Raw genomic sequence first — 67,844 nt, 5'->3', positions numbered from 1 at the left:
AGCACTGGAACAGGCTGCCCAGAGAGGTGGTGGAGTCTCCTTCCCTGGAGACTTTCAAAAGCCACCTGGACTTGTTCCTGTGTGATGTACTCCAGGTGATCCTGCTCTGGCAGGGGGGTTGGACTGGATAGTCTCTAGAGGTCCCTTCCAACCCCTACCACTCTGTGAATACATTTAAATAGTAAGCAAATATAGTTGGGATATTCAGCAACCGTAATGCCACCCCTTACAGATACTGTGTGATGACGGTATAATAGATACTTCAGGGATTTTTGATCCCTTTTAAACTGATGCAAGATGCTTATTTTACTGCTTAGGTATAGTATACTGAAGGCTCTATTATATTTTTTTTTTCCTACCTGGTCTGAAAAAACTTTGATATAATGAGTATCTTGTGATGTGTTTTGTTACAGGAGTATCTTAAGGACCCCTTTTACCCCCATGCCCAATTATAGCTATTGGTTTCCTCTGCTATGCCATAGGTTGATCTTAATCAATTTACTTTCAAAGTAATCATGCTTTTCCTCGTGCTGTTCACTGAGAATATCAAGGTAAATGACTATTAATTCTTATGCACAGCCCAAGATCAATTTTTAAATTAATTTAACGCATTTCTCTTTAATTCTGATGAAAATTTGGAACATCAGAACTTGGGATTGAGTGCTGAATATATTAAAGAGCCTATTTTTAACTTATCAATCAATAATTACTGAATTTTGAAGTGTCAGATTTTGTCATCCTGTCCCCTCCTGTTGCATGCAGAGATAGTATCTTCCGCTAAACCAAGTCCTTTGTATGTGTTGGTCTAATAAAGACACAGACTTGGCCTACAAACCTTGTGGCTGCTTTGGAGGAGGGTGAATGCAGGCGTGTGTTCAAGGCACAAGGATGTGCTTCTCCATCTTTGGCAGCTTCAGAACTCTGCGGAGGTGCTCAGTGCTAGAAGGAAGATAAGTTTTACTTCCCTCCATGCTCGCTCTCCGCTTGTGGCTGTCCTCCGTGTCCTGCTGTAAAGAAAAGCTGCTGTGAGCACATGATTTGTCTTTGGTCTTGATACCCCTGCATTCAGGTGTAACGAAGTGGCTTATGACTTCATGTCAAACCTTAATTCTGCACAGTGATATTTTATGCTATTTTATATGCTGTCTATGATCTTAATCTAGAGAGAATATTTCTTATGCTCTCTCATTCTCGGTGTGATGCATAGCGACGCGTCTCAAGGACTTAAAAAACCCTGTGGCTATACCTGTCCCTTTAGAAGTGTTTAGGACAGTTTCTAGGCTTTCATTGAAACTATTTTCATATAAACTTGAAAAACTAAACTGGAGTTTTCATTGAAGGAAGGTTTCCGGGAAGTAGTACTTTACCTTGGCACTCCTTGCAGGGGAGAAGTAATGTGAATTCTGCGTGTGGTCGGTTTGGAACCCTTGCCTTGCAGAGGAGGCAGCTAATCTGGCAGCTGTTGTAATCTGTAACCCTAAGGAATGGGGCAGTAGGAAATAAGTCCGTCACTGATGTTGCAGGGCTTGCTTTCTCCTGCAGGAGATTGTTATTTTTCTGTTACTCTCCAACTTTGGATTTCTTCTCTGTACTACCTACTCCACCCAATGAGCATTTCCTTGCAGAGGGTCTGGGAATTGTAGCAGGAATACTTCATCCCTTTTCTGAAGGTTTGCTGTTTGTATGAGAGCTGGGAATTTATCTCACTGATATTCTAGTGTGAATTTGGGAATGATGTAGTTGAGACATGCATACGTAACCAAGTTGTAATAAACAGAATGGAAAAAAACAGGAGAAAAAGAGAACTCACACCCAAATGTGATGTTTATTCACTCTGACAATTCAGGAATACTTCATCCCTTTTCTGAAGGTTTGCTGTTTGTATGAGAGCTGGGAATTTATCTCACTGATATTCTAGTGTGAATTTGGGAATGATGTAGTTGAGACATGCATACGTAACCAAGTTGTAATAAACAGAATGGAAAAAAACAGGAGAAAAAGAGAACTCACACCCAAATGTGATGTTTATTCACTCTGACAATTCATTGTTAGCTAACTATTGCCATGTTAGTGCTTACGTGCAATCTGAACTACCTGTGTCTTTCTGTGTGTATTATGTTATCAACTAAAACTCTTGAACATCTGATTTACCTGTCTCTGCACTGCAGTGATCACAAACCTTTCCTATTACAGTAGCTAAGGAGAAAACACTAACCTGCTTTCCAAAAACAAGCATCTCTTCTTAAAAAGCAGATATAATCTGACTGTTATGGATTAAGAGAGCCAAGATACTTACTGTCTGTGGTGGTGTGGTCTGTACAGATTATTTTACACCCTCTTCATTACTCTATGGATCTGGCCCTTACACAGATGGGTATTAAAAGAATTTGGAATGTGTAGCCTGTTCCCACTGAGGTGGCCATAGCACTTGTCAGGAAGCAGAAAACCTGGGTGCCATACCCCTGAATAATTGGATACCCCACTCCCTCTCCAAGCCTTCAGGAAAGATGCTTCTGTAATTATGCTGTTGACTAGATAAACGTTGAAAAATACCTTTTTAAAACCCAGGGAGTAAGTCTGGTGTGGTGACTTAGCATTATTTTGGAAGTGGACATTTCAGTTAGACAGTGAAACCACTCCACTCTGATGTAGTTACACTAATAAGGGTTTTCTGGTTGCTCTTTAAAACACTTAATTACTATTCAGCACCTTGCAGATGAAGACTAAACCATACTGTAAAGTTTCTATTATAGGTTCGTAATCACACTATCCCACAAAAGTGGCTGTGCATGATGACCCATTGTTTAATTTTTATTTCTGCACGTTTATTTCAAGTGGAACTTCTGTGGTTCTTCTGTGGTTCAGTCTTAAAACTGTGGTTTTAAGACTAATTTTGGAAAACTTCTCATCAAATTAGGCTGCTTCATGCTTAACTGTTCTCCTAAAGCACATATGGCCTGTCAGCTATCTGCTGGTGCTGTCTGTCCTGTAGTTAATACACCCAGTAAGCATAAATGTGAAAAGCACACGTTTGTATTTTATTCTGGTTTGCTACTACTCAGACTCCTGATGCCAAGACCCTAGAAACTCTGAACACCAAAACAACAGAGTGGATTATTTTTCTTGTTGAATGCAGCTGCTAAGCTGATACAGGTTGATTTGCATATTAATATTTGAAATACCTTGATTAACGGGTTTACGTGGCAATTTTACAATACCTATATATGCTAGCCATTTTCTCTTTTAAAATTGGATTTGCAATTGGACTTCCCCAAACTAGAAGTGTCAGGGTTTGTCTTTTTTGAATCATTTTTAGGATATATGCAAGTTACACTAGTTATGTCCAAGACTCAGATATCATAAAGCTTCCTAAGTGGAATGTCCTAATGAAAAGAGAATGATACTGTCAGAAAAGTAGTCATAAATGATTGAGCTCTGAATACTGAAGGGCAAGAGTCAATACCAACACATCTCAGATACAGGAGCGTAGCAAGGGAAAAGGATGTTGTTCTTCTCTGGGGTCGTGCATGTGAGTCTGGACAGGCTGAACAGGTCTGTTCTGAGGAGCTGCTGTATTTGGCCTGGGCTGCTAAAAGAATAAGGAAAATGAAGGGTACAGCTGCTTTTTGTCTTGCCTGAATTCAGAAATTACTGTTCAGATGTGTGTGATAGATTGTTATGTGTTTTCCATGGCTTTTAGTGCGAGTCTAATATAGAATATTCTGCTCATTCCGATTGCTGTTTGGTGCTAATGACTTTCAGAATAAAGCACCTGATACTTTAATTTTTTTTAGAAATCCCTACAGCTGGACCCTTTATTTATTGATGACCTGCTCTGCTACATCCTTGTAGGAGTTCAGCATTCTCTGGAAGGAATGCCAGGAGAACCCCCCAAGCCCGTAGAGGCCTCTCTTCAGTGGCTAATACCTTGAAAGAGAAAGGAGCGTTCCGCTCAAAGACTTAGCGCAGATGGACATACCGATCAAGAAACTAGGATGCTCTTCCTGCAGTTAACTTTCTAAAGTTATTACTTTGAGGCTTCTTTTTGAATCTTTGTTCCTGACTTTCTTTTTACCAAGAGAGGACCACAATGGCAGTGTTTTGCGCTGAGGACCTTGGCGATTACCACTCTGCTGGCCGTGTGGAGTCTGGCACGGATCACAATAAGCAAAGCTTTTTAGTTTACTTTGAAAGTGCAGAGATTTGGATATAAATCTATTAATTCATATAAGTATAAATTATATTTATACCCAATATAAGGGTATGATCCAAAAAAATTCCTTTCCTAATTTGATACACTAACATCTCTGGCCCCAAACAAAAAACGTTCACATTGTTACTAGTGAAGACAGCTGTGTTTCTTGTGCTTCTTCCCATAGGGGGTGATAAAGGGTGGTGATATGCCAAGGATTTTCAGAGGGAGCTATAGCTTTTCAGAGAAGTCATGATGGCATACTAGGTTTTTGGTGGGGTTTCATTTTTTTTTTTCCCCTACTCTTTTTTTTTTTTTTTAAATGCTTCCACAGTCTAATCATACTGGCTCAGATGGTGTGAAACCCTAATGCAGTAAGCTACCTCTTGCAAAGGCAAGTGTCTCAACTTCTAGGGAAGGCTACAAGGCAAGCTCTTTCAGCTTAACTTGTAGAAAGGTAAGACATATTTTAGCAGTGTATTCAGACTTTGCTGAAATCTGATCATTCAGCTTCCTTAAGTCTATTTGCATCAGTCTGTAATAGAGTTCAGGAATGTGTTCCAGACTTTCCAGGAATGCAACATCCTTGCTAATATAGTCTGAAAGTTGACTGTGGATATAAGGGCTGTGGCATCTGACATTGGTAGAGGTTTCTGTTGTAGTTTCAAACATTAATTGCTCCAATGGTAGCCTAGTCATTCAATGACTACAGAGAATATGTTCTCCTTACAAGCAAATGTTTTTCATCCTTTGCTGTCATAATCTCGTGTAGCCTTATCTTAGGGAAAACCCATGGTGTCTTCTTGTGAGGTGGAGTGTTACTACAGTCATCTGAGCTTTGTCAGCACCAGCCCTCTGAATTCCCCTTCCGCAAGACAGCATCTGTAGACATAATGTGTGATGTCTCCTTTATGTCTAATGCAATGGTTGAGCACAAAGGACCTGTTTTAGAAGGGACTGATTCTTCTGTAAAACAAACTGTGCAATAGCCTGCAACTCATATGCCTCAAGTATGCCTGACTTGCAGGTTTAATGTTGCTATTTCACACTGTAGGTGCATTGTGAGAAGGCAAGGAAAAGACTTCCCCTTGATGCAAGGTGCCGTTTAGCTTGTGGGGCTGACTGCAGCCTCTTAAACATTAAAACAAAATTCTTGTATACCAACTTCCCTTGCTGGAGAAATTCTGTGATACTTCTATGGAGTTTTCTTGTGAATGAAAAGTTTTGGAACACATTGAATTAGTTCTTAGAGTTATGGCTCTGGGCTGTGATTGGTGGTTTTTCTTCCCAAAGAACTGATTTAGACTTATCAAATTCCTTTGATATGACCAGATTTGTAAAGGTGACCAGATGTTGTATGCTGGGTGTTTGAATGTCTTTTGAGAGACTTATCTCTAATACCTGGTTGTTGTTATTGTATGTTTGATCATCACCAGAAAAAGTGAAGAATTTCTTCACACTTCCTCATTGTGATGCTGACCTCTCTGGGATGCTTGTCCATGCTGAGGAGATAGGGGCTTTCTGTGAACTTGATCAGGCTATCTGTCATGATTGTTTATGCCTGCTGATGCTGGTTGGAGGATGTACTTTGTTTCTGCCATTCCTCCCAACTCCTATGAAGTCTTTTCCATGGCTTTTTGGTCTGTTGGGGAGTCTTCCCCATGCCTTAGATACTAAAGATTTGGATAGTCTGTTTTAATCTATGGCAGCCTGCTTCCTCAGTGAGGTTAAGCTTACTCTGGCAGTTAACCACAGGAATCCCTGGGATAAAGGCTCTTGTAACTTGGTTGCGGTTTACTTTATCATAAGTAGAGCATTACTGTAAAGTCCAGGCCTAAATTATTGGCAAGAGTGGGCTTGAACTAACAAATACATAGTTTTCTTCCCAGAAATCTTATCCAAGGCAAAGTGAAAATGTGTGGATTTGAACTCCTGATTATATTGTCTACCTGAGAGGATACAAGCCGAAAATGTTTGAGGGTGATCTTTCTCCACCTAGTGGGAGCCTTGATACGGTAAGGTTTGCTACCAGGTGATAACCAGGGACCCTTCTGGAGCGTGTTCAGACTGGGCTTATGTAGCCGCTCCTGTTTCTGCCTTCACATTTCCCACACAGCAGTACCTGTAATTCTTTGCAACTCAGAGCTCTGTCTAATCTGATGCTACTCTTTTCCAGAGTTGACTTCAGTCACTTTTTAGATTAAAACTGTACTTTTGTGCTGTTGAAAGCCATTTGCTAATGGGAAGGGACAGCACCAATGTGTAAAAACATTAGAAGAGGGTCCTTCCAAGCAGGCAGTGTGAGGCCATGAAATCTACTGACTGTAGGTGTATTGCTGCTTTTTCTTCAAATGCTTCAGATTTTAGTTGTGGCTGCCACTACAGATTATGTATTAAGTTGTAGTAGGAGGTCTGAGGTGCTTGGATGTGGTTATTTGAGATATTGCTGTGTCAAGAACCAAAGTTTTATTTATAATAACAAGTAAACAAACCAAAAATAGTATGGTTGCAAACAGCTTGTTCCAAGTGATATTAGTAGTAGGTAAGGTAGTCTCTTCTGTCAATGCTGAAGCTTTGGACCTGGGTTAACAGAGGTTTTCTTGTTGTGGGTGTGTTTTTGTGTAGTGTTGCTCAAGTAATACTACAGAAATAATCTATACTCCCACTTTACAAGTAGATTAAACCAATCTTGATCTAACTAATGTCATCTTCAAATTTGTATCAGTTGTGAGAGTCTAGAAAAGCCACCTTATGAGCAGCATCTCAGTGCTATGACAAAGTGTTTCTCCATCATAGTGCCTGGTATTGCTGGACACAGATGCTTTCCACTGGGGATTTGCTCATGATGGCTTTTAAGGGTTTGAAACCTGAATCATCATTAGACAGTAGTGAATTCTGGGGACTTGAGGTAGTACCTGTAGTGTGAAGGTAAGTGGTGCTGCTGTGATTCTGCTCATGTAGTGTATGTGGTTATCTGGAGGAGACTTGTAACTTTAAGTTACAATAAATAAATAATAAAAAGATGTGGAAGGAATCCAGTGTCCAAAACCACTCAGGCTCAGTGGTATGTATTAATGATTCTTTCCCCTTCCTTTTACATTCCTGAAAGTGTGGAACTTTGTAATAAATTAGACCAATACCATGTGCAAGGACTGCTGTACTGGATCAGAATGAAATTACCTAGCCCACTATATTGCTAGGGTTAGTGCCTAGCAGCAGGTACTCTAGGGAAGACTGTAAGATTAGGGTGAACATAGTGCTACTTCCTAGAATGCTTCCTGATACCAGTCCCTAAGTCTGTGGACTTCTCCAGGCCAGGAAGTGCGTAGCCCAACCACTTTCTTGGCAGTACTTTTTCTGCTTAATGGTCTTTGAGCTACTCACTTTACACTGCATCTTCCACCCTGGTCAGCTTGTCTGATTATTTTTAAACTGTTTAAATTCTGTCTTCTGCAACCTTTGGTAGCAAGGAGTTTCACAGTTTTAGCCAGGCATAGTGTTACATTGCTTTATTTTATAAATATATATTTAAATAAACAAATCAATGTAACACAGACAAAGGTCAACATTTACATATTCTGTTTGTCTCTTCCCTTCTACTTGCGTACCCATGGTACCCTTTTTCCAGTGGGTCATTTTTGTTCCTTATGACACATTTGGTAATTCTTGTTGCTCCTTCTGTACTTGCTACTTCTTTCTGCATGTGGGGAGAAGAAAGCAGAGCTGTTCTGAGTACAGGTTGCGGGTGCGCTGAAGACTTCTGCAGTGGTGTTCATTGGTGCTTTTTTCCTGATAATTCCTTGTATTTAGTTTGCCTTTTGGCTGTGACTGATTGCTGAGCTAATATTGCAAGAGAAACTTAAGACAGCTCTCAGAGCTTGTTCCTTAAAATTATTAGGTAGATTGGTGCATCACTGTACTCATTTAGATGTTGTTGTTCCTTGGTTGCATCATTTGGCATTTAGCAACAGTGTATTTCATGCAATTTTATCATTTTTCAATCTCCTGAGTTCCTGCAGATTTCTGTGCTGATCTTAAATGGCAATTCCTTTGCTGTAGTAAGTTTCCGTTTATCAACAGATGCTTCTTTGGATGGCTAATACCTGGTTGGAAGCTGAAATAACGTGCACTACTGAAAGTACCATTGTACCTCTGAATTTCTTTGCCTCTCTTCCCATTTGGCTTACAGAATCAATCTACTTAGTTTCTCTAAAATATTTTAACACTTTTCTAAGCGAAAGATTCCCTTTCAGTAAAGGACAAGTATGCAAAGTCCCTTCTAAAACACTTTTACCATGAATTCATATTCTTACAAGTCTGCTACTGCAGCTACCTGTTAAAAAGCATCTGAGTGAACTCATTAGCAAAAGTTTTGAAGTACAGGCTGAGCAGGTAAGAACTGGGCTCTGCCCCACCTGCCTGATCAACATGTACAGCTGACCAGACTGTGAAAATAAACCTGCAAATAACTTCTAAACTGAACTTGTAAAGACAAACCCAATCAAACTCTTCAGCAAAATGGATTTAAAAATAAACATGGACTAGAATTTATTGTTCTTCACAAATACTTTATGCAGAAGAGATTTATCCTTTAACCCACTGAAATTTGATTCAATATTGTCTGACTGAGCATTAATTATGTTTGATTTTATGAATTTGCCCTCCTCACTTGTAGAAAGTAGAGCTTGTATTGAAAAAGTTGTCAGGTAAAGAATGAATGTGCAGGTATTGAGGGGAAAGATTTTGCCCTTTTTTCAGGCCATGTATATTAACACATCGGGGATTTTACAATTATATTCTGATAAAGGGATGCAAGAAATCCCAGTTCTAGGCTATTGCTAAATATACTCAAGTTTTTTGTAATATTTAATGACTGAGGATGGTAATTCATGTGTCAGCCAGTTCTGTTGCTGGTTGTCACTGTCTTTCCAAACTGTGTGTTTTCCTTAAAAATTCAGAATACAACTTTATTAACTTGGGTTGATGCTCCTAAAGAGAAAATTCAGACTCAGCACAGGAAGAACAAAGCCAGGAACACTTTGGACCAGGGGATCCATTTGACATCCCCCTACCCCATTTCAAGAAGTGACTGGATGAAATGCAATGACTTATTTTCACATCAGACCTGATTTTGGAAGCTCATGTTGTCATGTATTGTAGTTGTCTTCGTTATGCCTGTTCCGTACAACTGAGCTCTAGACTGCAGTGTAGTCAAAAAATGTGATGTACAGGAAGGGAAATGACTGCTGAGTTACGTGATTGAGTGGGGAAAAAAAGCTATTCATCTTGGTTTGACCACATGTAACCAGTGTCATGAAAAGGCAAAGTACTTGATTCAGGCTTGGAAATATTTTAAATGGTGTAGTGCAAAAAAGCTGGTAGAGTAAACCACAGACTTTGTCAGAAGCTGTTATTGCTCCAGCAGTTTTCCGTGCATTCTCTTTCGTACAGACCTCTGCTCTTGCTCCTACTCTGTATCTCAGGGTCCAGAAACATAAAATGATTGAGTAGTTTTGAAATTTAACTTTTAAAATCTCTCTTCCATTCCTTACCTTTTCAAGAGTTGCTTGTGTGGTGTTGGCAGTTGTTTTTTGGTCACTTTTTTCTTTGTCTCTTGCTGTTGTCCTCAGCTCAAGCCAAGAGGTCTAGTTAGTAGCCACCTGCTGAGGTTCCTGCTCAGAGAGCTGACCTTGGTGTGGAAACTTCTGCCTTGAGAAGAGAGTGTGGTCCTGCTAAGCTTTCCAGGGGAACAGTTTAAGCTGTGGAGGAGAGGTATCTCTGGAGTTGTCTCCATTGTTTTCTGACTCTTTTTTTTTTTAAAGAATGTGTTTTCTTATATACACGTTTGCCTGCTTTTCCCCTACAGTCTTTTTTTTTGAGGTCTGTTACCTGCTGGTACTGAACCTGTACCATTCAGACTGTTCTGGCTGTTGCAGCCCTACGTCCTGTGAAGGCTTCATTGCTTCCCGGCATCCAGTAGGACTCTTTGAAATGTCAGGAATAAAGCTGCAGCCTGGAGAATCAGAGGATGACAGGTCTCTGAGGTGTTCACAGAATTCCAGAGTGAAATGAAAATCGAGAATTACTGCTTTAGTTTCTTTCCAAACTTAAGGTTAGACTTGAAGTACAAGCTACTACTACAACCAAGAGGAGGCATTGACCATAGGTGCTTCATGCTTTCTGACCAGGGAAGTGAAGTAGCAGTTTGTGTGTTAACTTGTATGAGAATAAGCAGGCATGTTCAGTCTAGTGCTGTATGTGGCTGTTGATTTGTTGATCAATGTGACACACGAATACTTTGTGCTGGTCCTCTAATCACTGGCAACAGCTGCCAGTGAGTTTCAAGATAGAGTTGTGGGCACTGAGAAGTGAGTGGACTCTGACAAAGAGTTTTTATTCTTCTGAGCTCAGTGCTTTGCATTATTACGGCATTAGTGGAAGCGATCAAGCTGGAATTACAGCTCATCCAGAACCTATAGATGAGCTCTGTAAGACTTTCTCTGTGCAGACTTCTCAGTCTCAAACTTGTTTTGTTGATTTTCTCACCCCTGACCTGACTAAAAAAAATCTTTCTTTCATGGCTTATGGAAAAACATGGGAGACCTAATATCATTGTTGCTAAGAAAAACAATTACGCTGATACTGTGTTCATGTTTGCTGTTTAAAATGCCTTGAAAAATGCATAATAGGTCTGTCGCTCTATAATACTTGAAGGTCAGGTTATCCTTTTGTTCTCTCTTGAAAATGTTCCACAACTGCAGGAGCTGAAGCCTAGAATAAATACACTTTAATTGAGAAGATGGGGAGAAAACAAATCAACTTTAAGTATTTTATCATCCATTTTCATGAAGGTTGTTTTAAACAGATTTTAAACACCTACATAGATAGCTTTGATCAGAATTGTTTAAAACGTGTCTCACATTCTCTGGTGTCTTAGTTGATCCTTCCCTGATTTTTAAGGCTGCTGCTGAATGGAACTGCGGGGTTGTCACTGACACTGGCAGGATCTCCCATTCCCTAGATCTGAAGTGTATTCAGCTGTGTTATTAAGCTTCAGATTGAATAGTTCTTATTTTTATTCATGTCTTGGTAACACCAAAAGGGTTACCTAATACATTCACTCACACCCTTTCTGCTCAAGAAAAGCATCTCGAGCTGTCTGTGGATGCTAGAACAATGTGTAAGGGGGCTCTCAGCCAGAGGCAAGGCAGGTGGGGTGCTCAATACCCCCTGTTTATGCAGGAACAGAAAACTTGCTACTTGCCTTGGGTGTTGGGTGTGGGCTTTTAATAGCACTAATATGTGGCTGGTTTACTATTCTATTATCACTTAATACTGCGGTGACAACTCAGCAATTCATAAGGAAGAGGTAAGGAATTTTGGAAGGTTCCTGAGATACTCAGCAGGTAGAGACAAGAAGCCACAACCTGTGATCATCCAGTCCTCCATTTATACCTAGTTTTCTACAAATCATTTTGGGAATTTTTATGGGCTAAAGGAGTATGTGTCTTTATAATGCGTGGCACTACTAACAAGAATGCACATCTCTGGCATGATCAGCTTTTATCCCTCTTTTCTGTGCTACTTCCCTTTCCTCCCCTACAGCAGCTCTAATTTTTACTCATTCCCAAGATAATTTCAGAAATGTGTATGTTAACTACTGGATACTGTTCCCGTAAGAGCAAAAGATAGTTCTGCATTTTTAACAATTAGATATCCTTGAATACAGTAATTTTCCTTTAAATCTTCTCTTTGGTTTTATTTTGGTGTGCCTTAGCTCCAGTGGCATTCTCCTTAGTTATGCTTTGTGTGGAAGATAAAATTTCTGTAACTGCTTCTTCAGGGGCAAGTAACCAATAGTCCTTTTGCTATGGAGGAAAGTATTTCTCTTCAGGGATTTTTTTTTTTTAATTATCTATTAGATATGTTCGTAGGAGGTTTAACTGAATACCTTTTTTCCTTCATTTGGACAACATAAATATCCAGGAATTGATAAGAAAACTGGTTGCAAGGCTTTTGCACTGGGTAGTACAGTTGTTGTAATTACTGGGGACAGCTGGACAGGCAGGCTGGGACTTCTAAGGGTGCTGCGGCATTCTTGTTCATGCTGCACCAGGAAAATGCAAATGAAAGTTTTTTTTAATGTGAAAACTGAGCTGTCCTTTAGTGCAAGTTTAAAAAAGTCGCATGTGCTTTTTCTTAGGCATGCTGGATTGATGGTGCTTTGTGCGAGGTTGCAGTTCAGTGATGGTATAAGTCTTACTCTTCAGGCATGCTTTCAGACCTGTTGTAATTTTAAGTGTATGTGAACTAATGCAGCTGGAGCAGCAGGTGAAGAGTAAACCCTTCTGGCAAATTATCCAGAAGATGATGGCTGCAGCCAGGATGCTGCAAACTGGGTTATATTCAAATACTGTCTTGCAGCCTGAAGTGGGGTGATTTTTTTTTTCTGTGAGGGAGAGAATTTCTGGGTCGTCTCTCTTTAAAGGCTGTCAAGCTCTTCAGAGCTGAGCTTTTCTTTATAATTGGATCTGGGAATACTGGCCATTATTATTAAGTATGCAGTCTAATACAAGCTAGCACAAGAAGTTTTCATTACAGAATGCCATGTTCTTACCTCTCTTCTTCAGTGAAGAAAGAAACAGACTGATAAAAACTCATGTAGCCAGAAGCCCGGAGCAAATGCTGGTTTTCTCCTCTTTTGGATGAAGGTATCCTAGGAAGATGTGAATAGGCTGAATGGCACTGGGGAGACTGATGAAAGTGGGAGACTGTGAGAGGGCTGCCTAGGAGACGGGCAGGGAGCTGAGCCTCTTGACAGGAGAGGGAGGAGAGCAGCCTGATCCGCTCGCTGTGCAAGGGAAGGGTAGCACTGGTGGGGTGACTTGAGCCGTATGCTGTCTGCTTTGGGTTGTTTGTGGTTTTTCTTTTTTCCTTTTAAGCTTTAAATTGGTCTGTAGATCACGTCTCTAAGTTTGCTTGCTTAAACACCCTCCCATCCCATCAAAGTCCATTTGACAAGTGCTAAATCTTATACTTGGTGATCTTTGTCACTTAAATTAGCACTTCCTTTGGTAGTCCTTATATTCAACATGTACAATACACATTGATTAATACCAATACTGAGTTACAGCACTGATAATACCAGTAGAACTGCTAGTGTTCACTAGTTAAAGAACTGAAATCTGTTTACCTGCTGTACCAACTTCTCTTACAGGCATGGTCAGGTCGTGTCACTTTAATTCACTAGGTCGATGGTATGTTAACTTTCACTGAAGGAACCAATTTTCTTAAGGTGAAAAAGTGTGGTGGTTTTTTTTACCCTCAGAGCAGAAAATGAGGATATACTATACTAGTTCTGAAATCTTGAAGGATTTGGAGATATAACCTACTGTTAACATTGCTACTTTCAGATAATTGGTTTTGAGTTTTGTGAGCATACTGTCTTACCTTACAAGCACATCTAAGTTCATTTGACTTCTGTATATTTTACTAGTTTAAAAATTCCATGTAGGTTTTTTAAGAGAAGTTCTTAAATGCAGCAGTAGTATTGGATGGAGAAACAAACCCTCAAAAATCAGAGGAACATACTGCATACGGAAACAGCAACAGCTTAAGTGGGTAACGTAGACTTTCTGATGAGTTAGTTTAAAAATAAAAAACTTACAGTTGAAGATCAGCATATATAGTAGTTATCAACGTGGAAAAAAACAGGCGTTATAGCTGAAAAGTTTAAAATCAGTTTAAATTGAGGAGGGAGGGTTAATTTGCAGTTTATCTTGAAATCGGTGATTTGAAGGTGAGTAAAGGGCAGCAGGAGGATAAGAAATTCATAGGTAAGTGAGGCGCTTCAGTTGCACAAAGTCATGGTTCAGAGGGTTACAGTGTGGGATAACTTGATGCTTAAAGCTGTTCCAACCAGTGTCCTCAGTTTTACTCAGGATAGCTCCAGTGAAACATCTGTGTCTAGGGTCTTCAATCTGCAGAGGTAAAAGCACTGGAAAAACTGCATGTTGGAAACTTCTGTGAAACAGATGGAAGCGAAGGTCAGTGAGGTCGAGCTGCCATCACTCTCCTGGCCTCTGTGCCTTGCTGTAGGGATTTTGAGTGGCTGAACAGTGTTAGCCTGTTATATTATCATTTTAAAAACTCTGTCTGCTGAGGTGCTCTGCACTGGTGCCGAATACGCTTTATTATGTTAGTGACTTCCTGTGCAATTAGATATTGTCCTATCACACATAACTGTATGCTTTAACAAAGCTTCTAATCTTTAAATCACCTTTTACAAAGCACTTAGTTTTCCAAAGTACTGTTCCAACTGTCTGATAGTGCCTCTGTGCTAGAACTCTTCACTGTCTTCTACAGTGGAATCAATATGCTAGTCTTCAAACACAGAGAAAACTGGTATACTAGGATGTGGAGAGAATAGGAGTATTCCAATGCTAGTAGTGCTTTACAGATCTACAAGGAGGACAAGTGTGTGTTTGAGTATGTATCACCTTACTAAGGACTAAATAGAACACAGCATTATGGAAAAATTGAACTGTTATGCTGATGTGTAGGTACCCCGACTGCGGAATCAGTGTTTTGTGCTAGGGTTCTGCGTGAACAGAATAAAGACTCTCCATTCTCCAAACAGCCTGTTTAATAGCTGCCTGTGGTTGCTGCATGACCAGCAAGCTGATCTATCTAGATCCTCCTTCTGACAGTGACTAGCAACAGATGCTCTGAATTAAAAGTACAAGAGATGGAGTAGCACCCTCAGAAATCAGAGATTTAAGGAAATCAGGATAGTTGATGGAACATATTTCATGTTTAGAGGTGATGGATCTGTATTTTGACAGATTATTTTGCATGTTATGGTCTCTGCAACAGTCTTAGACAACAATTTGTGATTATATAATTTGCTGTATAAAAGTCTCTATAGGTGTGGCTATTTTATTTCAGCTGTTGTTTGAGCATCTCCTGTGTGTGTCCTGAGGAGTTGGAAATAATCACGCTGGAATATTTATACCAATATTAGATGGTCACTGTCAGTAACATAGGCTTTGAAAATATTTAAACTAATAATTTTATAGCCCACTTCTAATTAATTAATTATCCAAATGCTTTTGCTATATCATGTCTTGTATATATTGGTGCTATAGGTACAAAAATAATATGGGGACATGCAGAAAGAAAATAAGGAATACTAGCATTCAACTTCTAATGTGAATCAATGAGGGAAATGAATTTATGCAATTGCAGAGGTATATTGTGCTTTTAATGTCATTGAATGAGTTGACCTAGATGCTAGGATAGTGGTGTTGTCTTGAATAACTGTGTCCAAAGCTTTATGTGCTTGTGGATGAATTGGTCAAAATCTTACTTGGCCCATTTTCTTTGTAAATAAAATTCAACACCTGGAGTCTGTTCATGATTTGTAAGAAAGTAGTTTATTTGAGTAAATCTCTTATTTGGCATTCATGTGTAACTGGTAGTATGTAGCCTTTTATGCATAAAAGCTGAGTCCTGTAACAATAAGCCTACAGTGACCAATTAATGAGAAAAAAGCATCTTTTTGTGGTACATAACACTTTTCCACTTAACTGACGTGAAATCATTTGTGTTCACACTAGGCTTGTAAAGAATGATTAGTTCCCCTTTAATTTTGCAGGTGGCATCCGATTCTTCTATTTTTGTTATTAGGGTGCCTTGAGGGCACTAGGTCGAAACTTACCTAGTGAATTCTGTGGCTGATTTTTCCACTGCTATTGAATATGCTGCTTGAGCTGTTCTTGCTACCCCCAGGTGTTTGTCTCTAAATCTTCACTGTGTTGGTGCAAACTTCTGCATGGCTGTGATGAACTGGATGGAGAATTGATTTAGGTAAAATACAACGCAGCAAAAATTAGTTATGTCTTGGTCTTGTTGGTTTGAGTGACAGTTCAACTACTTATAGTTCAAAGTCTGAAACCATGGCAGTGAGCTCCCCAGGGACCTGCAGCAAGGCTTAAAGCAGAGTAGTCTTTAGAGACTTCCGTTTTGACCTCTTGGAGCTAAAGAACTTGGGGGTAATACTAGTCAGTGTAATGATGTGTTTTTAAAAATACTGAGATGGCTACCTGAGTCTTGGTCATACTTTGTAAATATTTGGGACTTTGTCTACTTCTTATGTGTTGTTTGTATTGTGATCAAAATGTAGCTGTAGACCACAGAGAAAATATTAAATATTATTCCAAAGAGAAGGCATGATAGAAAATGGACTGTGCAGTTACTGGGTATGATTTTGCAATTTGCCTTAAATGTTCAGCGTGGTCAAGGGAAAAAGAAGTAGGAAGTGAACTTTCCCTTTGTCTCAAATGAAAATTAACTTGGATGAATTCAAGAGCCTGCTTAGTTACCACTGAGGTGTCTTTGTTCTCAGTCAGTAACAGTGCCATGAAACTTAGAAAAGCACAGCCTGTTTTCAGTACTTCTGCTGTCTCCTAAGTCTGTGTTGCTAGCCAGGTGATTGTAAAATACCACTGTTTTTTGACGTGAGTGAAGGGCTGGTGGGAGAAAGGATCACTTGTTCAGTGCTCAAAAAAATTACAGGCAAGCAGAGTGTAGCGTGTCAAAGAAGTGGCCTGGGGAAGTTACCCAGATTTCTTTTGAGTTGTATGGATGGCTGAAGACACGAGACTAAATGTTTCAATGACTTGACCATCCATCCATGATTTGGGGCATGCATATGTGAATCTTCTCCCATATGAGTTCTCTGTGGAGCCCTGAATGACTATCTCCCTCAGTTTGGTGTGCTTAGAGTGAAAGTGGGCCTTTCTCTCCAGCCTGCCTGTGAAACGTTTTGATAGAAACCTTCAGTGGTCATGGCAAGGCGGTGACGTGATAGCCTTTGTTAAGTTCAGAGACCAAAGGAGGTGAAGGTTGCTTTCCTATCTGCAGTGACTAGCCGGAGACGGTAGCCTGGGCGTGGGCCCTGTGCCCCATGCCGGCCTGGAGGGGAGTGCTGTGCTGACAGAACTGCTGCTGCCCTGTTAATTCAAGGAAGGGGTAACCCCTCACAGCTGCTGCTTGTAACCCGCTTGCCTTCTGCCTCCAGCCTGTACGTGGGATCACTGCAGGCATGAAGTGAAAGGGAACTGATCCTTCAGCAGGGGTGGAATGGGGGCTTCAGGGGGCTGCCTTCCCCGTGGTGTTACACATGCAGTGTCCACAGCCTGGTTTTTGAGACTTCTCAGAACCGAGTTTCAAAAGATACAAGGCCACAAAAAAGTTTCTGTTTACGTAAGTTTAACAAGCCCTTACTAAAGGTTTGGTGCGTAGACTCCAACCTGTTTCACTTCAAGTGTCGGGTATGTTTGAACTTTAAGTGAAACATTAGCTAACACATGTCTGGATTCCCTCCTTCAAGAGGCCCTGAGTCTCCAAATATTTTCTGGGGTGCGAGTCCTTTACTCAGGTTTTTCTTGACTTGATTTTTCACAATTTTTGGCTGCCACACTTTCTTAGTATCTTGCAGCAAGGCTGGATTCAGCCCATTGTGTGAGAGGGTGAATGTGTCTGTATCCCCTGGAGCTAGCTGTCCTCCTTGGGGGGGACTTAAACGTTTAAGGGACATTTTTACTGAAACCAGCTGCTAGCACGTGTAGATGTTCTGATGTCTGCTATGCGGAGATGGAGAAGGATGTGTGCCAAGTCTCGATCAGTGCACTTGAGGAAAAAGAATGGATAACAAGCTAGTTGCTTTTCTCCTGCCCCTCTTTTTAATGACACATTTTAAAATTAAATAGGGGAGATTAGCTTCTAGGTGTTTAACTTGCTCACCTCAAGTGGAAAAGCAAAAGGCAATGTCTACATCTGAAATGGACTGAAATCACTAGCTGTATTAGAAGTAAAATTGTGTTTAGGTGAGTAACCTCGAACAGTGGGATGTGTTTTCCCCGACTGCAGAATATAGGGGATTTCATCAAGAGAAACAATTGTACAGTGAAGCTGATTAGGCCTAGCTGTCAAATCCACTAATAAGCACTTTTTAAAAAGTTAATGAAAAATTATCTATTTTTTTCATATTTGTTTGGAAAATTACCTTTTAAGTTGATATGATGGAAGGGATAAGAGACAACTGTGTATTTCTATTTTTTGGTTATTACCTATTACAAATTCACTAAATCTAAAAGATGCTACTGGACATTGTCTATCTCTGTTCCATCTATGCATGTGTGAATGTTTTGGCAGTGTCTCCTGTAAACAGGATGCAGAGCTGTCAGAACCCTGTTTGACTGCAGTTGGTGTTTTGGAAAGCGCATGAACAAATTCAGCTGCTTGTATCGCCTCCATGCACATATGCAACCTTCCTCCTTTTCTTCTGCTGAGATGCTATTAATTAAATCTCTTTGAACTCGATCCCCAAGACCAAATACTGTGGATTAAACACAGCATGTAATACTGCGTTTTGTTTTCTGCCATTGCTGTGTTACTTTTCCTGCGATGTTAATATTGAATTGTTTGGAATAGCCTTAGAGCTGACTAGTTACTGTGTTTCTTGGTAGCGCTATATGAACAGGGCATTAATGATGCCTTACTATGTATGCTATTCTGGTTTTGAAAAAACAAGCATTTTTCTGATGCAGAGGTGAGATGCAGACCCTGGTATATAAAGCCTCTTGAAACGTAAACACTTCAATGGAGAATCTCTAAATGGAAAAGGGTTTGCAAGGTTTTGGGGTTTTTTTTTCTCAAGCAAATAAATATTGCCTCTTTCTTAGTTTCAAGAAACATGGCACACAGCTGCTCTTTACTCCTTGTTGTAAAATAACGGGCCATTTGCTGACTGAAGCAAGCTATTGGCATTATTGCCAGCAGCTGCTGAACTCTTAGTGTTAACAGCTCATAAATGTTAATCGTGGCAGTTTTGTTAGAGCTTGTCTGCATATTCCAGAGGCACTAGCTAATATGTCATACTTTTCTCACATGAACCACTGTCATTTCTTAGCAGAGATTCCGCATAGTAACTTCATAATTCAGTAGTTTTACTGTGTTGGCTGAAGTTTCTTCAAAACTGTGCTTTTAGCTACAGTTCACTGTACTAGTGTAGCCTTATTTAGATGTTTCAGTAGGCTCAAAGCTGCTGAGCACACGGCGCAATGAGTACGCAGTTGATGGGCATATGCTGTCTGCTTACTGACCTGTTGTTTGGAGACTTGTGACAGTCAAATCCAAATCTAACCTGCACAAAATCCGTGCAGTCTGTCCCATGTCTTGGTTTAAAGTCATTTTGATATTGTAATTGTCTGCTCCTATACAAGTGTGAAAAGATCACAGGAGATGTAAGGTTGCTGTAGAAATAGGTGTTATCTGCATAATAAACAATTAATGTGCTGTGGTCTTTTAACAGTCCCTCCCACTCCTTAGCCAGTGGGAATGTGTTCTTAAAAATAAGACAAAGCTCCTGAGCAAACTAATCCTTTCTTTCCTTCAGGTCATACTGATAGAATCTGTTCTCTGTAGAAAACATTGGTAAGGGCCCAGAACCTGGTTTTGAAGCCTGTCAAAATGGTCGTAAATATAGCACTAGTGAAAGCATAGATAACCAAGTAAAAGTTGTTGTATTATTATAGGAGTTTAACTTTTTGGTTTTAATTATTGTGAAGGTCAGAAAGAGGACAGCGTTGTTGCTAGCCCATGCCATATAGAGACATGCTTACTGCATCTAAAATCTGTTCTCTCATCCTTACTTTTGTGTGAGCATCCAGTGAAATGTTTTCTCTGTAGGGCAGTGGTGTATGTTTATCAGAACTGCACTTGGTGCCTGGAGGCTATGATTTGTACCAAACTAGTTGAAACTGTAGTTAGTCTAGGCTTCTGGTATCATCAGCTTGTGAACACAGGTTAAGCTGGCTACTCCCTGCTGTGTATATTTGGATGGTGCTTTTGGGGGAGGAGGGGGTATGCTGTTCCTCTTTAGGGTTCTCTCCTGACTGCTTGCAGAAGAATTTCTCTCCTTGAAGACATGTGCAGGGCAGGGACAAGTGTTGCGGTCTGATGCTAAACAGATCCTATCGTGTAAGGTGAGAGGTTCCAACTTGAGCTGGAACTTCTTGGGCTTTACAAGATAGATGTCATGCAAGGAAGTCTGTTTTAGAATGCAGAAGATCATAAACAGGACCTTTTTTTTGGTGGCTATTAAAGTTTCAAACCAAAGACAAATAAGGCTAACACTACAACATACGAAAATCTGTGAGCAAGGGTTTGATCACAAAACATTAATTTAGTCATCGTATTTCCTAGGAAAGGAGTAAATGTCACTCTTCAACTCGGGGGATGTGAGAACTTGTTTCTGGACTTTCTCCTAAAAGTCTGGAGAAAGACTGGATAATATACGGTCTAGTAGGTTTTGGTTTAGAAATGAAACAGAAAACCCTCTGGGAAAGTAGAGGGGACTCCAGATTGTGTGTGTGTGGTTACATTATGATTGCATGACTGGTGATTTGGGAAAGGCATAACTGTAAAAAGAATTTTGGATTTTTTTAAAAAAAACTTCTGAGTTCACTTATTTGTAAAGCAGTGGTGTAGTTTATATGACCATCCAACTGTCAGTTCTGGTCATGTCTTTCTCAGTGCTTTTCAGTGAGTTTCTAGGTGGCTTTGGTGTTCCCCCACACCACCAAAGGGTCTGCCTAAGAATTCTACTGTTGCCCTTTTGATTCTGTTCTATCTACATACATGTCATGCAGCAGATTGACAGCTGCTGAGATTAGATGCAACTTTGAAGATCAAAAGTGATACTTAAATAAGGAAAAAAAAAACCCCACCCTCAGTCTGATTGAGTAGCTCAGTGAGGACTATATGTGCCTTGTTTTGAGTCTGAAAGTAACTTTTTTTTGTGCTGCATTCTTAAACTGACATAATGAAAGCATGCTCAAGTGACTGAGTTAAAAAATAAATTAAGAAAATGGTGACCTGAATCTTGGTTCTGTTCAAAATTCTGATTCAGAAATGTTTTATTGTGGTTGCACTCTAACTTAAAAATGAGGGGGTTTTGACCACATGCTTATGTCGGGGCACTGGTGTGAATTGGATGCTGATGAAAAGCATAAATGACTTGAGAGTTGTTTGCCACACGTAGAAGGCTGTGTACCTGACACACCCTGGTTTTGTGTGATAATTCTGTAACTGAATTTTCAGTGCTGAAAAGTCTGAATGAATGACCTAAAAGTTGTTCCAAATCTAATTGTTCCAAGTCTGAGCAAAGGAATAAATTGATTTTGAACATGAAGTCCTACATTCAGGATTTGGTTGTAGCTTTGCAGAGATTTCAGGAAAGTAGGAGTTGAAGGAGGTGGCAGAAATTAGATGCAATGTATGGTGTACACTGGTATGTCTGAAACTGTATGGTTTGAAACCCAAACAGGGTAATGAACTGCCAAAGAAGTGCTTGTCTACCCAGGAGGGGGAGGTACATCACCAGTACCATCTTTGATATTACTTGTGTGATTCATAGGTAGGGACACAAGTTTATTAGGGAGTAACTTGTGTGTTAGTAGATAATTTGTGTGAGGAGAAGAAAAGCAGCGAAGAACTGAAATATTAAAGGTGAAGAAGAAAGGTTGTCAAACGTACTAATCACTTATTTCCTTCTCTTGCAGACCTTCAAGTGCTGACCTTCTTGGTCTATTAAGTTATTATAAACTTTTGCTGCTCTGCGAACGTATAAAAATGTCTCGCAGCCCTGATGCTAAGGAAGACCCTGTGGAATGCCCCCTTTGCATGGAGCCTCTGGAAATTGATGACATCAACTTCTTCCCTTGCACCTGTGGCTACCAAATCTGTCGTTTCTGTTGGCATCGTATTCGCACTGATGAGAATGGACTTTGTCCTGCTTGCAGAAAGGTAAATATCCCGGAACAGCGGCTTGTTCTGCACAGATCACAAGGCTCTTGCGTTGTGTTGGTACCAAAGACATCTTTTTCCGTTGGGGAAACATTCATCTAGTCATGGCCTAGATCAAGGGTGAGGTGTTGGATCTTTCAGATTCTGTCTCCGTACGTTTCGAAGCTGTTGTGCAACGGGTAGTCTTGGTTTGTTAAATTCAGACCTGGATTAATAGGGGAAGCTGTGGATCAGAACCAAAGCATGCAGATGCTGGGAGAACTGCCAAAAAGAAAAAAAAAAAATCCTTTGAGTTGGGGTGCTCATGCATTGACAGAATCTTTTCAGGAAGGACAGTGAGGATTCCAGCATCAGAGGTTTGCTGAGGGCCAGGGTTTGGCTAAACTAGCAGAGCTATCTGAGGCAAGCTTAAAAAAAGCACCTGCTTGTTTTGTTTGTGCAACTGGATCTTTTAATCCATATTTTTCTGGACGCTAAACATGTAAAACCTTTGGAAAATATATCCAATGGAGTTAAACTTCAAAGCATTTAAAAGTCGAGGCTAAGTCTATTTGTCTAGTATTCTCATCTTGTTGCCGAAGGTAGTTCTTTGAGAGCCACACTTAAGTTCTCCATATCTATTCATTGGTGTCTGATACTTTGATTAGCCACAACTGTAAACTTCAGCTTCACTTAGTTGCCTGCTTTTTATGCTGAATTATTCTCCTTCTCCTCCTCCTTTCAGTGTTTTACTTAACTTCGTTATTTCCTTGTCTTTGGTGTTTAATAAAATTCTTTTTCAATATCTTCATCTCTTTAACTGTAATGACTTCCCTTGATTGTAACACTTTTGCTTAGCCTTCCTCTTTTTGTAATTGCAGCTACTTATGTCCCCTCTTTCTCCTGCTATTTAATCATGATCCTGTCCTCAGTTTGTGCCTTTATTGGCTTCCTGTCTCATATTACAGCTCCCTCTTCAGACCCCAAGTAATCTTACTTGGTCTTGCTATCTTTATTCACTGCTACAGCTTTCTATAGCACTTTCAGTCATACTTTCTTGCTAGAGCTGTCACTGCTAACCTGTTTGGATGCCTTTGCAAGCGTGAAGGCTTATCTCACAGCAATGTGTGCTTGTTAACAAATTACACACATCTGGTGCAGTATTTGAACTGTATGTTCTGCAAGGAAGATCCACCTGCCATTGGCCAAATCAGTCCCCACATGTGATACCTGCTGTAGATGGCACGTGCCATATAATAATTTTGATAGTCCAAGACAACTTCTACACTGGCACAGACGTGAGACTTCTGGAATTTCCTTATCAGTGTAAGTCACTTCACTTACCTGGATTTATTACGCTGCTTTTTGCCAACAACTTGATTCATCTGTTCGTTATTGGAATTTATGGAATATATCTGGGGAATCACAGCAGCAGCATGCTATTAATTGTCTCTGGGTATCTGAATTCTTTGAAATATGGATATTGCAACAGCTGAACTTCTCAATGTGGAATAATCTGGCGTGTGATTGGATGTGCAAATATTTTGCTGAATTGGATACAGTTTACTTAGAAAAACAGCTTTGGGAGAAAAGCTAGAATGAGTGCTGCAATCGGAATGAAGCACACCGACTGTCCCAGGAGAGGAAGAAGGCCCCCTTTCTTTACGATGGATGAGGATTACGTTCTTTATACTTTCTTCATCCTGGACTGGAAGATGTTCCTGAGTAGAGTTGCAGCTATATCGCCGGACTGTAGGAGACTTGCGTGGAGGAGGCTGGGGATTACATTCATTTCATGGCATGGACAAAGACATTGTGGAGCAGAGACACCATCAGGATCATGGGAATAAATAACTTTGAGCTATGCAGTGGATGGCAGCATCATATGGTCTGAAGGAGCCAGTTTTTGAAGTGTGCTGGACCCTCTGAACCAGGTATGTGTTTTTCTGTGCAGCTTGTCCTGTCTGTGTAGTAAGGTTTCTGGGGAAGAGATCTAAGTCTTCTAATTCTTGTCCCCTATGGTGGGTATTGGTTGTGACCACTTAAAATGCTGGAGCATGGAAAGTGGCGAAGGAACAAAATTTTTGCAGGGAAGTTTATAGTAGGCACTATGCTTTCAACAGGTACATCATGTTTAGCGTGTGCTTTCCAGTGCAGGGTACTGCAGAAAGGACTCTGATACGTTAAGGCAAGGCTCTCTGTGTTATGCACCATTACGTATTATGAAATAACTATTTGTGCCAATGGTGTTGAACGCAGGGCAAATTCTCCAGTGGTTTGGTCTGTGGAGAGGAGCAATAAAATTCCTTATCCAAGGATTTTGGTTTAAAGGTTTGGGGGAGGTTTTGGAAAAGTCTGTGATAAAATGATGTGGCTCTACACTGTCATGGCAGTGTTAGTTTGAGAGCTCTTAACTGTGTATTGCATATATACCATTGTTTTCCTAAGTTGCTCTATCTTGGTTCTAACTGAAAAGATATTAGCCTGCGTTGTTTTCTGTCAAGGAGAAAATACTTCTACGTGCTTAAACTATTATATAGCTTAACACTTGCATGTGCAGAGTATGTTCATGTTCATGTCATTGCAGTCAATTGAGTTGGTGTCTCTTAAGTTTCCTCCTGTTAGTAACAGTAGTAGGCAAAATTTGCTTTGTTTCACTTTAAGGTGCCAGTATGAATTTAACTTGAATGCTGTTTGGAAATTAGTTAGTCTTAGCACAAAAGCTTTCTAAACTTTGTCTGAATCTTCTGAAATAAACTCTGAAATTGTTTTTAATTCATTAACTACAAAAAGTCCTGCCTTAAATAGAACTGACCTGCTTTGAGTTCCTGATGCCCTTCAGGATTGTAGGTTTAATCGATTATAAGATGCTAAGCAAGCCTTCCTGTTTTTTCCAGTCAATTGATTTCTTAACTGTGAGTGAAATAGTGGCTAACTATTCAAATTAGAAGGAAAATATGCTGTCCTCAAAAGAGGATTCTGTAGCCAAAAGCTGGTTTAAAGGTCAGCAGGCTCACTGGTTCTGGTAGTAAAGCCAGTGGTGGTTTTCCTCCCCCCCCCCCTAAAATTCGGCAGCCTAGGTACTGTTTGTCATATACAGTTACGTTGCTTTAATAGAGGATAGCACTCACATCTTGATGTGAGCTGTTGCAATTTTTAAATCCAACAATAAAAAAGCCTAGCTCCTTCATGTTTCTTAATTCCTTTGCCCTTCCACCAAATAATAACTTGGTAACACAGCTGTTTCTGTGGTGTGGCTTTGTCTTGTCTCCAGTTCCTTGACTTAGTAGTGAGCTTTATTCCTGCTAGCACCTTCTGTTAGAGATGGAGAGAAATAGTAAACTTCTATGTTTATGACCAAGAAACTAATGTATTTTAATCACGTTTTTGTCCATGCTTTTCCTACTCCTGCCTCTGTGTAACTGGTCTGAAAGCACAGTCTCCAAATTCTGAATGTCATTAGTTTCCTCCAGCACTTTTAATCCCCCAACTGAGTAGTTTGGTGTAACAATTGGTATTTAGAAATATATATAAAACTGCTATTTTTTTATTCTTGATACAAGTAATATGGTATATACTATGCATAAATTTATGGACTTTCTCTATTTCTCATTTCAGACCCTATTTGGTAGCAAGGCAACAACTGGGAAATATTGGTGCATCCGTTGTGTGGAAGGAATATGACTCATCTGGGAATGCCAAAAGCAAAGTGCTTGATAAATCCCAGCTCAGCTTTCAACAATTGGGAAAATGTGGGGGAAAAAGTCTGAAAGAAAACAGAACTTAAATGACAAGACAAACTCAGTCAGGAAAACTGAGAATTCATCAAGGGCCATCTCTGATTAAAGAAATGATATACTACAGAGGAGACATTCAAACTTCTGATAAAGTTCTTGTAGGACTACCAACAACTTGCAGTTACTGTAAATGAAGTCTGGTAATTTTCCAAGTTGCCACTTCTTGTTTGGGCGGCTTCCATGTTTTTTTGCTGAAGAGGATTTGTATAACTTGTGGAGGATGTCAGTTTAACTTAGTCAGTGAATCAATGGTGTTGACATCTCAGCCTTGCGTCTGAAAATACAAAAATGCTGATAACACCTGATGTAGCTACTTTTGCTTGGATCTCGAATCCTCTACCAGCTAAGGAGTTGGTGATAGTAGGTTAAACAAGCATCTTAGGCTTCTTGGTCATTGGGACCATCTAGCCCCTTGTTTTATGCCATGTGAAATAGATCTATCTAAGGTATGTCAAAAAAAAAAGTGGTCGTGTCAGTAGCATTGCCATTTCAGGTGTTGCAGGACCTGAGAGCTGCTGGTACCTGTGGTCTTCCGCCTGCCTCTATTTTGTAGGGTTGGACAGAGTAACCAACAGATTAAATGACACTGAGATACAACCAGCAGTCAATCCACCCTGCTTGGCTTTCGTAGCCATGTTCCACCAGCCTTTCCTGCAGGCGTTCTGTCTGTAGTTAAACTATCGTCTGATCTCATGAATGTCAACACGGTGGGAAGCAATCACTCCAAAGATGAGGTTATTTTTATTGTCCTATTTGTAGACTGCCTTTAGGTCCTTATTTGAAAGGAATAGGTTTTTTTAATACTTACTATTTTTCAGAATTAGCTTCTAAAATGTTGGTGCTGTGTTTACTTTCCTTCCTCCCTCCTTGAATGCACAATGTCTCTTATCTCTCATCACGTCACACATTATATATAGATAGGAAAATAATCTATCACTTGTTAGGATTGAGTTTCTGATTTATTCTTGGGATTCAAGAGGTATGTGCAGATTCATTTACAGGTCTTGCATGTCAATGTGTCCAATACTCATATTCCTTAGAAGCATCATGTCAAAGGACTGAAATGTATGTATGGAACATTTCATATATAATACAACCCTACAGTATCTAGTGAGAATTTCTGATGATTCTGTTGCTCAAATGTGCTGTTATTGTTGATTGCAAATCAACTGCTGCTACTTCATCATTTGAAAACCTTATTCTCATACTTTCTGCTGAGATGAAGACATTTCTCTTCCCTGATTCTGAATTTGCTGTCTAGTTATGTGTCTCCCAGCAGTTTTTGTGTTTTCCTGTACAAATAAAGCTACTAGTTTTACTATGACAAATAAACGTTCTGCTCGGGATTATGCTCGAGCTACCTGGGATGTTTCCTTACTAATGTTCAGCATCTCCAGTAGTAAATAGCTCTATAGAAAACGAATGTACTGTCTGACTTGCTTCTCACTTGAGAATATGCCCTGAATGTGGCTGTGCTTGGCAAGAAAGCAGCTGATGAACTTTGACAGTGTTTGCTGTAGTTTTCCTGGACTTTCATGAGCCTTACTGAACGTACCGAAAACTATGAATTCATTTCTTGTGCAGTACAAGAGAGCAGCACACTTGCAAGCCTTGCCTTGTGTAGTATGGCATGTGGACAAGGAATTAATCAGTGAAAGGATGGATTATGGGCATGATAGCACATCACTTGATGTTGGGCGAGCCATTTTGGTTTTGGAACTGTATCTTATACTGGTGCCCTTGTTTTCTTCCCATTCCTACCTGAACTCGGCTTGACCGATAACTGAATTAACCCTCTTGCCAAGCAGCCTTTCTCTTCCCTCAAAACAGAAGTTTTTAATGTTTATTCTACATGATTGACTAACACAGCCTTTGAGAAGATCTTAAAATGCCTTGCAGAATTGTTCTGCATCTCTGAAGTCCTCATGTGTGCTTGTGTTAAAACTAGAGATAATTATTGGCTATAGCTAATCTCAAGTGACCTTACTAACAGGTAACATTATGAAATCTGTGTAAAGTTTTCAGTGTTGCTTGTGAATAACACGATTTTTTAAGAAATGGTACTGTTTTAACTGTTCAAGAACAACATTAGTTCTTAGTGTGTTTTTGTGTTAAGGACTTAGTGGTATACCTTTTAGCTACTGCTGAAGTATCTTACAAGTTTAAATTCCTTTGTGATACTAAAAGCATATTCCAGAGGACTTGGTGTTTAAACATAAGACTCCATCTGTGAAGTCAGCTGAAACATATATTCAGAAGATGTGTCAAGTATAGTGTAATGATGCTGAACTTTAAACTCTTTAAACTATAACATGGATCTCGTTTTGTTTGGAGATGTACTCAGAAGACCATCAGGCCTGAGGGCTTGGTGGCTTTTTCAGTAGCATTCTGCAAGTACAAGGAATATATGCTTTTAACCGAAACCTTGTTTTCATTTGCTGCTATAGATTTTCTCAGGTCATTTAGTATGCCAGTTTTGTATTCTACTATGAACAGAGGACAGTCAGGAAAAAGTTAAATTTATTCTTGTTGTACACCAAAACCTTTGGTTATGGTGGTACAGGCAAAGAACTTCCACGTTCGGTGTATTGGTGAGCTTTACTTTGTAATATCTTTACTTTGCACATCTCCTGTTCTCTAACCTCCTCCCCCACTTCATCTCAGGGTTCAGAAACACTTCTTGTTGTTTGAGATGTATGTACTTCCCTCTGTGCCTAGCAGTGCTTTGAGTATGAAGTGTGAAATCTAATTTTTCAGTCTGAGAACTGGGACAGAAAAGGAATATGGGATTGCTTTGAGGAGTAATCTGGGTCAGAGAACAGTGCACTGCAGTCTACAAGACCAGGCTAAAGAGCAATCTTTCTGGGGAACTCTGAGGACACTTATATCTCTGCTAGACTTTTAAGATTAAAATCTACAGTGTTATGTCTGTGTTTGAGAAGTTATCTGTAGATTATAATCTTGAGGTTAAAAATGCACCTTTGTCCAGGAAAGAAAAAGCCCAAGTTTGACTGGCACACAAGCATGGCAAGAATACTCTTAATTCAGTATGCGCTATCCATATTGAAATCTGTCGCTTCACTAGGAGTTAACCATATAAAGATTGAGCCGTGTTACTGTCTGAACTTGGCAGGCCACTGAAATTGTTTTTGATTTCTTATCCTGTAGTCTTCACTTTGTTAATATACTTAAGTACCCGAATCTGTATCAGAGAGCTAAATATAAAGTGAATATGCAGGGCATGCTTTCACCCTGCTTACTATGCTATATTAGTGAAATGTTAACAGGATGTGTTGGCTGTCATGCTGCAGCTGCTTGTAGTGTTACCAGACTGACTAAGCAGCTGGGTTAGAATGTGACTATTGCCCAAATAATTAATTATGTCTATAAATAGGAGAAGTTCATTAAAATATACAAGATGCTAATCTATCCCAAAGGACTGAATATGCTACTTCTATAATGTGACTGGCCATAACAATCAGAACAGTATAACAGAAGCAAGAAATCTGTGCATTAGAGCATTGGGCTTAATGATTTTCAAACATGTTGTTTCTTATGTGGGTTGTTTTTAATGGTATTTGTTATATTTAGCCATATCCAGAAGATCCAGCAGTGTACAAACCACTCTCCCAGGAAGAGCTGCAAAGGATAAAAAATGAAAAGAAACAGAAACAAAACGAGAGGAAACAGAAGATATCAGAGAATCGCAAACACTTGGCCAGTGTACGGGTTGTGCAGAAGAACCTTGTCTTCGTGGTAGGGCTGTCTCAGCGCCTAGCAGATCCAGAGGTGAGCAGTTCACACTTGCAGATCTTGCACTTAACTTACTGTCAAGGAGCTGTTGGAATACCCTTGTGCCCACCCTTGTTTGTCTCCTTGATTGGTACAATATGAAGCAGCACTGGAAAGGTTCGCTTATGCCCCCCTCTTAACAGAAACAACTCAGCTTCCACCTCCAAGATAACCTCAATAAGTGTTTGTCTTTGCTTTTGGGAGTATGGATGCTGATTTTAGTTAAGGAAACTGTTCTTTGTTTAGAAATGGCATGTTGTTAACCTAAAAATAAGCTTAAGGATTTTTTTAGGTATTTATTTTCTTAGGCTGGATCTTCAACTATACAGTTGTCATGCACCACGAGTTCTAAAATGGGAACGTGAAGTGTAGCACAAACATGGAGGGACAGAAGAAAAGCTAACACTTGAAGTGTAACTGAGAAGGAGCATAACATTGATGTTGGTTGAGGAAAAACTTAGTAAGAGGAAGACCCAGGGAAGAGTTGGCTTGCTACTCTGCGTCATCAAGAAGGAGCTCTTCATTTGAGAAAACTGATTGTATTTAAGACATTTTATTTACTTCCTTTATCAGTTAGCTGCAGGAGGCTAGTGGACTTACTGCTAATGAATAAAAGTACCTTGAATTAAAATATGGAGGGAATGTACTGCAGGATAAGGCAGATGTCTTCAGAACTACTGTGCAAATTTAAATTCATGTGACCAGACTAAACTGTCTGGAGAAATCTCAAACAGAAATGTGTGTTTCTGAGGACTTACTGAGTACGGGCTGCATTTTGGTAGACTGGGAAAGAACATAGGTAAAAAGCTGCTTTTAGTGGAGGGGGAGAAAAAGGGAGGATGTGAAGGAAAGAGAAAAATTGAAGTGGTCTGGCATATAACACTTCAGCTTCTACAAGAACAGAACAGCAAGTATTTGCAAGCAACTGGCAACAGTGGCTTGGTGCTATTTATTAGTGAAAAATGTGATTTGTTTCTTTGACCAGATAAAGGATTTGTGAGTAAGAGAAATAATAGTATATACACTTGCAGGGTGTTTTTAACTTCAGATAGTGGTGCACTGAGTATTTGAAGTAATTAGGAGTGGGTTTATTGGCGTAGTAAGGGGTGTGTGTGTTGTACTAGCTTTGGTGGTAGCAGTGTTCTCGCTGACGTACCAGAGGATAATGTGTACTTACTGAATACTGCATGTGGCACCAAGATGACTTGATTTCCAAGAAACCTAGCCTGAAAGAGAGAGATGGGCTAAAAAACACTACTCAGTTTAAGTTTTCTACTTAAGCAGGCAAAATAACTCCTGCACAAATAAAGATGATTTGGAAGGGGAGATGGCCTGCTGTTTGCTCTTCCTGGAAATAGATCTGTGGATCATAATGGAGTACAGGTGGATCCACTTCTGTTGACCTGCTTTTGTGAAAATTGTGACGGCCATGCTACTATATCTTACCAGGAATATAATCTGCAAGACGTGAAGAAATTCTTCTGCTGGACTGATACCTGAGGGTGGGTGTAGGGTCTTTCTAGAGGGACATAGGTCAAGTAAACAGCAGTCAGAAGAGACCAGTGAGTGATGGGTTGTCTATACAGTGTGCCCTGTCGTTCTGCAGGATGTTCTAAATGTGGCTAACACTGTTAAGTCTTGAAGACATTGATGGAACTTTGGAAAAGGAAAGGAAGTTGTTAGGTAAAGAAGTTCTTGGATCAGTGCAGATTAACTGTACTAACCAGTGCTTATATGAAGAAGAATGATGGGGAAACAAATCTTCCTTTTTAGCCCCTCAGGTTCTTGTCTAGAACTAGAAATACCTGTAGCTTCAGCCTGAGTAGTCAGTACTTCTGCACCTCCTTCTATCACAGGGATAGAAAAAGAAAGGCTTTTGGTACCATGTGTCAGATTGCCAGTTCCATGTGCACACAGGTAACAGTTATGTAATAGAGCTGCTTAATGTTAGAGATGTTCCTGCTTTGCACAGGATCCTGAAATGGTGTGTTAGTAGTAACTGATGCAGGGAAGGGTAAGGCAGAAATATTTTTTTTTCTTCAGGGATGTGGTATTGACTTATTCATTTCAGCATGATGGCGTTTCAGAAACGACTTTTCTTGCCCCCGGGAAGTGTCATATATCATCATATTGTACTTGTGAAAACATGAGGCTATCTTGAGCTAACTGGTTTACTGTCTTTCTCTTTGGAGTGGGGCAATTGAGTCAGGATTCAGTGTTTTGTTCCTAGCAGTTAATATATCTCGATGCAAGTTTAAGGTGTTTATTGTAAAACTGGAATGAATGTAGGGATTTTTTTCCCCCCTTAGATTATGTAATAGATATGTACAGGAATATTTCATGCTGAATGGGACGTACCTTGCCAGGGTAGGGACAAAGTAATTTGAGTACTGAAATTACCCAATTATGTTAAAAAAACCAGGATGTCACTCAAGTTCTTAACTGTAGTGACAACGTACTCTGTATTCCAAGTAACCTTGTTTTCTGTTGGAAAACAAAGCTACATCTATGTGCTCTCTTCTTTTTTGTAGGAGACCTTTTCTTCATTAAAGACTTCAGTTGCACAGATACCCAGAAGAATAAGTACAGTCCTGTATGAATTGACTTTTCAGTGTACCACTTTAATTTTCTTTTCTTGTAGGTTTTGAAACGACCGGAATATTTTGGGAAGTTTGGTAAAATACATAAAGTTGTCATTAATAACAGCACATCATATGCAGGCTCACAGGTAAGCCAGAGGCCCTGGTGATTTTTTTTTCATTCCTTTATAGAAAATACATGTGCAAAGTGAACCTGGGGCTCCCTATTTCTGATTAAGCAGTATGTTAAAGAAGTGAAAAGAAAAAAACATCCCAGTAGTGCAAAAATCACATTACTGGTAAGCTACTGAGGTATTGTCCAACCATACTTTCAAAGTCCAGATACAAGATGCAATGTAAAAAGATTAAAAATGGTGAGACAGGCTGAGAGCCTTCAGAGAAGCAGTAGTGAAGCATTAACTCACTGTTTCTGCATTTCAGGGATAAAATACCTGAAACATTTTGATACATTTGTTCCTTTCCTCATTATCTATGCATTGCATCTAAATTTTTATGAATTCTACAGTTTTTTGTCCAACAAAACCAACAGGTTTTTCTGTTTAGAAACATCTAACCATGAATATACCAGTTTACGAAGTGAGCTGCTAAAAAAGCAACTTAATGGTACTTTTTCTTTCTAGGGTCCAAGTGCCAGTGCGTATGTAACCTACATCCGGTCAGAAGATGCTCTCAGAGCCATACAGTGTGTCAATAATGTTGTGGTAGACGGCAGAACACTTAAGGTGGTAATGTTTTTATGTTCTTATGTATATGTGCTAGGACACCAATGTTGATGCGTAGTATAAAATTTTGTTCGTATAGATAGGCTTGTATTGATGAACAAAAATGTCCAGTCTATTGGGTATTGGGGTTTGACCTATTTTCTTAGCATTACTCACAACATGGAAGTTGAGTGAGATTACAGCAGGCAATGTTTTAGGGGGTTTGCAGGTAACTTCTTAAAACACAAAGTTGAGACAAAGGAAGAGATGCACCACCTGCCCCTTCCTACAATGTTTTGAGGTGTTTTTTTCTGTATGTGCTGTTCTTAATAGCACAGTGTGAAAACCTGACTGTTTGATTTTACAGAGGATTTCTGTAGTCCAAACTTCACATCTCTCAAATGCTAGTTTTTCCCTTTTGGTGTCTTCACTTGGCCAAATTGATGGCTACAGAAAATCATCTAGTTAGTAGTAATTTCATGACCCTGTTATAAAACATTAACCAGTTTCATGTAATACCAACTCATAACTACTTATTTGGCTTATTATGATTATGAATGTAAATATTTACTGAGGCTCTTACTTTGGCATTTATTTAGATTGGATTAAAATATAAATACATCCTAATTACCTAATCCTGAAATATATAGATTATTTTTTTTACAAGTGGATGTGTTAGTCCATCTGCATAAAAAAAAAAGAATGTTCTCTTACAAACCTTGGGAAGGGTGGGGTATTTTTTGCAAATAGAGGTCTCTTCCTATATTGTAAAAGGCATTCTTATCCTCCAATAATTAAGTAATCTTTTTTTTTCTTTAGGCATCTTTAGGTACAACAAAATACTGCAGTTATTTTCTGAAAAATATGCAGTGTCCAAAACCAGACTGCATGTATCTACATGAGCTGGGAGATGAAGCAGCCAGTTTCACAAAAGAGGAAATGCAGGTAGGTGTAATGAGTGGGAAACGCATAAAATATAACATGTATGTTATTGTATATGATATATATAATGTAGTCTTCTGCTGAATGTTATGGCAGTGATGAATTTTGAAATCCAAAAAGTGATTAACCAGTTGGATATTGGAAGTGAACCATTAGTTAATTTTTTTCATTCCATGCTGCTTTAGAGGGCTGAAAAGTCTACTAAGTGTTCATGAGTCAGAAAGATGAATTCTTAGCCAAGAATTCAAATAACCTTGAGTTAGCTACATGCCCTTTGTTCACACCAAGGTGAGATAAACATATGTTATTTTAAATCTCTGTGAAGTTAGTGCAGATCTGTGTTTTCCCGTAGATTTTGTCTGTTAAGCCATGATAACTGTTTTAACTATTGTACTGTGATTTGACCATGCTGTCTGAATTCTCATGTCCCTTTTAGTCTGTAAAGGGTATGGAAACTGGAAATAAAACGTTGAGGGTAACTGTAATAAAGCACAAATACTGATGCAGGTTTTTTTACCATTGCACCATCAAAATGCTTATTATCTAGGGCAGGGAAGCAAGTAAATGGATAGTTTTACTTTCTCAAAGGTGGTGCTTTCTGAGGTATTTTCAGCCTGAGTCTGTCCCTTTAGGTGAAGTATGGTAAAGCTTTTTAACTTGATCTCAAGTACAGCAGCCTTGCATCCATGCTGTAAGTTTTGTATGTGGTCTGTCTGTGAAGCGGGTGATCTCCACCCATAGTGGTAGCACAAATGTTGGACAAGTAGATTTTATGTCACGTGTTAGGCTGATTAAGCCAGAGACTAAGGAAGAATGTCTGTATTAAACACTTCTTCCACAAATTAGCAGGATTTCTGGGGATTTCAGCTACATTTTCATAAACTAAAAAACCCTGCTGGTTCAGATGAATAGTCCCTGTAGTATGTATTTTGTTGTAGATAATGGCAGTAGGAGGTAAAATTCAAGGAGAACTTGTAAACTAGGCTGCCTTCCCTGTTCACTTCCCTGTATTTCTCCCACCACCTAGATATGTTGTACTATACATGTTTGAGGCTTTTGGGTTTTTATAGAGCTGTTGGCCATGAATTTATTTAATTAATTTTGAACATGCTGATACAGTCAACCCTGTAGTCTTTTGTGGCAGCAAGACCCAGAAGCTCACCAACTGTTTTGTAAGGCCCTTTCTTGTGCCAGTGATAAACTGATTTCCAGTTAGATTTGTCAAGTGTTGTCTAATCTTAGCATTGTACTGCTTGCTGAAAGCAAAGCCCTTATTCACATTATCCATTGCCTTTGTGATGTTGTAGAACTTTATCTTATCTCTCTCAGCCTTTTCTCCAAATCACACAGTTTCTGGGCTTTTAAACTTCTTTGTAAAGCAGTTCCTCCATTTCAGTGATTATATCTTTTGCTCTTCTCTCTGTCTTCTAACTATCCTCCTTGAAATACAGGGGTCTGACACATGCTCATGATGTGGGGAAGCAAAGTTTACTATAATAGTCCTCAATGTTTTGTGTGTGGTGTCTTTTTTTTTTTTAAAAGCCTTTCCTAATGAGGCCCAGCACATTTTTTGTGTCTTTTTGCCAGTGCGTAATCAACTAATAATTTCAGAGATCTGTTGGCAGTGACCTCAGTATCTCTTCTCTGAACTGTAACAGCCAGTTCATAGATCAATAGAGCTTTAGTATGATTTAGGCTACTTTTCCATTGGTGTGTTACCCAGTATGTCTCTGGTGAAGCTTATTTGCCACCTTTTTGCCTGTTAGCTGAGTTTTTGGGATTCTTTTGGAGTTCCTCATTATTAGCATGACAGTTTATTACCCAGAGAGCTTGGTATTGTTAGCAGAGAACTTGCTCTTCACTCCTTTCTTGTGCATGCCAAAGGTGTTTCATAAAACTGGTGCCAGTCATCTGTCCTCATTGCTGCTTCTGCATCCTAAAAGGGATGGATGCAGGTCAAGCAGGTCGAGGGAGGTGATTCTGCCCCTGTACTCTGCTCTGGTGAGACCCCACCTGGAGTGCTGCATCCAGCTGTGGAGCCCTCAATATCAGAAGGATATTGACCACTTGGAGCGAGTCCAGAGGAGGGCCACAAAGATGATCAGAGGGCTGGAACACCTCTCCTATGACGAAAGGCTGCAAGAATTGGGCTTGTTCAGCCTGGAGAAGAGGAGGCTCCGAGGAGACCTCATTGCAGCTTTCCAGTATCTGAAGGGGGCCTACAAGGGTACTGGGAGAGGACTTTTTACAAGAGCCTGTAGTGATAGGACAAGGGGTAGTGGGTATAAATTGAAATCAGGGAGGTTTAGATTAGGTGTCAGGAAGAAATTCTTCACAGAGAGGGTGGTGAGGCACTGGAACAGGTTGCCCAGAGATGTTGTGGATGCCCCATCCGTGGCTGTCTTCAAGGCCAGGCTGGATGTGGCTTTGAGCAACCTGGTCTAGGGCAAGGTGTCCCTGCCCATGGCAGGGGGGGTGGAACTAGATGATCTTTAAGGTCCCTTCCAACCCCAACCATTCTATGATTCTATGATTCTAAAAGAGTGACCAGTAAATTTTATCTTTGCCTTTCTATCTTTGAACCAGCTTCAGTCCACACAAGCACATTTCCTCTATCCCAGGGCATCTTCATAAATAACTTCTAATGTGAAACCTTATCAAAGGCTTTTTTGAGCATTTTGTGGATCCTTTTTATTTATGCTTATTGTTACCATCATAAGTTTGTCATGTTAGTGAAGTAGGTTTTCACTTTACAGATGATGTTCAGATTCATTCCCAGCAGATTATGTGTATCCATGAAGTTCCAAGTGCACCCTCAGTAAGTTTGCAGATGTGACACCCAATTGGGTGGTGGTGTTGGAAGTTAGGAAGGCTCTATGGAGGGGTCTGGACAGGCTGGATCGATGGGATGAGGCCAGCTGTATGAGGTTCAACCAGGCCAAGTGCTGGGTCCTGTATTGGGTCACAACAACCCCCTGCAATGCTACAGGCCTGGGGACGAGTGGCTGGAAAGCTGCCCAACGGAAAAGGACCTGGGGGTGTTGGTCGACAGCAGCTGAATGCGGGCCAGCAGTGTGCCCAGGTGGCCGAGAAGGCCAGTGGCATCCTGGCCTGCATCGGGAACAGTGTGGCTAGCAGGATGAAGTGATTGCACCCCTGTACATGACACCAGTGAGGTCACACCTCAAATCCTGTGTTCAGTTTTGGGCCCCTCACTACAAGAAGGACACTGAGGTGCTGGAGCGTGTCCAGAGAAGGGCAGCGGGGCTGGGGAAGGGTCTGGAGCACAAGTCCTGTGAGGAGCGGCTGAGGGAGCTGAGGATATTCAGCCTGGAGAAGAGGAGGCTGAGGGAAGACCTTATTGCTCCCTACAGCTACCTGAAAGGAGGCTGCAGAGAGGTGGGGGTTGGTCTCTTTTCCCAAGTGACAAGTGATAGGACAGGAGGAAAGGGTCTCAAGTTGTGCTAGGGGAGGTTGAGACTGGATATTAGGAAATTTTATTTCCTGAAAGGGTTGTCAGGCACTGGAATGGGCTGCCCAGGGAGGTGGTTGAGTCACCATCCCTGGAGAGATTTAGAAGATATGTAGATGGGGTGCTTATGGACCTAGTTTAGTGGTGAACTTGGCAGTGCTAGGTTAATGGTTGGACTTGATGATCTCCAGGGCCTTTTCCAACCTAAAGGATTCTAAGGTTTTATCTTTACTGTAATTTTTTTTTAGACAAACTCTATAATCTTAAGAGGGATGGAGGTTGAACTTAGCAGTTTATAGTTCACAGGATCTCTTCTACATCCCTTTTTGTAGAAGACAGTGCCAATTTATCAGTCCTCTGGCCTTACGGCCAGTTAAAATTGATATGATACTTTGGCCAGGAATTCAGTTTCACATGTGAGTTCTTTCAGAAGTCTTGAGTTTATTGTACTTGATTTTGGTGACTTAAATTTATCTATCTTTCCTGTTCCTTGTTACCTTCCTTAAACTTTCTTCTTTCTTACTGTTTTCTTGGAAATCATTGGAAATCACACAACTGTTGAAAAGTGCATTATGCTTTCAGTGCATCAGCTTGCTGGAGTCTGGGTTGGAGTCAATGAATTTACGGGTCTGTTTCATAAGATTGAATGCTCGTTGTCACAGACTTTGATTCTCTATTTTAAAAAAAATTGTCATTGGCTGAACTTAATTCTAGGTTCAGTAATTACTAATAGAGCTAAATGTTGTGACAAACTGAAAAGAACTGGTAGAATTCCAGGAAGTTTCTGAAAGTGAAGTTGGGAATGTAGGTAAGGTATGTTGGAGATGCTAAGTTTGGCCTCTGGATTGCTTGTTATAAATAAAGCATGATTACTGTAAACTCCTATATAGGTTTTTAATCTCGCTGCTTTCTTACCTTTATGTGATAGGTAAGTGAGCTTAGAACTGGGCTGATGTTCCTGGCCATGATGTTCAGACTTTTGCCACTGGGTTCTTACGCAAGATGAGATATCCAGTGAGAGGTTTCTTGTTATGCAGCTGTTTAATGCTTGCAGTGCAGGTGTGTGCACCTGAGCTAGTTGCTTATTCTATTCATAGTGTGTGGCAAAAGAAGCATTTCCAGGATGCAGTATAGCTCAGATAGGTAAACCACACTCTAGAACCACTCTTTTTTTGTGCTGTAGGTAGTAGGTTGGGTGTAGACACTGTCAAAGTTGGGTAAGGTGAAGAATGCATCTTACATGATGTCCTTTTTAGAGGGCTGTGAAGGCTGACTACATAGAAAAAGACATGTTCAGAACCAACCGGTAATGGAGAACTGGAGAGTTAAGTAGCAAAAACCTAGAGATATTTATAGTGTTTACTGACTTGCATATTCATATGGGATGTACAGTTGCCCTACTAAAGGATCACGTAAGGGAATTTAGTTTCTCAGTAGTACTGAGTTTTTTCCAATTTTTGGCAAATATTCCTGCTTAACTTTTTGAAAAAGCAAGTAATAGTTTTCTTCTAGGTTGTAATATTCTTTGTTGCCTGTGCATCAACTCCACTCATGTTCCAACAAAACATTTATAAAGGGAATGAATTAATGTAGAAATGTTAATTTTTAGCTGCACAAGTAGTGGGAGAGCTTTTAAATTGATACTCAAGATGTGCTAGATAATAACGTTAGCGTTCCAGACTTAACTGTGAAACTCTTGATTAGAAATGAAAAGCAAGTTCTAATAAGGCTGTAACTATTTTTCTGCTTTAGAAGTCTGAAAAAAAAATGGGTAAATACATCCAAATGATTTCTAGGTAAGCTTTAGACTCATTGAGATCATGTCTGTGCTGAGAGTGAGAAGCACTGTTTCATGTTTGTCAGGAGTGACCTGTTAAGTTGTAAAGCTCAATTAATAAGCCTTGGGATGTACGTATGTACAACTATATATTAAAATATTTTTAGATCTATAAAAATATATATCGAACCAGTATTCATTCATTGTTTCCCTTTCCTTAGGCGGGTAAGCACCAGGAATATGAACAGAAACTACTGCAAGAATTATACAAACTAAACCCCAACTTTCTCCAATTATCTACGGGTACAGTTGACAAGAACAAGAACAAAGTGACAGCACTGCAGAGGTATGATGCGTAAGTACTGATGCTGGACTGCCTGGCTATGCTTGCTTTCTGGGTATTCCCAAAGAAAAGTTTCTTATTCCTATTGCATTCCTGAAGTTGCCCGCTCTACTTAGCGGCTGTTATATGATAAACTCTGATACTGGTTTTCTCTGTGCGGAGACACATACACTGTTTTTGTTCTGACACAAAGTGAGTGTGAGTCTTACTTGGACAAGAAATGTTTTTCTGTTGTGTGAATCTGTATTACTAGTTCAGAATGAGGTAATCTTATCCTGAAAGACCACCTTGTAGATTACATTTGCATAAACATGTACTGTAGTATTTATTAAGGACTGTATGTCAGCTTTGTTGGTATGCTGTCGTGCTGAACGCAGTCTGTACTCTCAACTGAGACACCTTATGGTCTTAATGTATTTTTATTGTGTGGTTTTTTTACATCATGGTTCGTAGTGCAGTCCCTACACTTCATGTAAGGACCTTGGAAATTGAAAGTAAAACCTGTGTCTTTCCTTTGTGGAAGTAAGAATTCACAAGATGTGAATAAAAAGATTTCTTGCTTTCATCTAGTAAACTTAAGTGATATATTTTTCACTATGTTGTAATTGCAGATATTGCTTATTACTGCTTGTTAAAATAATAATTCTGTTGAAGTAGTTTGGAAATATTTATGAAAATATTTCTGTCCATGTGAGTATCTAAGCATACAAAAATAAAAAAAAAGCCGAAGGTGGTCAGTCCTTATGTGAATTACCCACTCAAATGTCATATTTAAAATAGAAATAAAAGCTGCTAACAATTTCCTTCACTCCTTTTTGTAGGATTTCATAATGAGATGGGCAGACTGGAATGTAGAAGCTACATTGCACTTTATACACACCTTGGCCTTATAACCAGGGTTTGTGTTGTGGGCCAGTTTATTTTTCAGACAATCATTTGCCACTGGCAGCATCAGCCTAAGCAAGACAGTGGGTACTGTACCTATAATATTGCCAATGGAGTTTGAATAAGCACAGTATAAATCTGAGAAGCGGTACCCCAACTGGTGTACTGGGATTATTTAACTTCTGGAGGAAGTGTCATATGCTCTTTGATGGCAAGTGGTCACGACCTTCAGTTGAATCTTCTGTTAAGGACTGTGCTATTTCCTAATTCTTGGGCACTAGCCCTGCTTTCTGCATTTGTGTATTGATTATTTTATGTTCAAAGTCTGAACTAATCTTCATTTGAAACCTAATGAGATCCCAGCAACACAAATGGTACCAGCGAGGAAAGCTCTAGCTGAAACTACAGCAAGCTTTTAAGCCTTCAGAAAGCAATTATGCGTTGGAGCTTGGCCAGTCTGTGGTGCTAACATTTTGGCACTTGTGGAAAAAATGGCGTGTTACTCTGAAGGCAACAAGTGGTCTGGAGTTAATTTCTCCTGTCAGATGAACAGCATCATCACAATACAGACTCTATTCTTTGCTAATGGCTAGGCACCTCCTTTTGAGTTGCAAAGTGAATTTCCTTTTACAGCTGGGATTTTGAAATGTTCCTTCAAGTCCCTTCTCATCAGTACAAAATGCAGCTTGTGAGCAGGTGAATGTGTGGTGTTCTCCTTCACAACTTTCTGCCCAAACGGGTTCTCGATTTTTGTCTGATTCATCCATATGATACCATATTAATATTTCTGGCAGTTTGTCAGAGATTCTGGCAAATTTGTGGTCGTGCTTGTGTTTCTGGGGTGCAGGTTTTCTGTCTTACTCTGGCATTGAACATAAGTTGAGTTCTAAATAGTAGATGTTTAATTATAGATATGCAATAGTAGAAAACAGTTTCTTAAACTTTGCATAAATGCATTTTAACAATTGTGTTCTAATTTGAAAGGTCCTCCTCAGACCTTTTTTCCTTGCTTCTGAAAGCAAATATTAAAAACCCGTAGTGCCACTCGTGTATGTGGGTACTCATCTCTTGGTATGTCATTTGATAATCATGGTGATTGCATCCTCTTAAAATTAGAGGTATACTCCACATTTAAAACAGATCAAGCACACTTTCTCTTTTTTCCTCCTGACCTTTTCATAAAGAACTGAAATGAATGCTTTCTTATGCTACCAGTGGAACACTTATGATCACTTGCTGGTCTTTTAGAGAACAGCCCTTTAGAAGCCTGCAGCTTTGAACTCAACTAAAACAAAAATCTACGTGCATAAAACCTCACCCCAAAACATTAAAGAGTTTCTCTTTACCTTTCTCTTAGGATGCAAAACTGACTTTTAACTGTGACATTTTAAAATTACTTTTAGTATAGAGATGGCTTTGTGCTGCAGCAGACAAAAATTTTGATATTTCAAATAGATTGTTAATGGATTGAAAGTCTTGTTGTCTCTAAATACACCTGACTTTTCTAAGGGTGAGAATATGAAATGACTGACATGGCACTGCTGCCAGTGTCTTCGTTCCCTGATGCTCAATATCTGATCAACTTGCTATCTCTTATTTCAGATGTGTACAAAGCAAAGATGAGATCTGTACACTAGGTCAAGGCTCTCACCTGTGTACATACTGTATAGGTATATGAGAAGATGGAGGTAGTGTAGCGAATCTTACAGTACTGAGATTTGAGTGTAGCTAGTCATATCAATTTTATCTGAATAGGAGTAGGAAGCACTTTTGTTGCTGTAAGCAGCTGTAAGAATGTTTGGATTCTCACTGTGAACTTGACCTAGAGATGTGGAGTAAATGTTGGACCATGTAATAAGAACATATTTATGAAGGGGGGCATCAAGAGGAACATGGATTAAAAAAATGTTTTTTGAAAACTTGCTCCTTATGAAGATAGCACTGGGACACTACAAACAGCATCCTAATTGAAGCAAATGAAAGCTGAAGTTCACATAAAAACTGCAGCACGTAAAGGCGAATCTTTTATAGTAGGACTGTAGGGCTAGTGGATAACATTACAATTGGATGCTTCAGTTTATATAAAATAACTATTTTCAGCAAAACCTTGGGCTTTCAATCTTTTCTTGACCTTCTTTCAGAACCGATGTGCACTCTGAAATGAAATTTAATTTTACTTTATATCAGGGAAGTAACTATGGTTTTAAACTAGAAATGGAGCAGTAGCTTGAATAATACGTTGTCTGACTGGTCTCATGGTCTGTTAGTAAAGCTGTGGACCCTTGTGTAGGTGTAAAATGCAAACTTCACCTCTTGGGGCCAGGCTTGGTAAGGCCTGGAATAGAAGACATTTATTTAAAAAAAAAAAAAAGTTTGTGATTCACAGAACTTTAAATACTTACAGGATGAAGCAAATAATTCTAGGGGAGGAGGAGGTGTGTGTAGGTCTGGATACTTGAAGCTGTTGATGGATTTTTTTTTAATTTTTTTCTTCTTTCCCCAAATGGGCAAGTTTGGACTGAAGTGTTGGCAGAGCAGCTATCTATTCAGTGAAGAAAATAGAATTTCCCCCAGTTTTCTTTCCCTTCCCTACCCCACTGATGCTTTTTTTAAAATCTGAGAGATAATATCCGGATAAGTCTATTCCTATGGTTTCTCTGGCACAAGGATTCATTTCCCCGGTGCTTACAATTTTTACAAACACTTTCTTCATAACTTGAACTCTTTTTTTTTTTTTTTTTTTACTCTTACCTTTTTCCAGACCCAACAGTAATAACAAAGATGCCTGGCCATCATTACAGAGTTCAAGTAAATCAGCCAACGGTTTAACAATGGAACACAGGAAAACGCCTCCTATATTAGAAAATGGCACAGACCCAGAACACATGACTCCAGATGGTGCAGACTCAGATTTCGGGTAATTGTGCTGCCTTTCATACTTCAGATAGCTTGCTTTCTCTCTCACTGATTGGTGTGGAGGGAATGATTTTTCCAGTCTCTCTCTGGTTGAAGAGCTGGATTCAAATCCTGATCAGGTCACAAAAAGCTGGGCTTAGCCTAGCCCATGTCAAAAAGACTGATTGGCAGATTGCTCAGGAGAGCCCTAGCATGAAGTTAGGAAGTGATGGTACCGGTAAGGGCTGAGAGGATCAACAGCTTATGTAGCCGTGTGGTCCCAGCCAGAGCTGAGCCCTTCATTTCTATACAGAAACTTCCACAAGAGTCACATGGTAGTTGCTATACATCGGGAGGCTTGTCACTTGGAAAAGCTTCAACAGAAGGAAGGGGTTAGGGCTGAACAGCTGTCATCTCTTTACAGTGGTGTGTTCCAGAAATGTAACTGCAGAGGTAAGGGTTATTATCACGCAGTTTCAGGGACAACAGGGCAGCAGATTCAACTGAGGCCTCTTGGTGCAGATGAAGTAATTAAATCTGCTTGCCATGACTGCCTCATTGCTAACCAACACTTTTTCCCTCTTTTGGTGCCTTCCTTGAGTCCACTTCTATCATAACCATCACTTGCACTTCTGATGGTAGTCCGCAGTCATGCTGATTTATTTTTTGTGGACCTCCATAAGTAATAATGGTTGGGCTCATTCAGAGGTTGGATGGGGAAAATCACAAGGTAAACTTTAACATTTCAAGAAGTGGTTTTTCCAGTTAAGTAGGTGAGGTTCACTTTAAGTCCATATTGAACCGATGCATTACCATTGTGGGTGCTGTTGAAAGTGGTACCTTCTTGTTAGACTTAACAGCAGTCCCATTGAGGTGTGGTCAGAGATCCTATGGCTGCATCTCAGTAGTGACATGCAGCTTCCTTACCTTTTCTGAAAAGAATGTACTAAATATAGGTGAAAATATTGTAGCCAGTAGGTAATGAATTTTGATAATTCTGAAGACTGGAAGCCTGTCTTAAAGGCTCCTTAAACAGGTTCAAATATAAGAAATACCGTTTTTCAGCACTTAGATTGTCATTAAAAGTTATCTTTACACATAGCTTTTTAAACTGCAGCATTGGGACTTTGTCAGTGGCGTTCGAAAAAGTATTTAGCTGTAATATAAGCTCTACAATCAAAATTATTGGGTAGTGAAAGGTCTACAGCAACCATTTGTGCTATAAGTATTCAGAAACTACTAACCCAAGGCCGTTCTTCCAAACAGAAGAACTTTGGTTGAGCTATTCAAACACAGAGTATAAAGTATATGTAAATCTTCACTGGAGTGATGCTTGGTTGCAGGTATAGTCCTCTGATTTTTCTTCTGTAATCATAAATACCTCAGCTTCAGTTATCTGAGATACCTACTCAGTGGGGTTTTTTGCACGAAAATTGTTGTTTTTTATTGATGCACTATTTTCCATTTTAAAGAAACTTCATAAGAATTAATTCTGCTAGGTTTCTACTCTAGCTATTTTGGGATGGGGAGAAAAATACAAGGGGAAGCAATTCTTAAGAATTTTGACCCTGATATGTGGCACTGTGCAATATTTAAAATTTGCAGCAGCAAGGGGTGTTTGAAAACAAGGTGTAGCTAGAATCTGAAGTCTGCACCCAGTTCAAGTCACTCTGTATTTGTCTTGTGCTAACAGATCATGCCTGTAATTTGACTGGTATCACATTCTGGTCTCTTACTGAACTCTAATTCATGTCTTTACTTCTGGTCCTTTTCTGTAGGACCGGTGTTTTGAGCTGTGCAGCCTGATGCCTATGCTTCTTTTATGGGTAGATAAAAATGAAAGTACCTTGAAGTTGTAAAGCAGAGATTTCAATCTGAACTTGAACAAATATGGTTTCATTAGTGTGTTATTTAGCATTATTAAGGCTTCTCACAGATGCCTGTCAGAATCTTGAATCCTGAGATGTGCCATTTCGGCTGAGTCATGTTAATTCCCAGTGAATAGCTTTCAGAGATGGTTTTCTGTTCTATCTTCTCTTTTATTCTCCTTACGTTTGATGGCAGGTTTTTTTTATGTTGTATCTCTTCCTGCTTTTTTCCCCTTCTGTCATGTCAAAGCTCAGTTTTCTCAACTTGGAACTGATTTCTGCTAGTTAAAGCTTGAAGGCTGGTGGGAAGCTTAACTTGCCACCAGGTCTAAATAGTTAATCTCTCTCCCCAGATTTATTTAGGACTTTTATGGGAACTATCAACTTAGTATTTGGAAAACAAATATGTTCCTAAGTTTCTCTCCAGTAGTAGAATAGATGGAACTGACTACAAGTGGAATACTGCCATAGTGTAAGAGTCCTTTTTTTCAATGGTGTAGAGTTGCTATGAACATGTTTAAAACTTTCCTTTTGTTCCTAAACAGGACACTCAACTAGCAGATGGAGAGTGGTGGGAAGAAGTATTACAGTATATGGCAAATGATTGGAATGCTTATGATTAAAAAAAGTCTCATAAACAATAAGTGGACTTTTTTCCTTCTTAATTACTCTAATTTTGCGTTGTCTTTATTCAAGGCTTTTCTACCACTATGAAAGCAAATGTTGATTTTCATTGTCTTACTGTCTCTTTTCCCCTCCCACTTTTGCAGCCCTATCGACAAACCTTCAGATTCCCTCAGTATAGGAAATGGTGACAGCTCCCAGCAGGTAAGACACGAAGATGAATGCTGTGAAAGTAAGAATTGATTTTGAGGGCTTGATGCAACTTGTAGTTGGAGAAGCAAGTACTTTATGAAATACCATAATTTTAAACAAAACTAAAAAATGCTACTGCTAAATTGATTTTTGTTTGACCTTGTACTGAGCTATGTGTTAACTAACCTAATTTCAGCCAAAAGTGTTGAGGAAATTTTTCAGCTGTATGAATGAAGAATATTTTATTTATGAACATTCATGTCCTAACTGTTTCTCTTCCTCTCTTGCTTGTAGATAACAAACAGTGACACACCTTCCCCACCGCCTGGTTTAACAAAACCCAATCCAGTCATACCCATCAGTTCATCTAACCACAGTGCACGGTCCCCTTTTGAAGGGGCTGTGACAGAATCACAGTCGCTCTTCTCTGACAACTTCCGGCACCCTAACCCCATCCCTAGTGGGCTTCCTCCATTCCCCAGCTCTCCACAGACTTCAAATGACTGGCCCACAGCACCAGAACCACAGAGCCTCTTCACATCAGGTATGTACACAGGTTGTGTGTCTGGCTATTGCTTGCTTTTGCAAGTGATGTCTAAAACTGCATAGAATCACTCTAGCACTTGCTCCATACTGGTTTTCCCTCCTTCAGGAAGGGTTGAAATGTCGCTTAACTACAAATGAATTGCACTGGCATAAGGGTTTCTTCTGAGAGAAACTTTACAGAGTTTCCCAGCTGCGTGGCTAAATTATCAGAGCATTTACTTTAGTTTTCTTTAGCCATGTGCCTGTCTAATGTGACATGTATGCATAATATTTAATGTTACAGGTTTTTTTGAGGGTGGAGAAATTATGTGGTGTCAGTGTATGTTGGTGTAATAATCTGATATAACCTACTATTTTAACACCAGAAGCTGTGCAGTGGAATTCAGAATTTTTTAGCATACTGCATAGTTATCTGATGATGCCTAATATTTCTCTTTCTGAGGTGAGATTATATACATTCAGAAAATATAAAAATAGTTACCTGTACTTTCCAGGTGCTTTCCTATGAGATACCATTTCACATGAATGAAACACTGGTTTGTGTGTACTTAAATAGTTTTAGGAATGATTAACAGTATTCGAGGGGTCACAAATTGTAAATCTGAGGGAGATGTTAGGAAATTAAACAAAACAATATCAGTAATAAATAGAATGTAAATAATACTTTAGGATACAGTTTGTTTACTCAGGGATTAGTCGTCTTTTGACATTCATCTCGCTTCTGGATGTCATAATCCTGTTCATAAACAATATTTTTACCAAGGAAATTACCTGCTGCTAAGGTACTTTATGCACCACTTTTGTGAGGATTAAGTAGCAGTGACAATTTCCAGGTAGTGGAGATACTGTTTGTTTCTTAGCGATATAAAATGTATGGTTTCTATTTAAATAAGAATACAAAAGACAAGGTTTTGTTTGTCTAGCGGCTCTATCTATTATCATGGATTTTAGAGTGAAAATAGAAGTGTAGCTTTGTCTTCCCAGAGAGGATACTGGGCTTAATTTTTAGTACTTGGAACAGCAGACCGAGTTCCCTACCAGCAGAGGGAGTTAATGTCGAGTGATACTGCCTTGTAAACCTCAGCTTGCATTACCACAGGAAAAATTCTGTGAAACTAGACCCAGCATTCACTGAACCTGAATAAGAAATGTAAACAGCATAATGAAATGAAATAGTAACTGAAAATGCAGTAAAAGGTTGATAATTTTTTTTTTTGCAAAACTGCCACAAAATATTTAACAGCTTATTGTAATGCAGTTTCTTAATTCCTTTAGTTTTATCAAGGTGTCTACCTAAATGTTGGCTTGTTTTTCTTCATAATGGTAGAAGGTTTGGGTTTTTATTGGCTGGGGTTTTCTTTCTTTAATTAACCACTACTCAGTTTTCCCCCTTTGAGGGGTAACAACTCCTTCCCCTGCCCTTTCTTGCACAGCAGAGCTGAAGCACAGCATTAATACTGAAAACAGAATGCTAACTGAATAACAACCTTATTTAAACTCTGCTTGGTCACACTTACCTTGAGTAATAGGGTTGTAAGGAAGGTTCTAAGCAAGTGTTTATTGGTCTCTTTCTGCTTGGTGCCGTTACTGAAAATACTTGACAAGGCTTTTCTGTAGTTCAGGAACAGATCCATTCTGCAGTAAAACTACTGTTTGTTATTTCTACCACTTCACCCTAAGAAATTTATGACAGTTTGAAAACTGCATTCTAAGCTGACAAATAGGGTGTCTTTGGGGAATGTATAAAGTACTATATGAAAGATGACTGGCAACATAGATTCACTCAGGCTAAAATTTTTGTATGGATCAATACTTACTAATTCTTGTTCTAAATCCTGTTGTTCTCCTCTCCAACAGAAACTATACCAGTATCCTCCTCCACAGACTGGCAAGCAGCTTTTGGGTTTGGTTCCTCCAAACAGCAAGAGGACGACCTAGGGTTTGACCCCTTTGACATCACCCGTAAAGCCTTAGCAGACCTGATTGAGAAGGAACTGTCAGTCCAAGACCAACCTTCCCTCTCGCCCACATCTCTTCAGAACCCTACCCCACACACTACAACTGCCAAAGGGCCAGGCTCTGGATTCCTGCATCCTGCTGCACCCACAAATGCCAACTCTCTCAGTAGCACCTTTCCAGTCATGCCACAGAGGTTCCCACAGTTTCAACAGCATCGAGCAGTTTACAACTCCTTCAGTTTTCCAGGCCAAGCAGCTCGCTATCCTTGGATGGCCTTTCCACGCAATAGCATCATGCACTTGAACCACACAGCAAATCCCACCTCAAATAGTAATTTCTTGGACTTGAATCTCCCACCACAACACAGCACAGGTCTGGGAGGGATCCCTATATCAGGTAGGTGAATCGGGAGAGCTGTGAATATGACTTAACTCATGCTTTCAGCTTTTCTTAGCCAGGACAGGAAAAGGGAATAGCCAGCTACCAGTTGTAGAGTGGCATCTCTTGACTGTCATACTAGGTTTATGAACGGAGGGAGGAATATTGTTTTAAATAGGCCCTTTCCATTAAAAAACAGTATCTGGTGTTTAGCCTTGTAATACTGAGCTTTATAAGGAAGGTGGAGTATTCTGTGCCCGCTTAATTTTGTGCCAAAGCAGACTAGTATTTATGTTCTTGAGTCTTGCCAGACTGGCTTTTCTTAAGAGTAGGCCCTGGAAGCTTGTTGTGACTTCCACGTCGACATGCAGGTGCTGACCAGAGTTCTTAAAATTGTGCAAAAAAAATTGTAATGATGGTAATTTGTGCCAGATGTCTTGGCTGGGTTGTTCCCTCTTGTGCATAACCAAATGGCTGCACAATAAGACATTCAGTGCTGTTCATTTTTGTACTTCAGATGGCCTTAATATTATGCTAATCTTTCACTGAATGGATGTTTGCAATGTGTGTAAGAGGATTCATCTTGGTTGTGAGGGTTGTAATGTTGGAGGAAAATAAACGTGCAGTCAGGCCAGTTCAGGCTGCCCTCAAGGGACTGATAGGTTCTTGCAGCAAGTGTTACAATTAAGGAGCTAATTATGACGATAATTTTCTTGATTAAAAATTCACTTCTGGAATTTGAAGTCCTATGCTTCTGGTTTAGCTTGGCTGAAACAGGTTCTCTTTTCCTAACAGACGAAAAAAATCGTATGAAGTGTGTAGATGAACTGCAGGTAGAAAGTCTCTAAGTTCTTTGTAGCCTCAGGATGGAGAAAACGGCTTCTTGGGATGTTGCCAGTGTTTTCTTTTCATGCATTTTGAGAAGTATTAGCTATGCTATAAGCAAGTGACCTAGAAAAAGTCACTGTGTGGTTTTGATGCTCTAGTACAAGAGCTGGTTTTGGCTGTTATTTCCCTGTACTTTGTCCTCCTTGAAGGCTCGTTGAAGCTATGGTAGTGCTGTAGGGCCCGTAGGCGGATTCTTAGTATAAACACTAGGTCCAGACTACAAATCCAAGTAGTTCAAAAGTAGTAGTTCATATTCTTTATACTGGCAGTGACAAAGCTTTTTGATTAAAATGACTGTTGTTTGTTATACTGAAGTTAAAAAAAAAGGCAAACCAGAAAAAACCCACACCCCACCCAAACCCAAAGAAATAAATCATTTTTTTACACAGCATCAAACATGCAGCATCTGTAGCACTTTGTTTCTCACTTTCCCCTAAGCTTCCAGGAACTTCATCAGACAGCAAGCTTTGACTCTACCGCTCAGTTCTAAAAATGGCTAGTTCAGGGGGCCAGTAACAAGACTTATCTTCTGGACTAGGGAGACCAGAAAAATCCAGGAAAAGATCTGTTTGTCATACAGGTTGATTCTAGGTTTGTGAAAGTATCCTTCAAATTGTATTGCTTCAATTGTCTTGGGCAGTTTGAAAGTGGATTTCTTTGTAGAAGCCTCAAAGGTCCTTGGTGTGACTCCTGAAGAGCTGCTTGTGGTGTTGGTTGATGAGGAAGATGCACAGCCCATGCTGTGTAATGTTTTAAGGCAACAGAGTTGATATTTAAGTATATCTTTTTCTGTATGCAACTGCTAGAACCAGTTAATCTCAATATTTTTGGCAGATACTGGGCTAAAAACAGAAAATAAGCATCTGCTGTAGTCTCTATGGAAAGTTCCTTTGAGTTGGTCTTAATCTCCTGTTACAGAAAACATTGTTAGTTGCCTGGCTGGCAGTTGGCTACCAGCAGTTGCTGCAGTGCAAACACTTCTCAGCTGATCTGCATGTCAGCTTTGATATGTCTTGAAGAGTCATTTGCACACACAGAGATTACTCCTTTTTCTTTTTCTGATGTCAGAAATCCGCTGAAGTGTTGGGTAGTTTTGGTGTTCTTTGCTGGGTTATGGATTTCTGTTATTTGTATAGTATTTCGTGCCTAGGGTTTTTTGCAGTGATCTAACTGCTTCAGAAGTACAAATAAGTTGAAAGTCAGGAGATGTCCTCATACCTCTCTTGTGCTGACAATAGTTTCCATTTTACTGATTGTTTCTTTTCAAACCTGTGTCTAGTATACAGGTCTCAACTAATTCCTTTTTATGTTCTTTTTGAAAGAATAATTCCTGATCTTCACACTTGCTTTTAATGTATCAGCAGTAGGTATATAATTATAGACTTTTTGTAGTTTCCTTGTTTGATTTACAAACACAGATGTCTGGTGCCATAAGGGGAGGGAAGTGGTGTACAAATACAGAGAAATCATATTGATGGGACGTTATTACAGTGCATTATAACAGATCAGTTGTAGTGTACTGGAAGCTCCTTTTTGATAGCCACTTTGTTAGTCTGTATTAGGGTGTTTTGGGAAATGCCATTAACTCAGCTGTTTCAGATGTAACAGCAAAAGAAACCTAGCACAGGGGAGACCTCACATTCTGTCTTCTAGCAGGGACCCTCAGCTGCTCTCCAAGTTACATGTTTCCTAAGGTCTTTGATCACAGTTTTTTACAGGACTGTAAATTCCTGAAGCAGATGATACTGGACCAGTCACTTGGCTGGGGACACACACAAACACACACCTTACACCCTATTTCTTCTGTGTGCTCTATTCAGTCAACCCTCTTCAACTTTTTGATTTTTTTATGTGAAAACAAGCAGATCCAAACTTTTATAACTTCATATGAAGTTAGTATGCTATTTTCTAGGCTTTCTGTAATCTGATTTTTGTTTTCCCGTAGTATATTTGTGGTTTGGAAGCTTGTATGCAGGAAACAGTATGTTTTAAGCTGTTTCTGCTTTAGCTAGGCATTAGTATTCACATAAATTTGAAATGCTCATGTCTGACATGTTAAATATAATGTTCTGAAGTTACCTTTTGTTTAGTCAAGAATCAGAGCTGTGCTGTGTTCATAAGCTCCAGGTCATGAACATGGCTATTTTGTGATGTGCTGAGAATACAGGTACTACCCATGTTTTGTTTTAAGCTCTTAAAAATTATTTCTATATGGAAGCTGGTAGCCTGTTTCTCAGAGGAAGTAGTATTTATTAAACTCATTCTGCAGTTTCCAGTGAAATGGCACAATGACACGATTGACTTCATGATTTTATTATGCATATACTCATAATGTGTCATATTCATCAGGCTTACATTTGTCCCCAACCCATATTTAAATTAACTTTTGATTGACTGATTGCCAGACTATCATTTCCTCCCCACCCCACACGGTATGGTTTTGCAAACTATAGCAGATGTTACGTGGTCTCATTGTAAGGGACAGCTTAGGCTTGTTGCTGTTCTCTGGCGTGGGATGGATGGGATGATTTATGGTCCGATTGTAACTCTATTTCAGGAGAAGAGTTCAGTGACTTTTTATTTATGGTCAGCATGATTGTTGCTAAAAGCAAACTTACCCTAGATTGTGTGCAAGCTATCCTACGAATATAGGACAGTGGCTATCCCTTATTCTGCAGATAATGCCAAAGGAAAGATCCACTGACAGCAACATGAGTGAGCATGTGTCTTTATTTTTGTTATTTTAGGATAACAGAAAACTTGCTGTAATTTGATAGCTAATGCACTTCCATCTTTGCTACCCTACTGCCCAGTGGTGTGTTCTACTTTACTCTATGATCCAATACTATACTTACTATGTAAGATACTATGCTTATATAGTACTATGCTTATATAGTAAGTATATAAGTAAGTATAGTATCGGATCATAGAATAAAGTAGTTCTCAGATTAACAGTGTGTTTTGAGACAGATACTTGTAAAATGAGATGCATGCATATTAATATTGGGAAAATAGAAATACATTGTTTTATTTCTTGAGTTTATTGGGCAGTTGGTAGTCATTGACTTTATTACACAGAAAAAGTGTAAGAACAAATTCACACAGAGTATGAAGAAAACATTGTAAGTGGTTATTCCACCTTTCCTGTCAGATCTATGCAAGGTGAAGTACTTGACATTTTGAAACATTGCCTGTTGTTTATTAATTTCATAATTATCCTGAACACAGTTCTAAATAAGAAAATAACTTTGTAAGAACTTACCAATTCAGTAATATAGTTTGAAATTTGAACTCTTCCAAGACTAATGCTACACATTGTGTGTATGTTCTTCCCATATAAAGCATTGAAACCCATTGACTTGCAAGGGACCACAAGGATTATCGAGCCCAACTCCTGAGTCCACACGGGGCAGTTGTAAAAATTAAACCATACATCTCAAAGCATTGTCCAAATGTTTCTTGAACACAGACAGGCAATTTATGTATATCATGTATACATTAGAAATCTAAGAGAGGAAATAGTCAAGTGGACGCAGAGACAGATAGGAAGCACAAAGAAAAAGGTTCCTGAAGTTAACTTGGTGGATTTTACAACTGTTACTTTAGCCACAAAGCTGTTGATGTGGACATTACAGTAGACTTGTTCCTGAAACTTCAAAACTTGAATGTCCTAAGTCTTTGTAGTTGGATATAATTGACAATTCAATATTTTATTCTCCCCAACGTTTTTGTTTTGACTTTGTGGCCTGACAGATGGAATTATGTATATTTAAAGATGAATTTGAGACAAATAGGTAGACAGTTCTATTAAGTTTGAGTGCCATCCAGCAGTCTTTGTGCTAATGGCCCTGCATTTCTTATCAAGGCACTGATTGATTGGAATGCACATTTGAGTCTTGCCTGCATTTAGGTTTCTGTGAAGCAATAGCTGGCAGCAGGAAGGGCAAAGCAATGAAGGTTATACTAACAAGGTCCAACTTCTTCCTGCTTAAGTCTTGGCTTTTCTATATCTGAACAACTTACGGTGTTGCATCTTCTCCCACTTTATATTGTCTGGCCTCTGTGGCCCCAGCTATTGAACATGAACATCAAATCCTTTCTTGCCTAATGCTACTTTTTGAACGATATTTTAGTAAAATAAAAGGAAGATTCCTATATGTTGGCTGTGATCATAGTGTTTAAAAGACTATTTAGACCACAGAGAAGGGCGGGATATCGGAATTAGTGTTGATGTGCTCTGCCTTCAGCAGTCCTTGTCTGACTGGGGATTTTCTCATGTGCCCCAAATGGAAATGGAGTTACACATTTCTTATTTGACCTTTGTTCATTTGACGCTGGGTTGATTCTTAATAGTTGAGTGTGTCTCATAAACGGAGAAAAGCACAGCTTGTTTTATACAGCCCTGGAACAACAACAAAAAGAATTTGCAGTATAGCAGCTGACACACTCTTGTGGTCTCAGGATAATAATTTGGAATTTAGGGGGTTCTACTTCTGCTACTGTACCTTTTTAAAAGAGGATCTGGCCTGTGTGGTATGGTGACTGAATTGAGCAAGCTGTAAAATAGAATTCTCCAAATGCTGTGTACAAAACGCATTTAATCCCATGCCCTGGCAACAGGCAGTGTGACATGAACAGTGCTGCCTCAGAGCCCTTTATTTGGATGCAGTGGCTGAAAGAGCATTTTACTATGCTTTTCCTCTTGACCTGACAATATGTGAAAGGTTTAACACTGGCATTAAGTATTGGTGGCTTTACTCTTAACAGTAAGAGATGCATTAGTCCATTAATTTTCTGTCCTAATCCTTTAAAGATGACTGCTTACTCACTTGGTGGTATTCCTTGATGTTTTGCTTTCTGACAGCAGCTGGGCAGAAGCATGGCAGCTGAAAGTCATCTTTTCTGTGCCCCTGGTTAGAGCTGTGGTTGCCTATAGCTGAAGTCTTTCTCTGATTAGGTATAAAAATAGAAAATCTCTTGAAAATCTTGGCACTTAAAGCTAATAGTTGTATCAGCCATGTGTGGCACCTCCAAAGGCCTGTATCTTTCCAGAGTGCAGAGCAGCTCTTCTCAGAAGTAGATGTGTTACACTGATGTCAAGGCCGCTCCTCATTTGAAAATAAAGGCTTGAGCATTGCTTTGAAATAGTAAAATAAGAAGTACTGTTTGTAAATGATCCTCAGCTATTTCCATTAACGATTTTACTCAGCCTTGCATAGACCCTGTGTCCCGTTTTCCTCAACAGAAGTGACTCCATTCCTGGTGTAGCCTTTGCCACTTAATGTTTTGTTCTCAGCAATCCTTATGCCTGTTGTATCCCATTTCATTCCATGGAGACTCTTGGGCCTCCACCCACCTTCTTCAAAAGGTGCTTTGTGTCTGTGTGCAACCCCCAGCTGTGAAATTCATTCTCCTTCTATAAACTAATTTTCTGTTTCATTGGTGAAGAGGTGAGCTGTTCAGCACAATGTGAAACAAATGCAATTTAAAAACAAACTTTTTTGGCTTGCTAGCTTCCGTTGTTCTGGAGTTGTGGGTCTCTTAATGCACCCAGAGAGGCCCTGCTAGGTTTAAAATGAAGTAAATGGAAGTGGGATTTCAGATTAATTTCTAAAATACTAAATCAGTCTCAAGATTGAAGTCACACTGTTTGAAATCTGTCATGGTATTTTCTTGTCCTACCTCTGACAACGTGGCCCCTAGGTCCCTTACGCTTTCTACATTTCACTACCAAGGCCTGCCTTAACATAATCTTGTCATGATCTCTGAGAGAACTTCATCCCCAGCACCTGTCCTCTAAGTCTTCCTACTTCTCCTTCTGTTCCAAAATCTCATCTCGCACACCCTCCCTTTCCTCCCAGTGCCTTTTCAGTGCTAATATTGCCACTGTTTTTAAAACCCTATGGATTTTTTTTTTTCCCCTCGTATGAATGTATAGGAGTTACTGTTCCAAATAAAGCCTGATATATAAATACCTGTGTCCTCACGTCTGGGAGGTTGGCTTTAAGCTCTTAGAAATTTCTTAAAATCTTTAATTGTATGGTTATTAGGGATGGCAGTGCAAGACAGGCATCCTGCTTTTTTTAGTAGTAAGGTGCCTATTTTTATAGGCGTAATTATATTTTGGAAGGAAAAAAGTGACAAAAGGCAAATGAAAAGGTGTAAAAAAAAAAAGGAGAAAAAGCTCTTAACTTCCCTTGGCTGCAATACATCAGAGGAATGACTAATCCCATCAACACTGCTAGACTTGAAATCAATGCGGTGTTGGCTGAAATAGGTGGCCTGAGTAGCTGACCCAGTTTGCCTTCTGGACCATCAGTCCTGTCAGCTTTTTGGGTAACTCTTCCCCAGAAACAGGGAGAACAAGCCCATAGGAAGTATTCAAATTTCTTGACTATTAAGTGTCTGTAGTATGGTCACCAAGTGAGTTTCAGTTGCACTAAGTGTCGGGCTTTTGCCTGTGATTTATGAATGGGAGACTACATTTCTTGCTTACAGAGCAAGAACTTTTTCTTACTAAACTCCTTAGGGCTGGTTCACCAGAAGTTATGGAGGCGGCTGCCTTTCATAGGTAACCCCTAAGATCTCAGGACAGCTGTGCAGTAGTGTAAGAGGCAGCTCTTTTGAGTCTCCCTCCACTAGCAGGCAGATGTTTATCCTTGGGGTGCTGTGATTTATCGGATGCTTTTCAAAAATACAAACTGGTGCTTCAAAATACACAGTAAACAACTAGAGTGAGTTAGAAATAATTGACTTAGTGATGTTAAAAACCTGTCATTTTCCCATTGAAGACTGGAAATTAGTACGCTTGACAGTGCCACCTGTTAGTAGCAGTGTCTAACAAGAGGCTGTGCCTTGGGCACAGATGTGAAACTTCAGCTCCTTCTGGGCCAAGGCCATCTCACAATTAGGACTATGACTGAATTTTAGCAAAAAAGCACAGACAGTTCATAGGCTTTTGCATAAACATGTTCTGAAATGCACCAACTTGAAGAGCCATTGAGAAAGGGCAGATGTTGTCTGTTTAGCCGTTGTATTGGGGAAGGAGCGTAAATGAAAAATCCTGGAGGGTTAACAGCAGTTGAAAGAGCAGTTTTACAAAAAGTGTTTCTCCTCCCAGCGACACCAAATAACATTTGAAGGGAGATAAAAAAAAAAAAACCCTGATCTTCTCTGTGTTTTGCCATCTCTTTGTTCCTTCTACATCACAGCCTCATTTGAACTTCAGCTTGTTCCCAAAGGTATTAAATCTACAAACCCATATATTTTAAAGTGGGTCATCTCCTGTTGGAAGACACCATTTGGTAATTGGAATGTATTTCATGTCATGGAAGGTTTGTTTTTCTTCTCAGCTTTGTGTTGTTTATCTAATCTTCCCACAGAATGACTGAAATATCTACAGATACACATAAGACAATTGTTACAGAGGTGGAAAATTAAAAATTAGTTTATTTCTCGGAGCATTCATTCACTGTGCTAATGCTGGTGTCTCAGCCTTGGTCAGAGGATTGGTTGGGTACTCCCAGAACCCAGAACCTTCATAACTAAATAGGCTCTTGCTAATTATTGATACAGTTTTGAAGATCTGATTTTACCTTGCCAATTCTAGTTATTACATTGGCCATAGGGCAAATTCCATATATTTTGCTTTTATTTATACATCTATCTATGCATGTACCCACAAGTACACTTGTACACGCAGGATTTCATTTAAGGTCAAGGTTTTTTTATTGACAGATAAGGTAACCCAGTGAACTTGAACCCTGGTGCAGGATCTGAGCAGGTGTAAGCAGGTGTACTTAGGTTAAAATGAACTTTGTTTTCTCAGATTGCATGTCCTTCTGAGCTTTTATCAAACTGTTCATAGGATTCAGTCAGTATCTTAACAGTCTTTGTACACTCAGTTTAGGTTTATATTATTATCAGTGCCAAGAATTGACTGTTTTCTAATGGGGTCCTTTTTTTGGATGAGAAGCATCTTAATAGTTCTCATGGAAGATGATGTTATTGACTAAGGCATTACAGAATATACTGTCTTTTTTTGTAGGCAGGACAGTGGGTCCCAACTTGATTGAAGTCCTGCACTTGACCACTAGACATTTTTAGCAATAAAAGCCAAAATGGGATGTGGGATGCTGTGGAAACATCTGATATGAAGTCAAGCATGTTTTTCAAAGCAAGTTAAAATCTTAATTTGAAATTTACTTATAGCTTAAAATTGGCCGGCTGGCTGCTATAATTATGTACTAGATTTGGTCTCTTGAGCCATGGTAAGTATAAGTCAATCATAAGAACTTTCCAGAATACTTAATGTAAAATTGCTTTTCTCAAACCTGATAAAATTCTGACACTGTACATACAAGCAAATATGAATCTTCCTATTGAATATTTAAGATGAGCTGTTCCCTCACTGGTGTTTGTAGAAGGGATTTCCCCTGAAAATAAATTAAATTTTCTTGCTCTTAATGCGTACTTAGTCACAGAGAGCTTAAAAGTTACACTGTCAGATCTTCGTCAAAAAGGGAAATTATTTAGAATAACTTATTTTTCCCTTTGAAGTGTATACTTTAGAATTCAATATGTTCTTCTACTTGATAGTTTGGCTTACTGGCATGTTAAGTTGCAGCTGATTTATTTTAAATTGAAAAATAGTGCTTTTTTGATTTACATAGCTATCTTTTAAATTGGGTACATATGGAATTAATATAGCCACAGGAATCAATGTGGAATGAAGATAACTGCTGCTTTACTTGCATTATTTTAAAGCTCTGTGTGGACTGGTGTCTCTTGAAGCCAATTTTGTAGGTATGTTTATGTACATGTGCTTTTGTATGTATACTTCCTTTGTTTCCCCATGTCATAGAGCTCGTGACCGTAAGACTTTCATTTGAAATCTGTGCTGTGGAATGGCACTTAGCTGTTCTTATGGATTGCCAAGTTGCTTCCCTTGTATAGAGAATGTCAGTGAGGTTTTTAAATGTCTCTTCAAACAGCTCTGTCTTCTGGTGTTCCTATCATTTGATATTTCCCTAATACGAAGTGACTGCTTGTATTCCTGATGGGCAGTGCTGCTGTTTAAATGTGGGCAGGTTCCATCTTCATTAACCTGCTAGTAGTGTTCTCAGGCCTCTGTGAATGGGTGAAACTTCATTGTCGGGATCAAACATTGTGGGATTCCTAGAAATCACAGATACACAGAATCAGTGAAGTCTGAGAGTGAAATCCTTGACCGTAGCAGTTTAAATGAAATTTTACTCATGGTTTTAAAAATACCATGAGCAAACAAGCTTATTAGTCATATTGAAGTGACACAGGTACAGTTTTTATCATAACTGTGTTGTTGATGGTTATGTATATAAGCTTTGGATGAAGGGCTTTCGAGTTTATCCAACACGACAGGGATCATTTTCATTTTAGGATGTGGCAAACAATCCTCTCCTCTTTCCCCCTTGGAGCAAAATATTGGACAACTTTTTTCAAAATAGAAATACCAATATTATACCAATTATATCAATTTCATTTTGAGATGAAAACAGGGAAGTCCCAGCCACTTCTCAGAACAGGGTAACAGGCCGTTTTCATGGAAAGCACAGACTGTGGTACCTGTGAAATTGGTAGCACAAACTGCAGGCTGGGACTCACGGGGATGTCAGTGCAACGGGAGTGCTTTTCAGGTGGCCTCATTTGTTTCTAGTGGAGTGGAAAGACTCCTGATGAAGGTAGTCTTTCTGATTCCCTTTTTTCTTTTCTCTTCCCTCTTTTTCTTCCTACCCTGGGTACAATTTTGTCGTTCTGGTTGTCTCACCAAGGCTTCAAAACTGGCTGTTGCTATACAGTGTCCTTGAAAATGTCACACGGGCCTTCTTACAGGCAGGTCACTGCTATAACCACTTTATTCCCAAATACGCCTTGGAGGTCTCTTTGCTTTCGTTGCTGCTATGCACAGTCAGGTGTGTGATGTTACTAATAAGTTTATTTTTCTCTCTCATATGACGGGTTTCCTCTGAATTTCTTTTGCTAATTTGAAGCTTTTCTGTAGCACTGTGGTGTGCCTTGGCCACACACATGGCATACTGATGGGCTCTTAAAAAAAAAAAAAAGAATGAATTGCAACCTAGATTTACAGGACGGCTTGCTTTTCATAAGGACTAGAATATTGAAGACTTCTGGCATAAAGATGTTTAATGGTTTTACACAATTAGTGCCAAATCAGGCCCTTGTAATAGTTTGGAATATAATATTGATGAAGAACTATGCTTGCTTTGCACTTAGTGATGGTCTTTTCTTTGCTATTAGTCATATTTATTTAAGCATGTACTGTGTGAATTTTGAAACAGATTTGATCATGGACTTGTATCAAAATTGGGGCAGTAATTTGAGATGGTCTGGTCCCTGTAGGACATTGATTTTAGTGGGCTTGTCTCCTGCCAGGTAGACCGAAAGCCATGAACAGAGGTGCTTTCCGTGGCACTTCACTGGGTAGTTCTCTCGTTAACAACGAGTTAAGACCAGGGCATGGGGGGAGGAATCTCCAATTTATCTTGGTGTGTAAAATCTTTTAATTCCAGCCAACTGGGCTTTAACTTTTCATCTGTTTTCCAACTGTCCGTGGACATACTGCTTTAAGTTAGGACGAATCTGTTTCAAGAGACAGATTTTCCATTCCTGTTTGAGAGGGAAGAAGTGGTGTGTTGGTTCTCATGTCCCTAGGTGATGATGTCTGACTGTCAATTCTGCTAGCTAGTCAAAAAATTACTCCTTTCAACCAATTAAGTTTAGAAGTAGGGGAAGATAATAGGCAAATGCCCTTTTTAACAGATCTGTATTAACTGAAAGCTAACCTTTGCTCTACTAGCTTCATGGTGAAGCATGGGCTTAATTGACAAAAAGGACAAACTAGCTGAGGGGTGAACAGTAATTTCTCCTGAAGATCCTTATTTTCTTCAGGTGGTGGAAGTCACTCCTGCCTTGGGGATGACTTGCCTTTTCACTTAGGCTCCTGTTTAAAACTTGTCGGACTCCAGCACAGGCATGCTGATTGAACTGTTTGGTTTGGGTATCACTGTATGGTGCCTGGAGATTGCTCAGGTACTGGGCTGCATCAGGAGGTATTTTTAACAAGGTGTTTTACCAATCATAGCCAGAAACTGAGGCCTTGGAAGGCAGTGCCAGTGGGTGTAGAGCTGTGCATTCTCTATTGATCCCATCTACTTTAACCCCTTAATCCATTTGAATCCATTACCAGATCCCATATTACAAAAATAGCTTAATTACAGTATTTCTTCTTGGAAGCTGGGAGTCTGACCAAGCTGTGAAACTTTGGTCATGTTTGGGTGGGTTTTTTTTGTTCTGTACATTATTTGCCAAGCTGCAAAACCCTCTAAGACACCTGAGTAATGTTGTACTTGCTTTTTCTTGGTGTCAGAGAGCAGTGGTTTTGTCGTAGCTTGCCTTTCAGCCCCATGAACCCAGCTGTCTGGGAAAGACGACAAATGCTTTGGGATTATCAGTTTTGTCACTTTTATACCCAGGAGCACAAGATTTTCATGCACAAACTTGCTTATTGCTAGCAAATAACGCAGGTTTTTATAGCTAGTGAATCCTTTTAGGCCTTTCATCTCCTGACTTCTGTGATTCCAAGTGGATTTTGTACTGACAGTTGGGATGGACAGTCTTCCTCAATTTCTTATTTTTGTGCTCTATGTTAGAGAGGGTATACAGCAGTGGTGCACTATACCTGCCTCTCACATGATTGCTTACCAAACAGAACTAGCGTTTTCTGTTCCATGAAAAGCTTGTATTTCAGCTGTTTGCTATTTTTCTGGGCTCTTATGTATTGTCTTTTTTTTTTTAAACGGAGAACAACATGACAGAAACATGTCTGTTTTCTTAGCCCAAGATGGCTTGATTCCCTACTATGTTTATTTTCCTATCCCACTCCTTTTATGGCTCTGTTTTCATTAGACTTCCTCAGTGAGGTGTAGCAGGTGTGTAGCTTACTGCATGTTTACTTTCTTGCCCACGAGCTTTGAGGGCATATTGGAGATTAGTAATGCCCGTGATTAAGGTGATTATGAGCTTGCAGATTCCCAGCTCGCAGGCACTGCGATGAGTACGTTCAGTCCTGTGTGATTGTAGTAAGATTCTTGTGTGTGCTTTTTGCCCTGTAGTAAAAGTGGGTAATTAAACAACTGCGTTTCTTAGAACAAGCTGTTGGAAGCAGCAGTGGGAAAATAAACTGGAAACTAAATGGTGTGGCAGACAGAATATGTTGCACAGTTATTTCTGTGGTGGTGAACTGGCTACTTTTGTTCCAAAAAATGTGTTTGGAACTTGTCTCAAATGAGCTTATGGATGTTCAGAAAGGTTGTGAGCAAATATTTGTCAAGGATATTTGACTATTACTTTCTATATTTTTTATTTTATTTTTTTAAACCCCAAGATCCTATAGGTAGATTTGGGGCTTTTTAAAAGTTTTTCATAGGTTTGAATGAAAAATATGTTGCACCGAACTCTTTAATGCTGTTTGTGTGTATTAGTTTCGCAAAGAAAAAAGCGGGAGCTCTGGAGGGAAGAGGAAGTGGATCTGATTTACAGTAGGACAAATCAGAGTAGAAGCAAAAGCCAGTTGTGTGCACTATGGCTCAGTGCAAACACAGAACAAATCACTGGTAGCCTGCTGGTTTTTCACCCAGAGCAGCCCGTACGCCGGGCCCCGTGGAGTACGTTGCTGCACGCTGTGTGTGGGTGCAGTCACGCTGCTGTCGGGAGCCTTGGTTGCCTCTGCGCTGAGGTGTTACTCAAGCACTGAGCTTGGGTTACCCGCTTGAGGCAGAGCTGCAGTTCCGTTCTGCTGGTTTTTCTTCTGTAGCGCTTAAAGTCTTTACATGTAACGTGACGCACATGGTTAACGGGCAGGCTTCAGGGTTTACTTCCACTACCTGATTTTTGACCTGTCCTTTCCTTGCTTATGAGAATTCTTAGGAATTGTCTGCCTTCCCCATGGAGGTACCTCACACTGTAACCTCTGAGGAAGAGATTTCCCAGCCTCAGCCAGTGAGCGGGGATAACAGCAGTTGACTGTAAACCTACCAGAATCTGTGGTCAAATGTATTCTGCAAACTTGCCCAGGCACAGAGGATGGCTTTCCTAGTATGCTCTTGGCACGTGGGCTGTTATCCCTCTTCAGGCTCCAAGCACAGCGTCAGTCTGTCTGGCCACGGACATCCGAGGTGTCAGCTGCTGTCCTGCTACGTGGGGATGATTATGGATGCAGATGTGTGCCTGTGGTAGAACAGCTGTGTTAGGCATGTACAGGGTTAGGAACGATGGTGTTGCTCCAACAGCCGTCATAGGCAGAGTGGATGTGGCAGATTTGCATAGTAATTTGTTTTGAAGTGCAGTTGGTGACATGGACTGAAGTATGACTTGCTGTGATTTGTGATCAATTTGCTTGCTGTAATTCTGTACAGAAGCAGAATCTTAGAAGGTTTATTCTAAGAAAGGCTCTGGCCTGGGGGAAGGCAAGTTCTGCATGAAATCACAGGATTTCAAGAACTTGGTTTTTTCCTCCTCTGGTTACACAGAGGTAATTGCTGGAGGCATCAGTTCTTTGAACATTCAGCTTTACAAAAATTGCCATGGCAGGCTTTGATAGCGGACGGGACTGCTTTCTTAGCTCTCCAACATAGAGCTGGACGTTAGCGATGGCCTTTGATCCTTCCACAAAGACTTCATTCTCTTCTGTTGTTGATGAAGTAGCAGTATTCTATATCTCACTGTAACAATTCTGATGGACGTCAAGGTCCTGTCTTCAATTAAGACAGGCGGAGGTGGGTTAAAAATCAAAAGGTTTAGTCCAAGAGCATACTGCCAGTGTGTTACCCAACCCTGTCTTTTCGAGTATATTTGACCACAAGTTTATGAAGTAGGACTTTCTGTATTGGCTGGTAAATACTAGGATGCTCATGTCTGGTTTGTTTGGCTTTGAGATAACCTAAAGCAGGAGATGGATCATAGAACCTGATGGCCTGTTGCAGATAGCATGGTTTAACGTTTGTGTTCAGGGCTCGCTTGCTGTAGTGCTAATAGCCATGTTATTCTGTTGTCCTTTTTCAAGACGTGCCCTGACACATTTAGGCAAATAGTTGAGGCTTGAGTGTTTTGGTGTCCAGCTTGTTTGCTTCTAACCAAAGCTTTGAGGATGTAGCTGTGTCGGGAATTATTCTGAGAAGTCTCTAAAGAATTTTCACTACTGTTCTTCAACTGCAAGAGGAAATTGCGCTCCCTCCAACTTCATGAGAACTTAATTACCATTTCCTTCGGAAGAACACCTGTAGGGCTGTGAATGAGTGAGCTAGAACAAACCAAAACTTCCGTGATATTCCTCCACCTCCCTGGTTCCTCATGTTCGGCTTCTATTGCAAAGCCCTACCTAGCCTTTCTTCATTTTAATGTACTTCAAAGAAACAACCTTTTCGAGCCTGCTGTCCATTAATAAAGCAGCCAGATTGGGTTGTCTAGCTTGCACCAGAGGTATTCTCATAAAGGATCTGGTAGGTTTTCCCCTGTTATCATAGAAGAAGAGCCACTGTGCCTTTGATTATTCCAGTCTCTGAACCAAAAAAAATGGGGAAATATCAACTGGGGGAGGAGTTAAATCTTTCTCCCAGTCCCTTACACTTGGTTTAAAACATGCCAGCCTCTCTGAGTTAATTCATCAATCATATAAACATTGACCACAATTTTTGGGTAGGGAAATTATTAAATGCTTAGTTTAAAAAGTAAGAACAGAATCCCATACCCCACCAAAGAAGGACATCTGTTTCTAACTTCAGCTTTTTATTTTTTTATCTTTCATTTTTTTTTGTTGGTAAATCTCCCAGACAACAGCAGTTCTGTAGAGAGTTTAAATATGAAGGAATGGCAGGACGGGCTAAGGGCACTTCTACCGAACATTAACATCAACTTTGGTGGACTGCCCAATGCTTCTTCCCCCTCCAACGCCAACCACAGTGTACCAACGTCCAACACTGCCACCACCGACAGCCTGAATTGGGACAGCCCTGGCAGCTGGATGGACCCCGCAATCATCACAGGTAACCGTTTCTCACTCCTTCAGCTCCGCTGGCAAACCATCCAATGGGTATTTGGCACAAACTGATTTACACCTGGAAAAAAAGAAAAAAGAAAAAGTCAGTATGCGGTGGTCTCTTCCAGCTTCCATCCACAAAATCTCAAGGGTCCAGGAATTTCTGTGGAACCGCTAGGTATAACGAAGCGTCACGTAGGCCTTTGCAATGCATGCCCGGGACCGTTTGCAGGCAGTTAGGCGGATCAGCGCTTATCCGTAGGGTTAGCGTAGGTGTCCCTTCTGCTGGCTGGCATGTCCGGTATGTGTGCGCTGGTCCTGAGGCACGGAAGGCATTCACTGGACGTTGTTACTTAAAAAGGGACATACTCCACTTGTTTATAAAGCTCTCTTTTATAAGGCTGTCTGGTTGTGTTTCCCTGTCGGAGAGGCTGAAGCATGATGCACGTAGGCAGAGTAGGAGGCGAAGCATGCAGCGTACTGGTGGTGTGGTGTGGTAAGGTCACCTCAGCAGGGATGCAGTCCTTGCGTGCAGGATGCTCGATGGAAGATGTGTGTGTTACGAAGAAGCGCTCTGAGGGGGAACTTTCTCTTAACTGGATTTAATGTTAAATGTCTTGTGGGCAGGGCTGTTGTATACAACAATGTAAAATGCATTCTCTGTACAAACTAATCATGTTTTCTCACTGTTGCTTTTTGTTAGGTTAAATTGACCTCCTTTGTGCTCAGCTTATTGCTTCTGCTCTGACTTGCCTGTATCCCTGTTTTTTTTCTTCTCTTCATAGGTATCCCAGCCTCCACAGGAAACAGTTTAGACACCCTTCAAGATGACAATCCTCCACATTGGCTAAAATCTCTTCAGGCCCTCACAGAGGTGGACGGCCCCAGTGCAGCACCATCACAGACGCACCACAGTAACCCCTTCAGCACACAGATTCCTCTGCACAGAGCCAGTTGGAATCCCTACTCTCCTCCTTCAAACCCCACCAGCTTCCATTCCCCGCCCCCAGGCTTTCAGACAGCCTTCAGACCCCCCAGTAAAACCCCCACAGATCTACTACAGAGCTCAGCGCTGGATCGTCACTAGGGAAGGAGGAAAAAGAAGAAAAAGAAAAAAAAAAAAATAAAACCCAAAACATTAGAAATGCAGGAAGTGTCCCACCCTGACTCCTCCCCACGCCCACCTACTGTTCCCTGTCATATCTTTTTTTCTGAAGAATCCAGTTCCTGATCAAACCTCCCCCCCAAATGCAATGCCATCACAGGGTCACGACCATATCTTTTTGTTAAGTTTCCGCTGAGCCAGTGTTTAAAATACACTGTTTGAAATATTTTCTAACCATTCTAAGGAAAAAAAAAAAAGAGAGAGAGAAATCAAAATGCAGTCTCAATGCTTAAGGAGAGTATTACTGTCTTAGTCTTTTGCACATGAGTATTTGCCTAGTGGAAAAATGTCAGTCTGCAGCAGGGGAAAAATTGCAATGCAGAATCAAATGCAGAAACATGGAAAAGGTATTTAATTTAAATGAAGTTACTAAACCTGTGGGGCAAGCAGTGGCCCAGCATTTATTTTGCATTCAGTGTGGCACTACGCAGGGAAATTGCTATGTTGGTTTTTTTTTTTGAGAGGGATTTTATTGTCAGCCAGTAAGAGTTTGACATGAAGTGTGTTGAAAGACAAAACACTTATAGCTATGAGTAACTGGCATGTTGCTGAAGAGTGGTTTAAAGAGGGGAGAATAAGATTTTTTTCTTTAATTTTGGCTTTAGATTTAAAGTAAACTTTAATGTTTTAAAAGTATTCACAGATTTAATACCTAGCGTATACATAATATAATTATAAGCAGCTGAAACACGAGTGATATTTACTTCAGTCTTTCTGTCTCCTCTGTCAGTCTCTCTTTCTTTTTTTTGGAAAAACAAAGATTCACCTGATTAGAGCACTCTGGGATAGCACTGCATTGGGGCCACATGATCACCATCAGGAGCAACCTCTGACCTCCTCTGCCTGCAGCTTTTACTTAACTCTGTAGTTTCTGGACGTTTGTGCAGTATTGAAAAGACAGGAAAAAAGAAACAAACATGGTTATAACCTGTTGCTAAAACTAAAACCAAGGAAATGTACCTCTTTCTTCAGAATTAAAACTAAAATCTTAAATAAAACAGAAAACTTGATGATGAATTCATGTTTGCTGCCTTGGGTTTTTTTTTTTTAACTTGAGTTTGTAATTCCTGCATCTGGTAAAACTATGTCATTGGTCGTTTGGTATTTTCCTTTTTGTCTGAACTGGAGCTACTTTGGTGGGTTGCTTTGCATGGTGACTTCTGTATTGAGGGGTGGGAAAAGCACGCAGACTTTGTATTTTTAAAGGGATTCTGTCTTTACTGATGGCTGTAGCTAGAGGCTGCCCGCCTCTAATCTCTGGTGCTCTCCTTTGCGATCTGAAGCATGAAATGCTTGTTTGTGCTTCCTGAATTAAATGCCATGGCGCCTGGGACAGACGGCAGGCGATAATGTGTCTGGGGGTGGTGTGGCAGAGGGTTCTGGTTACAACTCCCTGTTTCCCTCAGCATCCTCACTTAAAGGCATCAAATACCGTCACTGCACAACGGGGGACGGAGAGCTCTTAACACCCAGAAGGTCTCTAACAAGCCTCCGGCCAGAGATGCTTAAAACCAGCAACCTGGTGACTGGGGTGCTGGGTTGGTGTAGCTCGTACGGGTGGCAGAGAGCCTGACATCCTAGAGGTGTGTGCAGGAGGATTCTTCACCTGGCTTGAGCTGCTTAGTTCGGCTGGCTTCCCCCCTAAAATGTTTGCTGCTGGCAGGGGCAAGGCAGGGAGTTCACAGGGCTGAGCTTGGGCACCTCCTAGGGTGCTAGGGACTGACTTTTCATGGTGTGGGGAGTGGGAGTAAGTCCTGAGTGGGGCTCTGGGCAGGGGAGCCAGGCGTTAAATCAGCATAAAGGGACTCGGTGCCCTGCTTCGTACCTCAGTGCTTGTTGGCGATTGTCAGCCTTTCCTCCTGTGCCCCCGCTGCCGTGTAGCGCTGC

The 67,844-nt window shown here is 40.0% G+C and overlaps 1 protein-coding gene across 5 annotated transcripts; it reads left to right on the top strand.

Moving 5' to 3' along the window:
- The first annotated feature begins 21,821 nt into the window (after positions 1-21,821).
- On the top strand, positions 21,822-65,887 carry CNOT4 (CCR4-NOT transcription complex, subunit 4). 5 transcript variants are annotated; one of them, XM_010147075.1, is made up of 12 exons: positions 21,823-22,063; positions 29,431-29,628; positions 32,273-32,359; positions 32,852-32,953; positions 33,752-33,877; positions 39,345-39,469; positions 43,113-43,268; positions 45,885-45,942; positions 46,225-46,474; positions 48,334-48,831; positions 64,587-64,799; positions 65,578-65,887. In XM_010147075.1, the coding sequence occupies exons 1-12, from the start codon at positions 21,890-21,892 to the stop codon at positions 65,877-65,879; spliced, it is 2,289 nt and encodes a 762-aa protein (XP_010145377.1). In that variant the 5' UTR covers positions 21,823-21,889; the 3' UTR covers positions 65,880-65,887. The 5 variants fall into 5 exon arrangements, with proteins under 5 accessions (XP_010145379.1, XP_010145381.1, XP_010145377.1 ...); XM_010147077.1 differs by lacking the exon at positions 43,113-43,268 and having other exon boundaries at positions 21,822-22,063; XM_010147076.1 differs by lacking the exon at positions 43,113-43,268 and having other exon boundaries at positions 21,890-22,063; positions 39,345-39,478.
- The last annotated feature ends 1,957 nt before the right edge of the window (positions 65,888-67,844 follow it).

The sequence above is a fragment of the Eurypyga helias genome, unplaced genomic scaffold (assembly GCF_000690775.1).
Source record: "Eurypyga helias isolate BGI_N326 unplaced genomic scaffold, ASM69077v1 scaffold2492, whole genome shotgun sequence".
NCBI lineage: Eukaryota > Metazoa > Chordata > Aves > Eurypygiformes > Eurypygidae > Eurypyga > Eurypyga helias.
Note: the sequence above shows the minus strand (reverse complement) of the source record. Positions and strands in the feature narration are given on the sequence as shown.

Coding starts and splice junctions, on each gene's coding strand:
- CNOT4 (XM_010147075.1), top strand. CDS start 21,890: ATGTCTCGCAGCCCTGATGCTAAGGAAGACCCTGTGGAATGCCCCCTT. Junction 29,629..32,272: donor AGCGCCTAGCAGATCCAGAG/GTGAGCAGTTCA, acceptor CTTTTCTTGTAG/GTTTTGAAACGACCGGAATA. Junction 46,475..48,333: donor ACAGAGCCTCTTCACATCAG/GTATGTACACAG, acceptor CCTCTCCAACAG/AAACTATACCAGTATCCTCC.